Genomic DNA, 72089 nt, shown 5'->3' with positions numbered 1-72089 from the left:
AATGACTTGCAACAAAGTTTAGGGTAGCCTTTTCTTAAGGGCTTTTAATTTTTTGCTTCTGATGGGCTTTATGCTGTAATCGGTATATATGGCAAGGGTCACTTTTTACTCATTTTAATGGAGTTTCATCGAGTGTGTTATATGTTTAACAGAGCAGAGGGCGAGGGTCAACTTTTGGGTGTGTTTGGCAGACATTATGCAGCAGTCTGTTTGTGTGGCATTAGACGTTTTGAACTCTGATGACCGGCTTCCCTGTCATTTCACAGGTGAAAACTCTCCAGCTTCTCCTAGTGTTTTTTGCAAGTCCCTACGCGAGTAATACGATATCCGAATAGAACCTCGGGAGTTTTTACCAGACTAAGTGGACCATCATCTGTTTGTAGAGCTTTTGTAACTAATTGCTGATTTCCTCAACTACTCCTGCCTGATTTCATTGGTGAAAGGCTATCGCTCAGCCTTGGGGCAGGATTTTGGACTGAAGGGCTTGGACCTTTCTACTTTGATGTATTTTGTCCATAGTAGTGAGGAGCCTCAAATAGTTATATCCTTCCTAGGGAACTAGGATGTCAAAGTTCTCGGCTCAAGTGGTCACCGTACAAACCATTGTGGAGGGTGTCGGATAGGAATCCCTGATACTACAACATAGTCTGCCTCTGTACTTGCTTTTGCGCTTGTGAAAAGAATAGATGACTTATATGGCATCTCCTGAGCTATGGTCATTCAGAGGGATGGAAGGTGGTCTTGTTAACCTTGGTTTCCAAGTTCGTAGCCAAAACCTAGAATCCAGACGTTATCAACACCAGGTTTGAGTCTTCTCCCCCCTCTCCTTTCCAAGACGCAATGGGGATGACTGCCTGCTTCTGCCCTGTGGGTGTCGTTACCTAAAGAGAACTGTTATTCAGACCAGAGTACCAGACACTGGCTTCTAAGCACTGGTAGGGAAATAGCCATTGACTAAGAATTTCACACTTTCCCTCATAGGGTGCAGCAGTTGTGCCATAATGGAGCTGGATAATGCTGGTAGGCTACGCTCGAGTGCAATTTGTTTGCACTTTTATATTTATCTCCCTCAGTTCTGTTAGAGGGGAAGGATGGATGAAATGCATGCACACTCATTTTGTCACATCACATAATGCCTACACATTTGGACATGCATATCTTTAGGTATATAGATTCTAGAGATAATCTTCCAGCTCCTGGTAGAAACTTGGCTTAAGACCTGGGACATCTTAATGGTGAGGTCATTAGGAGTTATGAATTTTGCTCTCTATAGGACTGAAGTATATAGAGGTTTTCTGGGTCGGTTAACCAGTATTTAATTATAAGGTTACTCCCCCCTCTTTTCTCATTAAAGGTCTCTGGGTAAAGGAAATGTAGATCTACCTGTTGAGTGGAAGGGGTGGCTACCTACCACCAGGCAGGCAACTATAACCTTGTTGAAAAATTGAAATTAATGGTTTCCAGCTTTGCTAATGTCCTAAACCCTTAATAAAAGAATGGGGTTTGTATAGAACTAACTATAGATTTAAAAATTATATATACAGTACTCCCAAGGGAATGAGCAGACTTTGACCCCTCTCTTCCTTCCCTCTTAGGATTATCCTGAAGACTTAGACTAGTAGGCTCTATTTGGTTGCAGACTGGTGTCGGACAGATTCGAAAGATGAAAATTTTTGTTTTCCATAAAAGTTTAATATTAAACCTAAATAAACTTTGTAACGGTATTTGAGACAATTTGTGAAAATATTTTTCAGACATTTAATATGTAAAGCCAGCAAGACTTTTCTTATTTAACTATGACAGAAATATCTGAAAAATACTGTATGGTAATTCTTATGTGACAAATTTATCAAATCTGCATATTAATGAGTATTGAGGGGTAAACTGATAAAAATTTTTACACAATGTACTACAAGTAATATAACAAGAGTTTTAAGTTCTAATTGTGGTAAGTTTGGAATTTTTTGGTAAATTTGTGGAATCATTTGGTAAGGTTGATTGATTGGGTAAATTGTGGAACAAAGGTGAAAACCTAGAGTTTAATCAGTCATTGAAAAATTTTAGTTAGTAATTTGTATATTTTGTATTGAACTGTTTAGAATTTTAACGAAAACTGGGCATTATGCAGTTGACTGTCAATATTAAACCTACAAAAAGAACATGTCTAAATTCTCTAATCTGTGATATCAAAAATTGAATAACTTTAACTTTATACTTAAATTTTAGAATTGGAAAAGGCCAGAATGTATAAGGAAATTCCTACATCAGAATTACAGAAATTTTACAAGAACTTTAAAACTCCTGGCTATTAAGGCTGGAAGATGTCAACTCTACTTTGAAGGTAAGATTTAAAAAAAAAAAGTGCTTAAAGTAGATAGAGTAAATTCAATTCAATATGCCTGATAATTTGGAAAATACTTTTCTTTTTAAATACTGTTAATAGTGGTAATATGTATCCAGTTAGTTACATTCGAAAATATGGAAAAAAAAAAGTGGCCAAAATATTTCTAGTGTTAAAATCACGTCGACAAAGATGAAATGTAACTTATAGATTACTGACAATCTTACTGGGTATGAGGATAGAGTTGAGAAAAAGTTCTTACCAAATCATTAAAACTTATATTCTTTTCTAGGTGACAAGCCAATATCGAGAAATTTTGAGTGTACAAATATGATAAACAAACCAACCCTCTATAGAGATGAAAATGAAAACTTGAAATCTGGTTAAGGAAGAAGGAAATGTTGAACTGAAAGAGAAGAAAATGCTGAGCAGCCCTGAAGGAGAGAAGAAGGAAATGTCAAGCCGAACTGAAAGAAGAAATAAACGCTGAGCTGAACTTTATGAGAAAATGTCAAGTTAAACAAAGAGAATATAGAAGAAGGGAATACTTGAACTGAGAGAAAAAGAAACCCAGAGTAGAGCTGATGAAGAGAAGGAAGCAAGGCCGAGCTAAACTGTTGGAGAGAAGAAGGAAATGATGAGCTGAATTTATAGAGAAAGAATATGAAAGAGAAGATTAAGGAAATTTTAAAGGAAAGGCTAAATTGAATGAAGAAAATAAGATGAAGTAGAAGAAATGGGGGGAAAAAATGCTGTATTGATTTAATAGAAATAATACTGCATCATGACAGATAAAATGATACACTTATGTAAGAAATAAAACAAAGGAAATAAAAAATATAACCACTTCTTACAATTTATTTTTTAGAAAATTAAGTAATGGCTTTTTTAGTTTGCTGTACAATCTAAGTTCTAGATATGTACTGCTGCACAAATAGAAAAGATATTTTCTGCTTTGCTGTGTTAATTTTAAACTTATACTTTTACTCCTTTCTTCCTTCCTCTCCACTTTTTAATTCTGATCTGTCCCCACACATTTTTCTTCCTCTTCTGCTGCACGTCACCACGTCTTCTCTCCCTCTCCTGCTGCACGTCACCACGTCTTCTCTCCCTCTCCTGCTGCACGTCACCACGTCTTCTCTCCCTCTCCTGCTGCACGTCACCACGTCTTCTCTCCCTCTCCTGCTGCACGTCACCACGTCTTCTCTCCCTCTCCTGCTGCACGTCACCACGTCTTCTCTCCCTCTCCTGCTGCACGTCACCACGTCTTCTCTCCCTCTCCTGCTGCACGTCACCACGTCTTCTCTCCCTCTCCTGCTGCACGTCACCACGTCTTCTCTCCCTCTCCTGCTGCACGTCACCACGTCTTCTCTCCCTCTCCTGCTGCACGTCACCACGTCTTCTCTCCCTCTCCTGCTGCACGTCACCACGTCTTCTCTCCCTCTCCTGCTGCACGTCACCACGTCTTCTCTCCCTCTCCTGCTGCACGTCACCACGTCTTCTCTCCCTCTCCTGCTGCACGTCACCACGTCTTCTCTCCCTCTCCTGCTGCACGTCACCACGTCTTCTCTCCCTCTCCTGCTGCACGTCACCACGTCTTCTCTCCCTCTCCTGCTGCACGTCACCACGTCTTCTCTCCCTCTCCTGCTGCACGTCACCACGTCTTCTCTCCCTCTCCTGCTGCACGTCACCACGTCTTCTCTCCCTCTCCTGCTGCACGTCACCACGTCTTCTCTCCCTCTCCTGCTGCACGTCACCACGTCTTCTCTCCCTCTCCTGCTGCACGTCACCACGTCTTCTCTCCCTCTCCTGCTGCACGTCACCACGTCTTCTCTCCCTCTCCTGCTGCACGTCACCACGTCTTCTCTCCCTCTCCTGCTGCACGTCACCACGTCTTCTCTCCCTCTCCTGCTGCACGTCACCACGTCTTCTCTCCCTCTCCTGCTGCACGTCACCACGTCTTCTCTCCCTCTCCTGCTGCACGTCACCACGTCTTCTCTCCCTCTCCTGCTGCACGTCACCACGTCTTCTCTCCCTCTCCTGCTGCACGTCACCACGTCTTCTCTCCCTCTCCTGCTGCACGTCACCACGTCTTCTCTCCCTCTCCTGCTGCACGTCACCACGTCTTCTCTCCCTCTCCTGCTGCACGTCACCACGTCTTCTCTCCCTCTCCTGCTGCACGTCACCACGTCTTCTCTCCCTCTCCTGCTGCACGTCACCACGTCTTCTCTCCCTCTCCTGCTGCACGTCACCACGTCTTCTCTCCCTCTCCTGCTGCACGTCACCACGTCTTCTCTCCCTCTCCTGCTGCACGTCACCACGTCTTCTCTCCCTCTCCTGCTGCACGTCACCACGTCTTCTCTCCCTCTCCTGCTGCACGTCACCACGTCTTCTCTCCCTCTCCTGCTGCACGTCACCACGTCTTCTCTCCCTCTCCTGCTGCACGTCACCACGTCTTCTCTCCCTCTCCTGCTGCACGTCACCACGTCTTCTCTCCCTCTCCTGCTGCACGTCACCACGTCTTCTCTCCCTCTCCTGCTGCACGTCACCACGTCTTCTCTCCCTCTCCTGCTGCACGTCACCACGTCTTCTCTCCCTCTCCTGCTGCACGTCACCACGTCTTCTCTCCCTCTCCTGCTGCACGTCACCACGTCTTCTCTCCCTCTCCTGCTGCACGTCACCACGTCTTCTCTCCCTCTCCTGCTGCACGTCACCACGTCTTCTCTCCCTCTCCTGCTGCACGTCACCACGTCTTCTCTCCCTCTCCTGCTCCACGTCACCACGTCTTCTCTCCCTCTCCTGCTGCACGTCACCACGTCTTCTCTCCCTCTCCTGCTGCACGTCACCACGTCTTCTCTCCCTCTCCTGCTGCACGTCACCACGTCTTCTCTCCCTCTCCTGCTGCACGTCACCACGTCTTCTCTCCCTCTCCTGCTGCACGTCACCACGTCTTCTCTCCCTCTCCTGCTGCACGTCACCACGTCTTCTCTCCCTCTCCTGCTCCACGTCACCACGTCTTCTCTCCCTCTCCTGCTGCACGTCACCACGTCTTCTCTCCCTCTCCTGCTCCACGTCACCACGTCTTCTCTCCCTCTCCTGCTCCACGTCACCACGTCTTCTCTCCCTCTCCTGCTCCACGTCACCACGTCTTCTCTTCCTCTCCTGCTCCACGTCATTTCTTCCTCTCCTGCTGCACGTCACCACGTCTTTTCTTCCTCTTCTGCTGCAGCATATATCATTTTCATCTTCAACAGAGATTAGAAAAACCAGTTTTCCAATTTTCTTATACTGTGCTTCTCTGCTAAAATAAACTTTCACTTAGTTTTTTCTCATTTAGTTTTCCTTGGACTTGGAGATTATCTCACTTTTCCTTTCTTCGGCAGATTCACACATTTTCACCAAAGAAAAAGTTTGAAATTCTCTCTGTTGACACTTCATTCTGTGTGATTTAGTGTGATATAAGTTTTTCATCAACCTCACCAACCTGGGAAAAAAATTGTAATTTTCAAATTTTCAATACTGCATTTAAAACAAGATTCAATAAAGAAGTCCCTTTCTCAAGTTTGGGTTCGATTAAGAATAAAATTAATTTTTTCATTATTTACATTTTCATACTTCATATTTCTCTGCCAGTTACTTTTTATTATACAGTAAATATATTGAAACAAAATTAATTACTAAACTTCAGAATTGTCTCATTTTTACCCATCAAAATATATAAGGCATCTAAGAACAGTTGAAAAATTAGATTTACATTAATGCCAAGACTGCCTTACTGTGTAACAAAGGCATCACACACAGGATTTATTAGAATGGCAGGCAGTTTCAAAATAATAGACCATAACCCCAAAAACCCTGTTACCACAGATTAACAAAAATAATATAGCACAGCCATCAGAAGTATTCTATATGTCACATTGTGAACATGATATAAAGAAGCTAAAAGTAATAGTTGCATACCTCCCTGTTATTTACCTTTTCCAAGAAGTGCATTCAAAATTTTCAAGACATCCAAAGGTCATGCAAAAATTAAAATTGTAATGGAAAACCAACCCATTTAAAAGAAAATATTTTTACCCATTTAAAAATCACCAATTTAGCAAGTGGTAATTTCTAATCAATTATATTGTATGTAATATACTATACATTTTAACATTTAATCATCACAAACTTTCAAAACAGGATAAAATCCTAAGTTTTAACTTTTTAATTAAAAACCTAGCGAAAATATGTACTTTGTAGTTCACCATGTATTTGTTGGTTTAAGCACTTTTCATTAAAATAAACTTACTATAACATCTCTCTATTCTCAACTTCATACAACTTATTTTAACCCCTCAAAATATGTTTTAATTATTTCATAGGTACGCCTAATATACCTTAGAAAAATCCTTAATTTTACAGCCTTTCACTGCTGCTATTCAAATGATAGGGTTCACTTAGTACTAAGTCCTTGTTAGTATAGACAAGTTAGTAGAAATACAATATTGTATTACAAATATCACATTATAAAGTGATTTGTATTTTTCCTAGCTATAAAAACCTGAATCTTTTAAAATAGGGAGCGCTGGAATTTCCGTTGATTTTGTTAATGAAGTACCTGGAAACAGGTGGTGAGCATGGACCTAAGGAAGAAGTGGAAGTTAACTTGTTTAGCTCAGGTTTGTATTGTTGGGAAAAGGAATGATTTGCAGAGCTAGGAAAAATTAAAATATGTTCCTACACTTATCAAAACATTTCTCGTCCTTTAAATTAGGTCGACTAATTAGTAGGTAATTTTTTTTAAAACAAGTTGTAATCATTTATTATTATTCTTAGCCAAACAACACAACCCTACTAGTTGGAAAAGCAGGATGCTATAAGCCCAATGGCTTCAACAGGGAAAATAGCCCAACGAGGAAATGAAACTAGGAAATAAACTAGCATTAAAAGAGATTTTCATATACAAATTAAACAAAAAATAAATAAAATACTAGAGGAGGGGAAATAGGATAGAATTTTGCTTGACGTACCCTCAGATAAACTCTACCCCAAGACAGTGAAAAACTGGTGTGCAGGCTATGGCACTACCCAAGACTAGAGAACAATGGTTTGATTTTGGAGTTCTTCTAAAAGCTGCTTACCATAGGTAAAGTACTTTATACCCTTACCAAGAGGAAAGTAACCACTGAACAATTTTATAATGCAGTAGTTAACTCTTGAGCAAAAGATTGGTTTGGTAATTACCTACTCCTTGTCAGGGGAGGGGGGATATATTACTTTACATTCTAAATTACCGAGATGGAAGTGAAGCATTAATGTCACGCAAATAATATGACCCTTCCAATATAGTATGTCATATTGGGAGATTACTTTACATTCTAAATCATTGAGCTCAGAAGATAGCTTACCATTTAGGTCATATAAGTAATAATATAACACCCTTTGATCCCAAAGAAAGGAAGGAAAGTTGAAGAGCCAGTCATTCTTCCTTCCAGCTCAGATACACGTTACCATAGACACGATGCTATCTGTCTCAAGCAGGAGCGAGGCTGGGTACCTAATTATTAAGAACTGCCACCATAAGATCAAGAACAAAGTTTCGAGGGAGATGGTATAGTATGCTCTTTTTAGGTGAAAATTCTAAGCTATTTTGGCGTATGCAACCTCCTGCATTTAACAAATAGCTAACTGCAAGGTTTCTGGAAGGTTGAGGTTGGGACATACACAGTACCCAAAATCATTACCCCTGGTCCTGACTGGTACGTCAGCCTTCTCCGTTATCCTACAGTTTGTCTCACAAAGCAGATAAGTGTCTTATACATCTGAAAAGAAAGGTATTCTTTGATTTCTCTCTTGATTTTGCCACTTCTAATGAAGATGTGGCGAGGTGTAGGTGCTCATCAGATAGCACCGCAGAACCAACCTTTCAATTACCAACAGTCACTCCATGTAGCTGAGATTGAGAAGGCCTCTAACCTGGGGTTGTGTAGTATATGAATCTGGGTTTGGCCAAAAACTCCTGCACAAACTCATACAAGACCTCTTCTCAACCTTCTGCATTGTGACTAGAGAGAGACCGTGCAACTCTCCTTTCTTCCTCTATGGTAAAGCTTAGCAAAAAAACAGGCTGAAGGGTCAGATCACCGACCTTGTTATAATGTAGACTAAAATTGACAGCTGTGGTCACATCCCACAAGGGACTGCAGTACCAGCGTGGCCAACACTGCTCAACTTTCCTCATAAGCAAAGATAACTTCAAGAGATTTCTATAACCTTCAGTTGAAAGACTATACACCGTCCTTAAGGTACAAACATCCGATTTGCGAACTTTCGGATTTACGAATGCAACTACCACAGGTAAAACATATGTTCAAACTCTGTGGAGTTATAACTATGAAATTAGCATCATTCCCAACTAGGTACCAATGCAGCCACCGCAATCCAGAGTGGGCAGCCCAGACCCGTTTTATTCAAATCTATTGTTGCTATTGTGATCTTCGTACCTGTTTGTGTATTACTTCCGCCATATTTTGCCTTATTACCGTAAATTACAATAACATTAACTATAGCTGATAAGCAGAGTGCTAGAGGTAGTGCAATGAGGTGCAAGATTAGTGGCAATGGTGATAGTAGTATGAAGAAATGGTAAGCCAATTCAGAGGAAATGAAAGTAACCAATATCAAGAAAACATAACAGTGAGAAGGAAAATATTCCCATGCATATCAAGTAAATTGTTCAATTGCCACGATTTATAAGAAAAGTTATCCAATGTCAGCGAATTATCCCAAGAGTTGGCTAACTCGTCTACATCACTTGGGATGGGTGGGTCTTTTCTTAGCATCATTAATGAATTTTTATGTAATAAATCACAGTTGTTTTTTGATGTGCTAAAGAAAGTTGATGATTGACCCCTTGCGTTGCTCTTTCCCGAGACTCCATTCAACCCATTCCACATCCTTGCATCACAAGGAACTTTTTATCCTTTGATGAATTTAGCCAACGAATCATCTATGGATTTAGTCAGTCTATGGGAAGCAAAAATGACACAATGGTCCCCAGTAGAGGACTTTTGTGTCAATAAGTGTAGGAGGAGGAGATGATGATGCTGATGTTGATGGGAACCATGGTGAGTATAGGAATATGATAAATGGTGTTCCTCAGGGTAGTGTTCTTAGCCCATTACTTTATATACCATATACACAACATGGGATTTGACCTTGAAAAGGGATTTTGATGTAGGAAAAATCTATTTTTGGGTAAGAAAGCCATGTCGTCCTGATGGAAGTTCCCTTTGGCTGCTTCCTACAGTATAATATTTCTGCGAGTGATATTACAAGAGAATTACCGTCAGGTATCACGGGGTTCCAACACCTGGAACGACTATCAATAGATATCGTGTATAATCAGGGACATATATTAAGATAACCATAGATATCTGCACCCCCAATAGACTTTATCTAATGCAAGTAGGTCAAGGACAGCAGCTTCTTGACACCCGGACCTCAGCATTGATAATGTTTCTTTAACTCTATGACTTTAAATTTTAGGTGTGATTCTTGACAGCATACTTAGTCTTGAGAAACACATACAGGCTGTCTCTTCTTCAATTGCCTAAAAAATTGGCTTATTGATAAAGTCTTGAGATTTTTGGTGATCAATCTATCCTGAAGAAGTGTTTTTATTCTTTCATTCTACTTGTTTCGAGTATTGTTCTCATGTCTGATCTTCAGCTGCTGAATCTCATCTTCATTTGTTGGAGAGAAACTTAGTTATTAGATTTCTTATTCCTGATCTAGATATTAATCGCTGGTACCGTCGTTCAATTAATTCGTTAGACATGGTGCATAAATTTTTTTTTCATAATTCTGACAATCCTTTGCATTCAGATCTTCCCGGATAGTACAATTCTTTTTGTTTTTCTAGGTATGCACTTAATTTTAATAGTCATGGTTTCTCCATCAAAAGGATCAATACTACACCATATTCTAGAAATTTTATTCCAGCTATGACTATGTTGAGGAATGATCTTCCAAATTAGATAAGTTGAATTGGTGGAACTTCAAAATTTCAAACTTGCAACTAATGTTCATATGTTGAACAGGCTCACTTAAGTCCATCTAAAAGTTTTTATGCTGGCCAAAGTCAAATTTTCCATGACTGTGGACTGCACAGCTGAGAAAGAAGTGTCCTTTCATTACAGCCTGTCTGCTGTGGCGCCTGCTGTCAGCAAGATTGTTTTAGGATTGATCAGAAAAGGAAAGAGACCCGCCTCCTCTGGTATATAAAAGCTTCACTGTCAAGTAAGGGCTGGGAGCAGGAGCTTAGTGGGGCGGCTCCATTTTAATTCTTGGGTTTGGTTACATGAAAATTATACGACGAGAGCGTCTCACGCTAATAATGACCATGAAAGCTCGAGGGCAGGTCTGAAACCTTGAGAGGCATCAAATCATCTATCAACATCAGTCATCCTACCCTTGTATGTTTGTGTGCCTCTCGGGTCATTCAGTTCCCTGACGAGGGCTAGAACTTAGAAGGTCGATTCCGAGAGAGTTTTAAGTCTGCAGGAAGAAGATCAGTGTCAAAAGGGAACCTTCACTTGCCCAAGAAACCTCTCCTCTTCCTAGGAGGAAAGTTTTGACAAGATTAGTTTAGTCCTCCTTCCCTTTGAAGTATGCTCTCGCTGGGTCAAGGATGGAGCCGGGTGTATATTCCTTTGAGGAAGAAGGAATCTCTGATCTTTGATCAGTTTCAGTACATTTATTGCCCAGTGATTTTTTTTTTCCTCAGGCTGAGGAGATACTAGGGATCTTAGTCTTCAATGAGCGCAAGGTGGAGAGTAACACTGAATGACCTGATCATTCTGAATATCTCCTTACAGAGGAAGGGCTATGCCACAAATTTCCTCTTCGGGAGAAAGTTTCAACGCTAAGGAGAGCTTCGAGAACTCGCCTTTTGTCACCAGTTTCCTATCTTCTCGCAACTGCAAAGAAGAATTATACCTTGAGGAATAGTTTTCCCGCCCAAGTGTGTTGCTAGAAACAGCTTGATCTAATCCCCAAAGTTAAGTCTTGTGGTTTATAGAGTTTCTCTCTACAAAAGGGGCACCATCAATTACAAGGGCAGGCCATAGCAAGGCGACATCAGATCCTTGAGAGTTGTCAGCAATTACACACAAACAATCTAAAAGAAAAAGCAGATGGTGTAAATAGCCAGAGCAAGACGCAGAGTAGGGCAGTATAGTACTGTGGCCGAAATCAAAGAGTGCTACTCATCGTGTGGTTGGTGGCAACCCGAAGTTTACCTTGTTAAAAGCTTAACAGCCGTCCCAGCTTCGCTACAGTCATACTTCTATTTATCATTTGAAAGTTTGTAACACGGATAGGAATAAGGCAGACCTAGAAAATTGTAACTCATTAAAGGGTGAAGGTTTGTAATATGATTAGGAACAAATAAAGCAGACCTAATATATGTTAAATCACCCCAAAATTTTCCACAATCACAAGTTTCTTAAATTTATTTTTCTTGACCATACAAACCTGAGACCTTTATTATGAGACTTTCATATTTTTGAATTACTTGATATTAGTCTTCAGTAGTCTACAAATCTTCATCACCTCTTAAATAGAATTCTTCAGCAGTTTCCAAATGGTTGGTAAGTTTCTAAAATTCTTCAGTCTCCATACCTTGTCACGGAGTTTGAGACAACAAAGATTAAATCACCTAACATTCTATCCAGCTGAGAAAGTACCTTGTTGTCTACAAGAAGAAATGTTTGAGCAGTCTCATAAGTCTTTAAACTCGTCGGTCGCTTAGATTTTTTCTTCAGCAGTCTCTTGACTAGGAGGCATTTTCTTGGCTCATTTCCCATTTTGATCACTAGTTACTCCAATAATCTCAGAACCTGGAATAAAACACATAAGGATGAATATCACATGTTTATATATATCAACAAAATACAATCTTAGGCATGATTATAAATCAAGTAAAACCAGATAATTTCAATGAGAATCACTCCCAAATATTCTGGTATAGTCCAACATATACGTGAAGATTGAAATTTCATATATATATCTTGCAAAACTTTTTCCTACATTATTCAATTATGATGACTGTCTAAATTCACTTTTGATTTTCTTTTTAAGTGCTGAGTGGTTTCTACTGACTTTACTGTTAAAAGGCTAGAACAAGGAATCCAATACAACAAATACTAAAGAAATATTGTCTATCCTGCTCTAAGGCCAGTGTATTAACACGCAAGTCAAAGACTCTGCATAGGGAAGATCTCGCAAGTTGAGGCTCCTTTGAACTTGCCACAACACTTGAGTAGCTGAAAGTCATATGCAATGAATGACATCATACACTGCGTCCCAGAAAGGAATGATCACTCCATTACTTTCCACCATACCTGTCACCATAAACCCAACTAACATTTCATCTTTTGACTATTTTAGGCGACAACATATCTTGTGGGATAATAACTTTAAAAAAATCAAGATGATTAGCCTACACCAAGTCAGGACTTTTTTGGCATCACTTATTATCGAGTAATCCTGTTTGGTTAGTACCAGCATTCAAGGACAGTAACTGTGTTAGTTTCTGCCCTCCAAACATTTGTTGTGCTTCGTATAATTTCCTAAATAATTATATAGTCTTAGACAACTTGTCTCTTTGTAACATAGAGAAGGGTGCTGAATGCAAATACCACTTTAGCAACTACATTCATTATCAACAAGTTCCAATTATTAAATTATTATGAATACAAAGGAAGATTTTATTCTGGTATCTACACCTTGGTTAGGCTAGCATAACCTCATTAGAGGTTGTCTACCCATTTAAGGGTGAATATTATCATTGTTAAATGTATTACTAACTAAGCTACAACCCTAGTTGGAAAAGCAAGATGATATAAGCCCCAGGGAAAAATAGCCCAGTGAGGAAAGGAAATAAGGAAATAAATAATCGATAAGAGAAATATTGAACAATTAAAAAATATTTTAAAAACAGTAACAAAACATGTATCATATATAAACTATAAAAAGCCGTCAGCCTATTCAACATAAAAACATTTGCTGCAAATTTGAACTTTTGAAGTTCTGCCGATTCAACTTCCCGAATAGGAAAATCATTCCACAAATTGGTCACAGCTGGAATAAAACTTCTAGAATACTGTAGAGTATTGAGCCTCATGATGGAGAAAGCCTGACTATTAGAATCAATTGCATGCCTAGTAATATGAACAAGATGGAACTGTCCTGGAAGATCTGAATATAGAGGATGGTCAGAATTATGAAAAATCTTATGCAACATGCATAACAAACTAATTGAATGACGGTGCCAGCGATTAATATCTAGATCAGGAATGAAAAATTTAATAGACCGTAAATTCCTGTTCAACAAATTAAGGTGAGAATCCGCAACTGAAGACGAGACAGGAGATCAATACTCAAAACAAGGTAGAATGAAAGAATTAAAACACTTCTTCAGAATAGATTGATCACCAAAACTCTTCAAGATTTTCTTAAGGAGCCAGTTTTTTGTGCATTTGAAGAAGACACTGACCTAATGTGTTTCTCAAAAGTAAATTTGCTGTCAAGAATCACACCTAAAATTCTATGAGTCATACAGGGCTAAAACAAAACATTACCAATGCTGATATCTGGATGTTGAGAAGCCACTGCCCTTAACCTACTTAATGGCCTTTGAGTTTTGTTAGGATTCAACTTCATGCCCCATAATTTGCACCATGCACTAATTTTAGCTAGATCTGTATTAAGGGCTTCAGCAACTTCAGTTCTACAATCAGGAGATGGAATTGATGCAACGAGTGTAGCATCATCTGTGTATGTAACAGGCTTCTTTTCTAGGCCAAACCACATGTCATGCATATATAGTATGAAAATTAAAATGGGCCAAGAACACTACCCTGAGAACATCAGATATCACATTCCTATACTCACTATGGTGCCCATCAACATCTTTTTGTAGTCTATTCTTAAACAAACAATAATAATGCTAAGAAATGACCCACCCACTCCTAAGTTTGAAAACAAAAGCCTCATTTATTAACACAGTCAAAGGCAGCACTAAAATCAAGGCCAATCATTTGAACTTCCTGACCACAATCAAGGGATTTCTGTACAGCATTTGAGATTGTAAGGAGGAAATCACATGCTCCAAGGCCTTTACGGAAACCAAATTGCAAACTGGGGAACAGATGATTACCCTCAGCAACCTATTAAGACGTTTTGCCAAAAGATGTTCAAAATCTTCAAGATAGTATTGGAGTTATGGAAATTGGGCAGTAATCAGTTGGACTTTAATTATCACAAACACATTTACATAGTGGAGTAACATAACCAATTCTCCAAAAGTGCTAAACGCTCCTCTTTTTGCTAACTTGCACAAAATAACACATACCTTTGGAGCTAAACAATCTGCAGTCTTTACAAAAAATAAAGGAAAAATACCATTTGGGTCTACACCTCCATCATTAGAGCTTTAAATTTCACGAGATCAAAAAGCTAAACTAGTTAGGAAAACAAGAATAAGGAAGATCAAGTTTCTCATTACTCTGCTTACTGTCAAATACATCAGCAAAAGGGTTGCCTTGTCCTTTGGACAGTGACAGAGCCATCTGGCCTAAGTAAAAGATGAACTGTTGCATCTAAACCAAAGAGAGCAGATTTAAGGGTAGGCCACCACTAATGTACCTGGGTTGTACATGAAAGGGTTTCTTTTATAGTTGAATTGTTTTCCTTTTCAGTTGAAGCATAAACTCTGAGCAAAAACTCTAAGCTGAGTATAGTTATTCCAAGTCAAATCTGATCTGTTACCCTTCCAAAGATGATAGGCCTCCTGCTTCTCCAAATAAGCACGTCTACAATCATCATTGAACCATGGTTTGTCCTTCACTCGGTACCTTAGCACACGAGTAGGGATACGCCTATAAATGTTGACTAAATTCTCATTCAAAGAGACAATAGGATCAACACTAATATACAAGTGTGACCAATTCGAGATCAAAAGATCACTCGCAATCCCATTCTAGTCTGCTGGAGATTTCATATAAATCTTACATCATTATGATAAATTGGGGGCAGGCTGCTCAGTTTTCACTACTAATGAAATCAAGGCATTACCATGTATAATTGTACTGTAGTCAGTTTAAAGGTTCCTCATGAATGGCAGAGGCAACGGACATTGACAATGAACTAGGAAGCAGGATGGCGCCTAATTAACTGACCATATATCCATATAATCAGCACCTGAAACCCCTCTCCACCCAAGCTACAACCAGGGAGGGATAGGCAGTAGCTGATGATGACTCAGCCGGTAGACCTAAAGACATCCCTAAACTCCCATCCTTAGCTCACAATGATGAAGTTGCAGACCAAGAAAGTATCTAGCATGAGTGGCACTGAACCTAATCCGGCATCACCAGCCAGGGAAGTTTCCAATACGACACCACAACCCAGTTTTTGGCTCAATGTTTGTGAATCCCAACCGAGTGTTCATTACCTTATCATTTATAACCTTAGTAAGGTTAGTTTTGAAGTGAATTAGAGACTATTCCCACATAAGGTGTACTGTACTTGCGTGTTTGATTACTTTATATTTTCACAGGGGAATATTTCATCATCCTACAATTTATGATTTGACCATGAGAAGGCGGCTGACCGGTCAGTCAGCTGTTATAACAGGCATTTTTCCATTCATATTTACCTGATATGGGTAGTAGTCATCATCTTCATATCTTATAATACCAATGTCAAACCTACAGGAGGACATAATCACTTGCCTCCGAGGTCTATATCCAAGCGACGAGGGCCCAGTGGGCACCCTCATTGACTGTGTTTCATATTTTGTGGTGTTGCCCCACATGAGCATTCAAGGTTGTTGGCTAATCCCCATTTGTGGGAGTTATCTCCACTTTTGCCCACTTCTACCCTTGCTCTGTTTAGGATTATCCACTCTTCTGGTGAGGATTGTTCGGGCTGGCAGGCTTTCATTTGGGCTGGGCTGGGCAGCGCCTCATTAGATGGCCATCGGTCATTTTCCCGCCACTTCCATAGGCTGTGAGCAGTTGCCTGGATTGGTTCTAGTACAACCACTGTTGAAGGTCTAATGGGATTTCAGTCTTCGCCTTGCTTCCTGATGATTGGAGAGTGGATGCTTAAGGTCAATTTGTTTCTTTTTCCAGTTTTTTGCTAGCATTTGTCAGATGTGGTGGTGGTGGTGGTGGTATACAGGCTATTTTATACAAAGGTGGTAGGTGTTGATTTTAGGATAGCAGTAATAATCTGACAGGAATTCCTTAGCTCTGGGTCTACCTTAAGCGCATGATCTTGCCCACACTCGTGCACAGTACTCTGCAGTAGAGGGTTTTGGGACAGTCTGGTTCAGTCACCCAGTAAGTGCAAATGAAGTCTAGGGTCATGGCCGATGACAATTGCCGTGTCAGGTCAGTCCCATTGTTCTCTCCCCTGCTTACCATAATAAATCAAACAAATGTGTCCAGATCAGGCTAAGCAAGTCATCTAGGAGACTTTATGTTCAGGAATGGTCGCTTCAGTTTGCAACTTCACAAACCTGTTGGCATTGATGGTGGTCCTCCTGTCGAAGAGAACTGATCAATGAAAGAAATCACATGCAAGATCTTCACAGACAACCAGGTGGTGGTCTTGCCTCAAGAGGGAAATCCTGCTCGAGAATTTGCTATACAGTGACCCTTCCCATTATCGAGTTCCTGAGAGTAATTTGTTCCTATCAACATTACATCTTTCGGGTTCACTCAACATAGTAGAGGACCCCCTATCTAGCCAGACAGTCCTGCATATTGAATGGACACTGGACCAGAGTTCTTTTCAAGCAGTGTTTAAGCAAGTTCCGAAGGTCCAACTAGGCCTGTTCATTGCAAATTAAAAAAACTTCCACTATACGTAGCTCTGATTGTGAACTCTCAAGCAGTGGCAAGACGTGTTCTGAATTAGATTTGGTCGTCTATTTACCAGTTCCTCCTGAAAGTTTGATTTCGTAGGCTTTGAATATTTTTCAGGACTATTCAGGGACAGCTTTGATAACATCACCACTGTCCCAGCAGCCCATGGTATCCAATGCTTCAGAGTCCAAGACAAAATACACATGCTTGTAGTCTGCACAACTATCATCAAGTAGAAACAGACTACTTTCGATTCCCCTTTTCTGACCCAAAACCTTTACGCTTGAGTTTGCTCTCATTTTTTCTACTAGTTTTTTCAGCCCACAATTCAACTTTCAATGAGCTGTAAGGTATACCAATGTATGTGGAAGACGTAGATAGTGTTTCTACGTTATCAGTCACCCTGCCAAATAACCTGGACTTTTTTCCTTTCTAGTCCACATCCATGATGAGAGGAAGCTTCAGCCTTCAGCTATATGGTCATAAATCTGTTAACAGAACCTCAAGAGTTTCTTTAACAAGGACCTCTACTCTGGCATGTTTCATATGATCACCTAATACCATAGACCTTCCCCACCCACTCATGTGATTTTGTGACCTCTGGATAAGGTTCTTTACGTTTAGATCCAAGAGCTAGTCTGAACAATCTTTGGGAGGGACTGGGAATTCAGTTACAATATGCATGGACCAGATTTTAGGTCTACTTTTACTAAAACAAAAGCCTTTCAGAGACTGAATCCACTTTATATCTTAGCCCTTAAATCTGTAGATAGCAACCTCTGTTTGGATGTCTACCATGCATACTTGCATTTAACCACATTTAGAAATCAGCCCATTTTAAAAACATCCAGACCAACAAGCCCTTTTCACTAGAGGCTATCCTTATCTTGATGACCTCCCTTTATAAAAAGCAGATCCTATCTCCATCCCTAAAAACCCCGATGCGAGTAAACTTTCCTTTACAATAGTGTACTTTGCTATTAAGAAATTTCAGGACATCCAGAGATTTATGGTTTGGTCTGAGCATAGGGTTTTAGGACTACCCGAAACAAATCCTAGCAGTACAACATACAAGCATGCACAGTACAAGGCACATTTGTGACCCCATCAGGGATAGTCCCCTACAGGAGTAGTCCGGTAGTTAGGGCCAAATCACCAGGCCCTTCAGGTAGAAAGTTTTGTTCAGTCACCTTCAAGAGGTACAAGACTAGATTATCTTATTTTTAGGAATACACACATGAGCTGTAGGTTGGGCTTTGTGGCAGACTGTTGTCCTGGAATGAGCAATTGTCTGATACCAAGTCTGAGATCACACAGCACTAACTTTAAAAAAGGCATTTTGACATTGTATTTTTGGGAGGTGCTTCGGGGTGGAAACCTGTCCTCCCTAGCCTTGACCAGGGGAGTTGAGTGTTAATATAAAGTACCTGCATACCTTTGACCTTTAGTGATGGCACAGGGTTTGTCGTGACAGGCACAATGGCAAGGACTGGAGCGATTCTTCCTTTCTCTGGAATGTCGTGCATGTACCCAGATTAGTTTTAGCTACCGAGATGCTATAGCAATTTAGCCTATGTTGCGAAGTCTCCTCTATACACTGTCCATGCCATGCACATGGATACACTGGCACTGCACCAGCACATGGATACACTGGTACTACAGCATGGAAGACTTAATTCTCTGGTATTTGTCTTATTGGAGTCCCTGTTCTAGCCTGTAACAAAAAATTCTTTCGAGACCACAGCAACTCAAAAAAAATTTCTGTCGTCAAAATAACTAAGTACATCGAAAACCCATTTCTAATCTTTGTAGAAACTTGCAGATTAGGTCCATAAAATCACCATCAGAAATATAAAATGAAGTAAATCCAAAGACTTAACTACAGTCTTGTCAATTATACAGTATCTAAAACTGACAAGGTTAAATTCCATTTTTAGTTATTTCAAATTTTCTTACTTTATATTCTTTATGTTATGCTACTACAGATTATAAACTTTGATAGTCTCATCACAATTAGACTGCCCTTTTAACTATCCAAATACCTAAGCAAGAAATTAGCAAGATACTAGACTACCCAAGGAGACTTTCCTCTAACAACCATCATTAAACAAGCAGTATAATACTGTAGGATTATGCAAAAAAAAAAAAAAAAAGAAAGAAACAAGGGTAACTTAGGAACATTAGTGCCTGAAATATTTTTTAAGAAAAATATGTCCCCCCACATTAAACAAAAATAAAGAGTACAGCTATACAACCAGTAGTATTCAAGATGTTTACTAAAATTTATAAACATGCTACAAAGAAGCAAAAAGTAGCAAACTCATATTGCTGTTCATTATCTTTACCTTTCATCTTTACCAATGCAGTGTTCAAAATAATTTTCAGCATCAAGTCATCACCAAAGGTTACTCCAAGGCACGACGATTAAACAGTCCTGCAAAAATAATCCTTCAAGTATAAAAAAAATAATTTTTATTTTAAAAAGTACAAGCACCATTATTAGCCATTCTTAAGCTATATCAATTTATGTTTTCACAAACTTAGTAATAAGTGATTTTATCAAATTCAATTAAACTTCCAAAGCAATATCTTGCTTATTTAGGGATTTGACACATCCCCATGGATTTTCTCATCTTTAGATTGAACTTTCTAATATATCAGTTGCTAATACGAATTAAAATAAATATTAAAATTGTATAAGGATTTATCCTTCAAGCCTCAAAAACATCCATCCTAATTAATTCACAGGTACACCTAATAACCTTGGAAACATCTCTTAAATTTTACATCCTTTCATTGCTGCTAGTCAAATGACAGGATCAGACAAATTATATTTAGGTTTTCTTACTGTAAAGGAAAATTACTGAGGAAATACAATGTAACATCACATTTAAGGAGCAATTTGTATTTTTCCTAGCAATAAAATAAGATGTTTATAGCGGAGCTGACATTTTCGTTGCATTTGTTAGCAAAGTAGCTAACTAGAGGTGGTGCGCACGAGCCTATCACATTCACTTTTGACCTTTGGTTCAGGACAAAGATGACTAATATGGGAAGTTTATTTAACGATCAGGTTTATATTGGTAGGAAAAGGATTGGTTTTTATAGCTAAGAAAAATAATTATTTGTTCCTGAGCATATAAAACATCTCATCCTCTAAAATAGAGACTAATTAGTAAGTAATTTCTATAGAAATGAAGAAGTTAGTTTTTCTTTCCTGGCATTGTCAGTCTAACCTGGTCCCATACTGGAACAAAGTAGATTACTCCAGCAACTTCCATTCATCACTGGGATTTGAAGTAGATAGGACCTGGCCAATTAAAGATTGGTCATCAAGTGGTTAATGAAGAAACCCCTTTCCCCAAAGGAGAAAAGTCCGGGATGATATACCTGGGTACAGTATACAGTATGTCATTCTACCCCTTGTCAGGAGACAAGCAAATGCTACTATACGCTCTAAACAATTGAGCTCTAGCGTTGCTTACCAGCATTAAGATCACGCAAGCAATGATATGACCCTTTCATTCCCAAGAAGGGAAGTTTACAAGCCAGTCATTCTACCTTCTATCCCAGGCTTATCTCTAAATGTAAACATAGACAAGATGCTTCTTGTCTTATGTGGGAGCTGCGCTGGCTACTGGCTACACTACTTGAGGACCCACTATAGGATAAAGAACTAAAGTTGAGAGACTTGTGGGTATACACCAATAGATAAAATTTAGATGATGTTTAGACGTATCCAAACTCCACATTTAACACTAGGCCGATTGAAAGATTCCTTGGAAGGAAGGGGGTGGGACCTTTATACAATTTCAATATCCTTGGTCCTAACTGGTAACATTAGCCTCTTGGCTGTAGAGGCAAATACGCTACGAATTGTCTCACTATGCCAAAAAGAGAAGTGTTCCACAGTTTGTCTTATGCTAGTGCTGAGAATGATGCAATAACACTGTAGCCTGTGGTGTCAGGTCCTCATCAGATAGCACAAGACCCATCACAGGACCAAAGCATTTTTCAATTGCCACTCTTTCCTTTATGCTGAGGCTATTAAAAAGTCCTCTAACCTGGGATCATACACCGAAGGATTCTGTGTTTTGGCCGCAAACTAACAAGACATACATCCTACCCTCTGTATAGGCAACTTAAGAGACCCTGCAACTCTCTTCTCTAAATCATCTTAATTCTAATAGCAAAAAGAGGCTTGAGGGTTAGATTACTGACCACCTCAAAGGCTTAAAAGGGGTTCATCAAGACTCTCCTCATAGCATAGATAACTCCATCTTGAGATTATTTCTACATCCTTTGGTTGAAAGACTAGCCTTTGACACCAGCATCTGACATGTGCCTCAGTGAAGGAAGACTAGGAAATCTAACCTGTGTCACAAATACACCAACCATAGAACAAACCTAATTGCATAAGATACCCACTTCCTGCATAGAATCATCATAGGTATCTATCTATAGTGCCTCTCAAAAAGCCTTTCACGATTAAGAGATTGAATAAGCTCTGAAAAGCAGAGACTGTAGTGTCGACCACTGCATTAGTTATCACAGGACTTCGACTATTAGTCCGAACAGATGTTGACATTTGGCAGCCACCATGGTCAACCCCAGACCTGGCGTAACCAGCACACTTCCTCAATGGGCAAATCAAGCATAACATAGGAGTCCAGGTACTCCCATGGGTTGTCTGCAAACATTGCCCAGGGGTCTGGAATGGGGAAGAAACAAGTTACCCATTTAGATATATGCTTAACAGGTTAATCCCACGAGATCCCCACAGAGCAAGAAGTTTTCTGCTACATAAGGGTGCAGGGACCACTCCAACCCTACCATCTTCCCCTAGTGACATTTGCATGTCCACTCCACTAATTCAATGCATCTTTTTGCCCGCAACATGCCTGGCTGGCACGTACAGCGTGAGACACTGCCCAGACATGCATGTGCTTCATCATCTTGCAAGATGAAGGGCAAAGTCAAGCCGCCTTACTTGTTGATGTACGCTATCAAGGTTGCATTGTACTACAGAAAACCTCCTCATGTTCTTGGAATGATTGCAAGGCTAGAAAAACTACTTGCATTTCTAGATGTAGATCAGTAAAGACATTTTTCTGACCACTCCAAAGATGACCCTCCATTTGAAGTGTCCGAGAACTCCTGCACTTCCTGAGGTCGGGAGTTTAGTAAAAATACCCTGGTAATGTTTTCCTCATTCAAGACACCCAAGAACACCATTCCCAGCCACCTGCCCAACTAACAGAGGGTTGTTGATCCTTGTTGGTTGGCTAGTACACCAACCTCCCATTGAGATACTACCGCTCGAGTTATTGGGTCCTTTGACTGGCCAGACACTGGTACATTGGATACTTCTCTCTCGTTACGGCTCATTTCTCCTTTGCCTACACATACACGGAACAGTCTGGCCTATTCTTTTCAAATTCACCTGCCCTCATACACTTGACAACACTGAGATTACCAAACAATTCTTCTTTCATTAAGGGGGTACCTCCTGCACTGATTGTTCAAAAGCTACTTTTCTCTTGTTAAAGGTAGAAGAGACTAGCTATGGTAAGTAGCTCTTCTAGGAGAAGGATACTCCAAAATAAACCATTGTTCTCTAGTCTTGGGTAGTGCTATAGCCTTGGGGTAGAGTCCTCTTGCTTGAGGGTACTGTACACAGGCACACTTCTATTATTTTTTTTTTTTTTTTTAATTTATATGTGAATGTTTTATTCTAATGTTCGTTCCTGAAATATTTTATTATAATTATTGGTTGCTTCTCTTGTAGTTTATTTCCTTAATTCCTTTCCAAGCTATCTTTTTCCCTGTTGGAGCCCTTCAGCTTATCGCCTGCTGCTTTTCCAACTAAGGTTGTGGCTTACAAAGGAGTAATAATAATCTGACTAATGATCATTCAATACCACTGAAGGGATGTCTGGAGAAAGTATCTTCAAAGTAAGAGCTCCTCCAGCTAAGGAAGATGGCAGAGAGTCAGCACCCAGTTGGGAGTACTGTAGTACAGTCTTCGACAAAATTACTGTAGCACTACCTCCCCAATATTGCTGATGCAAATGTCTGACAAAGTCTACGCAATTACGTCCATCCTTATGACTACTGTATAACAGACCAGAACCAGACTACAGTACTTTGACTTCCTCCTCTTTTTCTTAAAAAATAATGTCAGTGAAATCTAGGATGAAGAGGAGTCAAAGTAGGAAGCAGAATGTGCAAGTTGTTTCTTCTTTTCAACACTCAAATTCAAGCTCTGTAAGCAAAGGTGTCGAGGTCTGAGAAACCAACGACAAAGATGCTCCCAAAAGGAGAGATCACACAGGTTACTCCAACAGGAACTACATCACTGAGGAACATGACACCGGGGAGAGGTAGGCATACTCATGGGAGCAGGTTGTTACAGGCCCCAGACCCCAGGCACAAGAGTCGAGATGATGGCACGGGAATGAGCAAACATGGAGGGGATAGGGTCAGAGGAATTGCGCAAGGCACACCCGTCACTAGGGCAACGCATCCTTTTGGCACCAGGGCAACGTATCCTTTCGGCACCAGGACAATACATCCTTTCAGCCCCATGCCAGGCCTACCCTAAAGGGGGGAACCACTGCAGACATTACAGAGGCACTAACACTGGGGGAGACACTGGCCACCCCCTTGAACACTTTCTTCACCAAGGGGGAGACAGGCACTGGGGCGCACAGGAGAATGGTGGCCTTAGGCTCACCCAAAGTTTTTTTTTTAGTCAGAGGCCCTACCTACGACCCAAGGAGGCCCTAGCTTTCCTTACATCACACTAGTCATCAACAGAAAGCACAAACTGAGAAGAGTCACCAACCTCCAACATTGTGCAGTAAACAGAACATTAAATGCCAGCTGACATAGCTACAAGACCCCGGGCTCCTAACATACTCCCTCTGGATCGAGCCAGGCGTGTAAGAGCAGTTGTGACAATGCACTCAATAAGTGGAAAGAAGAAGTAAGTTCTTCCTATTCCTCAAAGTAGACCACCTGCCACTACACGAGGCCATGACCTACACTCATCTTACTGGAATGAAGCACAGAATGTGGATCTACAGTCAGCTTAAACACCAGATGTAAAGTCCTCCCTTTCAAACATACGAATATGCAGCTTCACAACACCAGCATTGCCTTCCTGAAAGATGACGTGAAAAAGTCAATTAAGGAGCAAAGAAAAGGCAATGGTTGATTAAGGTAGCAACACCAAGGCTTCTTTCACACGAGTGAATTTATGGTGTATGGATAAAAAAATCAATAAAAATCAATGAGGCTCTTCATACGCGACCCGCTAGTGGCGATATTGGATTTCAGAGCGCCATGATTAATTAGCCTTGTGCCCTGCTCGCCCTTATAGAAACTACGAGGTTGCTCTTGGAAAACCCCCGACGTACCAACATGCCTCCTAATAAGCAGAAATATTTCTGTAAGGGAAAAAAAATCTGTTCGTGTGATGAGCGTGAATGTCTTGACTCGTTTCGCCACTGCGCACCACCTGTCACTTAACTACAGTACCTCGTTACGATTCAAATTTTCAACAGTCATTTCAAATAGTGCTGAAAATATCCCCTTCCTTGAAAGACCAACAGTTTGTATATGCATAGAACAAATAATTACCGAAGATTAATTTACAGTACACTGAATTTCGAAACGGAAAACTCCCTCCTGAGATATTTCATCTTGTGATGGAAGAGGAAAAAGTGCTATTGTAAAAATTTATCCGGGAACTTGTGCATAAATACTTGTGAAGCGCAATCTGTTCATAAGGTCAGCTGATAAAGTTATACAAAAAATTGATCAACTAAAAGCAAATCCAAACGTGTGCAGTAAACTTCCATCATACTCCCTAAAATAAGTTATGGACTTGAAATTTTATCACATCTTAGTTAATCTACATAGTATAGCAATTTTGCCCAAGCCTGAAAGTCATACTGACATGTCAAAATAGCCAGCACTACTATTTCGTACACCAAATTCTAGTTTCACTATAAAAGTACCCAATCTATTAACCAACTTTAATTTTTAGGGTGCAAGTATAAATTAAATTTAAACTATGATCCTTGAGTAAAATGGAACAGTACTCGTTAAAAGGTTATTACAAAAGGCCAATAAAATATTCATTTAATTACTGTACAAGTCACCTCACATTTTAAGAGTTACATTCTTTATGGTTTTACATAGTGAATACACATCCCTTCAATAAAAAATAAAGCTTAAGCCAAAGTTTTAATTTATCTGGTCATATTTTTTTAGGCCCAAGTTGAACCTTGGCATGTCAAAAGTTTGTACACCTTAATTATCACAGGCAAGTAGCCTACGCAATTTCAAATATTAATTTTGTAAATTCAAAATTTTAAAAATGTTATTTTCATTAGTAAAATAAATTTTTGAATATACTTACCCGATAATCATGTAGCTGTCAACTCCGTTGCCCGACAGAATTCTACGGAAGGGATACGCCAGCGATCGCTATACAAGAGGGGGGTGTACTCACAAGCGCCACCTGTGGCCAGGTACTGCAGTACTTCTTGTTGACACCACCTCAATTTTTCCTCGGTCCACTGGTTCTATGGGGAGGAAGGGTGGGTCAATTAAATCATGATTATCGGGTAAGTATATTCAAAAATTTATTTTACTAATGAAAATAACATTTTTCAATATTAAACTTACCCGATAATCATGTAGCTGATTCACACCAGGGAGGTGGGTGAAAACCAGTGTACATGTATATCAAGAAGCTAAGTATCCCGTATTTCATATCAGTTATTCAAAATAACAATGAAATTACAAGTACCTGGTAAGGAAGTCGACTTGAGCCATTACTCTGCCTTAAATAAGTTCGTCTTCCTTACTGAGCGCAGCGTTCCTCTTAGGAGGCTGAACAACTCTAAGGTGCTGAAGTATCAAGGGCTGCAACCCATACTAAAGGACCTCATCACAACCTTTAACCTCGGCGCTTCTCAAGAAAGAATTGACCACCCGCCAAATCAACAAAGATGTGGAAGGCTTCTTAGCCGACCGTACAACCCATAAAAAGTATTCAAGAGAAAGGTTAAAAGGTTATGGGATTATGGGAATGTAGTGGCTGAGCCCTCACCTACTACTGCATTCGTTGCTACGAATGGTCCCAGGGTGTAGCAGTACTCGTAAAGAGACTGGACATCTTTGAGATAGAATGATGCGAACACTGACTTGCTTCTCCAATAGGTTGCATCCATAACACTCTGCAGAGAATGGCTCTGTTTGAAGGCCACTGAAGTAGCCACAGCTCCCACTTCAAGTGTCCTTACCTTCAGCAAAGCAAGGTCTTCTTCCTTCAGATGAGAATGTGCTTCCCTAATCAGAAGCCTGAATAGTAAGAAACTGAGTTCTTAGAACTTGGAAAAGAAGGTTTCTTGATAGCACACCATAAGGCTTCTGATTGTCCTTGTAAAGGTTAAGACCTTTTTAGATAGTACCTAAGAGCTCTAACTGGGCAAAGTACTCTCTCCAGTTCATTCCCCACCAAGTTGGACAGGCTTGGGATCTCGAACGACTTAGGCCAAGGACGTGAAGGAAGCTCGTTTAGCAAAAACCGAGCTGCAAGGAACATGTAGCCGTTTCAGATGTGAAAACAATGATCCTGCTGAAGGCGTGGATCTCATTTACTCTTTTAGCTGTTGTCAAGCACACGAGGAAAAGAGTTTTTAATGTGAGGTCCTAAAAAGAGGCTGATTGGAGAGGTTCAAAACTTGATGACATAAGGAACCTTAGGACCACGTCTAGATTCCAGCCTGGAGTGGACAACTGACGTTCCTTTGAGGTCTCAAAAGACCTAGGGAGGTCCTGTAGATCTTTGTTGGTGGAAAGATCCAAGCCTCTGTGGCGGAAAACCGCTGCCAACATACTTCTGTAACCCTTGATCGTAGGAGCTGAAAGGGATCTTACTTTCCTTAGATGTAACAGGAAGTCAGCAATCTGGGTTACAGTGGTACTGGTTGAGGAAACTGCATTGGTCTTGTACCAGCTACGGAAGACTTCCCCTTGAGACTGATAGATTCTGAGAGTGGATGTTCTCCTTGCTCTGGCAATCGCTCTGGCTGCCTCCTTCGAAAAGCCCCTAGCTCTTGAGAGTCTTTCGAAAGTCTGAAGGCAGTCAGACGAAGAGCGTGGAGGTTTGGGTGTACCTTCTTTACGTGAGGTTGACGTAGAAGGTTCACTCCTAGAGGAAGAGTCCTGGGAATGTCGACCAGCCATTGCAGTACCTCTGTGAACCATTCTCTCGCGGGCCAGAGCGGAGCCAATCCACGTCAGCCGTGTCCCTTTGCGAGAGGAGAACTTCTGAAGTACCCTGTTGACAATCTTGAACGGCGGGAATGCATACAGGTCGAGATGGGACCAATCCAGCAGAAAAGCATCCACGTGAACTGCTGCTGGGTCTGGAATCGGAGAACAATACAACAGGAGTCTCTAGGTTATCGAGGTAGCGAACAGATCTATGGTTGGCTGACCCCACAGGGCCCAAAGTCTGCTGCAAACACTCTTGTAAAGGGTCCACTCTGTGGGGATGACCTGACCCTTCCGGCTGAGGCGATCTGCCATGACATTCATACCGCCCTGAATGAACCTCGTTACCAGCGTGAGCTTTCGATCTTTTGACCAGATGAGGAGGTCCCTTGCGATCTAGAACAACTTCCACGAAAGAGTCCCTCCCTGCTTGAAGATGTAAGCCAGGGCTGTGGTGTTGTCAGAGTCCACCTCCACCACCTTGTTAAGCTGGAGGGACTTGAAGTTTATCAAGGCCAGAAGAACCGCCAACAACTCCTTGCAATTGATGTGAAGTGTCCTTTGCTCCTGATTCCATGTTCCCGAGCATTCCTGTCCGTCCAAAGTCGCACCCCAGCCCGTGTCTGATGCGTCCGAGAGGAGACGGCGGTCGGGTTTCTGAACAGCCAAATGTAGACTTCCTTGAGAAGAAAGCTGTTCTTACACCACGCGAGAGAAGACCTCCTCTCTTCGGAAACAGGAACTGAGACCGTCTCTAGCGTCATGTCCTTTATCCAGTGAGCAGCTAGATGATACTGAAGGGGGGGGGAGGTGGAGTCTCCCTAACACGATGAACAGGGCCAGCGATGAAAGTGTCCCTGTTAGACTCATCCACTACCTGACTGAGCATCGGTTCCTTCTCAGCATGCTCTGGATGCATTCTAGGGCTTGGAAGATCCTTGGGGCCGACGGAAAAGCCCGAAAAGCTCGACTCTGAAGATCCATACCCAGGTAGACAATGGTCTGGGATGGGACGAGCTGAGACTCCTCAAAATTGACCAGGAGGCCCAGTTCCTTGGTCAGATCCATAGTCCATCTGAGAATCTCCAGACAGCGACGACTTGTGGGAGCTCTTAAAAGCCAGTCGTCTGACGGAGCCGGACACAAGATCATGGTACTGCTGCACAGTCTGTGAACTGTCAACCATGGGGAAGCGAGGAAGTACAGTGACAACCCGAAGCTGTCTAGACTGTCTGGGTCGTACAGACAACTCCTTATCGGGTTGCTGAGGTTGCCGCACTGCGTCACAACAAGTCACTTCTGCTGGTTGTTGAACGTCTTCCCAGTGACACACTGACTCCGTAAACAAAAAATCCTCTAACAAGGACTAAGCTTGGACTGCATGTCTTGCAACACAGCTCAAGGTCTAAGGGAGCAGGTGTGGTAACAGACGGGGTTAGCGACTGAAGTGGAACCATTACCTTCCCTGGAAGCATGTTATGCTTAAATAAAAGTCCATAGGAGGCTACGCAGCTAAAGGCTCCTCTCCAAATGACAGAGTCCTCAAGGGAATATCAGAAGGAGGGAGAAAAGCACTTTCTCATCTACAGGGACCATATCCAAGAAAAGCTAAGTTCTCTCAGTGAGGGTTTCACTGGTGCAAAAGCAGCAGACTAGAAGGCAACGTTATGAAACTGCTTGACAGTCTAGTGAGTTGGCAACAACCAAAGATGTGTGACTGAGAAGCATGCGGTAAGGTATGCAGAGCATGCTGTATGCAGAGCATGCTGTATGTAGAGCATGCTGTAAGAGAAGCAGAGCATGTTGCATGGCGTGTAACATTTCTCAGAAATTCCATGACCAGTGCTAGATTGAGTAATATCGCATTACTGTCCATTGAAAGTGCACGTGCCGAGGGAATTGATATAGACTGTTTTGTTGATGAATTTGATAGCCGGCATGATAATCGTAGAATTAAGCTGCACTAAATATACGATCTATAATCTACTTCACCTCAGGACAGGGAAACTCGCCCTGTTGGCAACACTGCATTACTTCATGCATGCTTGCATGGGGTTTTAATATCAACATAATATTTACATTACATTCATAACTCATGATTCATTTTTGTTTTGAAAATATTTTGCCATATTTGCGATTTGTTAAAAATATATTGCAAGGAATACATATATATTTTTTATTAAAGTAATACGAATAACCTCCATTATCATAATGTTTGTGTAGGCATACATGTATATGATTACAAATGCAAGTTATGAAAGTAATGAGGTGTTATTATTGTCATTTGTTATTTCAAAGTTGAATGGAAAGAGGCTCAAGTTGAGGAGAAAGTGGCAGATGCATGCGTTGAGGTGGCTGACTCATAGCATGAGGTTCCTGCCTCAACCTCAAGAGTTGCGCTTGCCTCAAGGGTTGAGGTGGCTGCGCAGAGAGAGGCTCTTGACTCACGAGTTGAGGTTCTTGAGGTGTGAGCTGCGAGAGTTGAGGTAGCGGCTGCGCAGAACGCAGTTCCTGTCTCACGAGTTGAGGTTCCTGAGGAGCTAGCCTCAAGAGTTGAGGCTCTCGCCTTGAGGAAAGTTGAGGTAGCAGCTGCGAGAGCTGAGGTGGCTGCCTCAAGGATGGTAGAGGTTGTCGTACCTCAAAAGGTTGTAGCCTCAAAGATGGTCTAACTGCATGAAAATCTTGCCTCAAGGCATAAGACTCCTGCTCCCATTGTTGAGGTTGCCTTAAGGAAGGTTAAGGTTGCTGCACAACGCTGGTAACTGGCAACTCCGAACGCGGTAAGGTAGCTTGAGGAACCTCAACTTCGTACGCCTGGCAGACTGGACTGCGGAGAGGCGGAGCGCTCGCAGGAGGAGGAGTAACCTTCTCAGCCTGAAACTCACGCATTAAGACTGCAAGCTGCGACTGCATGGACTGCAGCAAAGTCATCTTGGGATCAATAGACGATAAGGTCTGTTGAGGCAAAGCCTTAACAGAAGATGAGGTCTGTTGAGGCATCGCCTTACCTCTCTTAGGAGGTGTGCAGTCACCTGATGACTGCGGAGAGTCAGAGCTAACCCAATGACTGCATCCGGGTTGTTGAACTCTAGAGGTCTGGACTTTACGTTTAAGAGGTCTTGAGACCTGAGTCCAGCGTTTTCTCCCCGAAATTTCTTCTGCAGACGAGCAAATTAAGGGCTCAATCGTCTGCGGGTGGGAGTGATGGTCTCTGTAAGACACGCCCGCAACCACCGAGGATACTTCTGTGCGCCGATCAAGGCCTGCCGAACCCTTTTGCCCTTCGACATTGCTTCTCCCCTGGGCTTGGGAGCTTGCAAGAGGTCCCGGACTGGGAGGACGACTGGCACGCACAGAAGTACCCTCACGCACAACACTGACACACTTTGCGCTAATCACTTATCACTTTTGATTTTCTGTTTGCACTTATTTCACTGAACTCGAAACTTTAAGTGGTTTGTACCTGAAACACGCAATTCTATCCTTCCTTAAAAGTTAGTAATTGCGAAAACAGAATTACAATGTAACAGAAAAATCTAATGAAAGATAAATAATTCAGTGGCTGGAAAGAGACTAAACACTAGATCAAATAAACTACGTTTAAAATCTCTCACCGCATAAAGCTTGGGAACAAGAATAAAACTCTAGAAACGTTTACCTTCTTCCCCTAAAGAGACTAGGGAGAAGAGCAAAAACGATAACAACGTTACTCGCTTGAACGAAACGTTTATCCAGCTCTCTCTCCCTCCCTCTCTATCTCTCTCTCTCTCTTGACTTAGAACCTGAGAGAAGAGCCCAATCATATATATCGTTAAAACATATTATTGTTAAAGGAAAAAAACTGAAATATTTCCCAAATAAAAAGTTCCTTTATTAGAATTAAAGCCATTAAGCTAAGAAAGAATGAACAAAACGCTAGAAACGGTTACTCTTACTGCAACGTGACACCGTGAAAATTCTCTCTCTATCGTAACGATAGAGCGCAAGTTGAACGTTCTGAACGTCAACAACTGCAGAGACAAAACAAAACGTTAGTTCCACTTTGAAAAGTACGAGACTATAAAAGAAATTCTTTCAAAAACATTAAAATAGCATAATATGTTAACAGGTAAAACCGAAATGACGGGCTCAATGTTAATTAACTTCGGTACAAGAAAAGACCGCCTACTATTAGGAAAGGTCGAATATAAACAAATATAAAAATTAATAATAATAAGTTTATAAAAAAGGAAGTTAATCGAAGAGGCCTATAAAAGGCGGAGAGATATAAAATAAATCTATAACTTTTGTTAAGCAAAATTAAGAAAGAGAGTCTATACTCTCTAAGACACCAACACTTCCGTCTAAGGGAAGGGTCGGCCATTTAAAGGTGAAAGAGAGTTCATACTCTCTTCGTCACCATAATTAATCAAATTAATTCCAAAAGCTAGCTAAGCTAATAATAAAACTTCCTGAATAGCGAAAGCTGAAATCTTAGAGCAATACTTCACCAAAAACCGTGAACAAGACTCCAAAATTATAAGCGTATCCATGAACGTCTTGCCGGAAGCACGACAGAGGAAAAATTGAGGTGGTGTCAACAAGAAGTACTGCAGTACCTGGCCACAGGTGGCGCTTGTGAGTACACCCCCCTCTTGTATAGCGATCGCTGGCGTATCCCTTCCGTAGAATTCTGTCGGGCAACGGAGTTGACAGCTACATGATTATCGGGTAAGTTTAATATTGAAAAATTACTTTGTATACTTGAGGGTGGTCCAATATCACGCGTAGAGTATAGATTAACCTAGAACATGTGCGGTAGGTAATGAAAACTCCAATAAAGACAAAGTTGACAGATAATGATTGATGCGCTAACGTCAAATGTATTGACTTGGGATTTCCCTAGTGAACTTTTTACCACCAACTATAACCGATAAATTAACTTTCTTGAAGGGTTAAGGCTTGACCTAAAGTCTATAGAATATACTATTTGTAATGCAACATTGGCTAACTAAATCCTGGGCCCTGGGTCATTAATCAAAAGCTACAACATCTCACACACAGCAAAGGTAGACTAAAATAAAATTCCTATAAAGCTCAGAGGAAGACAGCTAACAAGACGGAAAAATCATACCGTATGGTAAATGCAGAGAACAAGCAATGAGAATCGTGTTTCCACCAGATATAAGCTCACATTGTAGCTAGAGTAGTTTCTATACAAGATTCACCTTTAAGAACCCATCAATTCTTTAGATTTTTTCTGTTCCTAGCCTGAATTTTCTCAAAAGCATACTGATCTACACAAGAATAAGCAGTAAAATTATAGAACAATTTCGTAGAAATCAGCAACAAGTGTTTTGAAAGTTTTTGATAATGATTTCAGGCAGAAATCCACATCTTTTGAGTAGTGGTGGGTCAACTACCATAACTGAAAAGCTATGGCATAGCGATAGGTCTAGTCATCAATTAAGCTCACACCTTAAAATATACTGTGTACACCAGCCTAATTGAATGATACTCAAATTTAACTTGAGCTTTGTTGTTTTTGCCAGGGAGTCTTATATAAAAAAGTGCTATCGTAATTAAAACCGTACTAGTAATAAAACTCGTTGTAATAAAACCTAAGTAATGGTAAGAAAACACTTGTCAAAATACTGAAGCCTTTGTTTGCCAGGTCTTCCAGATGCATAAAAGTAAATTTCCCATCCCATTTTCTATGGAGTTGTTTGTAGCAGTGTTTATCATACTACAAATACTTCCTTGAGATAATGATTTACTGGCTTTTGATCTGACGTGGCTCACCAAGCTCGCTTTTTAATATTACTGTATCTTATTTATCCAACGTTCTGGCTAACGTGGATAAGAATCACTACGCACATTAGCCCCGAGGTGTAAATTTTTCTGTTATTTTATTCAATCTAATTTATCCGTTACTTCAATTATACAAAACTACTGTAGGAGTGATAAACGCACTTGACAGAGGGAATTATAGATTCACGTTCCAGCCTCCGTTCAAACATTAACATTGATTCCATTATAGACTAAATATAAAAACTTCTATCCCAACCTTTCAATATTAACAAAATAAAATCACAGTTATAATTATATTTTATATTCCAATATTGAAAAGAGTAGAAGAATATTCTGTTCCATCAATTACTTATGATAGAAGCACCCTCTAAGTTATTAGAACTACCTGGAAGGTGGCACCTGTGGCCTGTGACAAGGTGATAAAAGCAAATAAAAATTATTAAAATTATTAAAAAAATTTTCAAGCATTAGTACATGGGGTTCAAAATGGTGTAGGTGCATAGATGTAGATTATTCCATAATACATGTTCCAATGTCCTAACTACTATTGTATATACTGTTCTATAACAAACCGTACAATTTTTTTTATTATGACTGGTTTTTCATGACTACTGGCAGATACAATAATTCAAAAATAAAGTTTTAAGAGTACAAAACGTTGGGCTCTTCTATCGGAGCAAGCAAGGGGTTGTATGTATTATGTGAGCCAAGACCCATAACTCATTTTTCAACCTTTTCGCTGAAAATACAGCAGTCTACGGGGTCGCAGGGGGCACTAGCCACCCACCCCCCTTTTGTTACGTAGGCAAGACCAGATATTATTGTAACCTAGGGAAAAAACTACTTTTTTCTATAGGAAAAATTCCGCTCGCTTCGAAAATGACACTTGTTCCAGTCACAAATGAATAGTTTCAGAAATATATATATCTACTGTATATCCAACAATAATAGGTGGACCCCCAGTGGGAACTCGGGGTTTAGGGTGGGGAAACATACTGGGGAAATGGTATATAATGGTAAAACAAGCCTTTTCTTCTCTATACATAACCACCTTGGATGTACAATAAACCGATGAAAAAATATGGTAATATTGAGCTGCGCAATCTAACATTAGCAATGTTAGCGTAACATGCTAACATCAGCAGTGTTTTTCATTTATTTTTTTTTCATTCTACGGGACGGTTGTAGTCGCTCTCGTTTGTTTGTTCGTACATAGCAGGTTTCGACCTTCTGCGCATAAACTCCTCCCCCTTGCGCATAGACTCCTACACCAATAGGATTTCTTCTTCTCTACCCGCCAAATTTAACTATTCGACTTCACCCGCTTTATTCAAGTACCCGGTATATGATTTGATCCAGTACAACTACCTGTATACCATTCCTTTTACGTAATACCCTCATACACATATTACGTTTGACCCCAGTATTACTCGTTCTATTATCCGATACCTTATAAAATTACCTCATTTAATAATCCCATTAAATACTATTTATCATACACTCCAATTTATCTTGCTATATTACCTATATACATTGTTATTTATATACCTTGTCACGCCCCGATTTCACAAATACTTGCTCTGGACAAGTTTCCCATTCTAGTTCATTTATGTTTACTCTCTAGACTCAGTTGTTTTTCCGTTAACCAATCATGAACCCATACGTATGGAAAGTTTGCACAGGGGGTGGGCGTTAATATTTCCCTACCCCCTTCCCTTATCTCTTCAAGTGGTCTCTTCATATCCCTTCCAACAAATCCTTTTCTGTGGAAACCTTTGTCCTAGTCAGGTCTTTGTTATTTCAAGAGAGGTTTTTGTTTCGTATTTTACGATGGAAGTTATAGAAACTTGTAAAAGGCTTCAGTATTCCATACTAAAAGTATTTGCTAAATTTCATGGGGAACCTTTTGATACGTCATCCAGTGTTGATAACTTCCTTAAATCACAAAGTAATACCCCAACGTTTACAGTGTCCTAAGTGCTGTTCATAGAAGTCAAGATGTCACAGTCTCAACACCTCAGTGAGCCACAAGTTTCGTCGTCCGGGTCATAAAAGTAAGTCACTAATTTCTTTAATTTAAATGTTTTTAGCGTGCGCAGCTCAACATTACCGCTTGCCAGTACAAGTTTGAGACCTAGGAAGGAGGTCCGGGGGCTTGCCCAGGCTAGAGATTGTGAACTGGGAAGGGGCTCTGGGAGCTTGCCCCCGGATAGGGGTTGTGACCTGGGAAATACTAGGTTAGGTTAGGTGAGTTTGTTTGGTTCTGTACCCTTTTATATATTGCTAATATTAGCGTAGCATTGCTAACATTAGCAATGTCAGCGTAACATTGCTAACGTTAGTGTAACATTGCTAAAGTTAGCGTAACATTGCTAAAGTTGGCGTAACATTGCTAACGGTAGCGTAACATTGCTAACGGTAGCGTAACATTGCTAATGTTAGCGTGCGCAGTACATACGTTCTTAATGAGTGAAGTGGGGACGGAATTTGAACAAGAGCCATTATAGTTAAGCTTTTTAACAGAAAATATGTTTTCCTGTAGAAGAAAAAGTTATTTAACCGGATTTCACCTTCATTTCATCCGCAACAACCAGTTCGGCTACTTGAAGTTAGTTGAACTGGATGTTCTGCTTGTTTGCGGTTGAAATGAAGGTTAAACTCGGTTAAATCTAGTCATTTCCTACAGGAAAACACATTTTTTCTACGAAATGAGAATCTGTAATACAGTACAACTTTACCCAAGACCAGCTTGCAGGTTAGGTTAGGAAAGTTTATGTAAGTGGGTGATTATGCACGCAGTAGGTCTTATCTGTCAAAGATTTTAAGAAACTTACGACAGAGGCACCATCCATGCTTTTACTAAGGAGCAAAACTGGAATTTTTCATTAAAACCTTTAACTTCCTTAATAGAAATTTCCGCCAGTAGTTTAAGGGGTTCAAAATACTGCATTTTCAAAGATCTATTCAATCAAGAAAATTCCCATGTCTTAACCAATATTGCACTGTGATGCAATGAACACAACAGGCTTCCCACTGGCAAGACCGTATTCACAATCACAATAAACCAGCAACCACGAATACTGTCCAGGAAGGAAAAATTGGGTGCCGGCTTAGTATGTGGCCTACCTTTTTTATTCTGGTTTAGTATGTGGCTTACTTGGCTCGTTAGGTTACATATTAAAACAAACAGAATTTCGTAGGCCATATTCGAAAGGTAGACCACATACCTAATATACCGACAAATAATTAAAAAACCAATCAATCTAGAAAACAATTTTCACCAATATCGAGTAAATCTACAAATATTACCTTGAATGCACCACACACCTCTTTTAATAACGAAAGTCTCAAAATAGTTTTAATAATCCACACCCACACCGGGGAACAAAGTAACGTATTTTCTTCTCAACAAAGGAACGACTAAAACTTACAGTGTTGCCAGACGGTTTAGTCTAAAAATCCCCAAAACAACCCAAAAATCACCATTTTCAAAAATATTTCTGATCATGTAGGCATTACTAATATAGAAATTACTCACTACACTTCATATAAGGGCAAGTAAACTAATTACAGCAATAAAAAAGTTAATCATCTTTGTTTCTCCTTCATAGAAATTTGTACAGAACATCCCCATCAGGCCCCAAATCCCCAATTCTAGGAATATATTCCCAGATCTGGCAACACTGCTCGAAAGGTGATGAACGCCCTCTGATTGGCTGAGAGGAAAAAACAAGGAAACTTCATAAATACAAAATACAATGTAATTTACACCAAAAGGTGTAAAACTACAGACTACGTCAGTCTCAGAGACATCTGTTAGTTAAAGGCCTAATTATAAATAACTGTGAAATCAAATCAATCATAAGACTAAAGGAAAGTGATGCATTACATTATCAATTAATATACTGATGCACCACCAAGTTATGAGCTCATATGGAATTGATATCAAGCATTTTCATGTTGAATATTAGAGATAAATGATAAAATGCTGTTAAAATTTAAAATAAATGTCATTTATATTTACTTTATAAAACACTGCCTTTCTATGGAGAAGCTGGTATGTATTGAAAATATATTTATAGAAAGATAATCTTTGTAAAACCATGCATCTTTGGAAAATAAAGTACAATGGAGTTATCTTCAAGTGAATGGTGATAATAATGATAAATGGTAATATCAATTATAATAATGATTATGATAAATGTCGGTGATAAAAATATTGCATTTTAATGGATGTGGTGCATGTTTGAAAACTATAAGTAATGCCAATAACAATGGAAGATGGAAACAAAGCATCGGTGAAAATTATATTGATTTCCAAATTAAATTTAAAAAATGAAGAACCATCTCCAATGGATTTTAACACCTAAAGACGATTAATCACATAATTTTCATCGGGTTTCTTCAATAACAAGTATACCACTAAATGTTCTCACATTGCTAATGTATTTTGATTTTATCTATGGAATTTTGGCCATGGGGTCAAAACCAGTAGCCAGAGATGCAATTTAGCGACAAGAAGCAACTGATGAAAACCCCTCAATTGATAAAGCTTGAAACAGGTACGATAGCAAGATGGAAATGAAGTGGAAACAAAGGTGAAATAGAATGCTGAAAATGGGTGCAGGCAGGCGCCGAAGGGACACTAAACAAGACTTCATCATCAATTACAAAGTGAAGCTATATAACTTACAAATTAATCCATTAAAAACAATTACTTATTGCAATCGTGGTAGAGGGGCTCGTAATTGAGAGAAATTTTATTCAACTAATTACGTGTTTCCTAACGTAGATACAGTTGAAAAAGTTATCATGATATTTACTTATAGGCAATATGTGGCGTAACAGAACAGAAGCAGTAACATCAATAAAATGGATGAATGGAGTCGACTGGCTATCCTTATAAAAAAGGGGGACCACGGGCTCTTGCATTGAAGCAGCCTGTGATCTTGTGGAAGAGGCAGTGATCAGGAACACAAAGAACGGACAGGAGGCTGATGAGATGTCAGCAACATGACGACCAAGGCCGGAGTCCGAAGCTCAGTTGAGGGGCGCCGCAAAGCAGACAAGTACTCTCAAAACACGGTTCCTGCTAGGTCCTTAAAGATTACTCAATTTCTTTTGATAAGTCCGAACCAGCGCGCCCAATCAGAGTACCAGCTAGCTAAGCTACAACCCTAGTTGGAAAAGCAAGATGCTATAGGGCCAAGGGCTCCAACAGGGAAAAGTAGCCCAGTGAGGAAAGGAAAAAAAGGAAATAAATGAACGATAGAAGTAGTAATGAATCATTAATTTAAAATATCTTAACATAACAACATCAAAACATATTTCATACACAAACTATAAAAAGATTTCTGTCAGCCTGTTCAACATAAAAACATTTCCTGCAAGTTTGAACTTTTGAAGTTCTACCGACTAGGAATATCATTCCGCAACTTGGTCACAGGTGGAATAAAACTTCAAGAATACTGTGTAGTATGGAGCCTCATGATGGAGAAGGCCTCACTATTAAATTAACTGCATGCCTACTACTAAGAATAGGATGTAACTGTCCGGGAAGATGTGAATGTAAAGGTTGATCAGAATTATGAAAAACCTTATGCAACATGCATAACGAACTTATTGAACGACGGTGCCAGGAATACGAAATTTAATAGACCGAAAGTTCCTGTCCAACAAATGAAGTTGAAGACCAGACAGGAGAACAATACTCAAAACAAGGTAGAATGAAAGAATTAGAACACTTCTTTAGAAAAGACAGATCACTGAAAATCTTAAAAGACTTTCCCAATAAGCCATTTTTTTGTGTGTGTAATTGAAGAAGACACAGATCTAATGAGTTTATCATAAGTAAATTTTCGGTCGAGAATCACACCTAAAATTTCAAAAGTCATATAGTTAAAGAAACATTATCAACACTGAGATCCGGATGTTGAAAAGTAAGTGTCCTCTACCTTTGAATTTTGTTAGAATTCAAATTCATTCCCCATAATTTGCACCATGCACTAATTATAGCTAGATCTCTATTAAGGGATTCAGCAACCCCAGATCTACGTTCAGATGGAATTGATGCAAAGAGTGTAGCATCATCAACATATGCAACTAGCTTGTTTTCTATGCCAAACTACATGTCATGTGCATATGGTATGTAAAGTAATGGGGCAAGAACTACCCTAAGGAACACCAGACATCATATTCCTAAACCCATTTTGGTGTCCATCAACAACTCCTCTTTGTGGTCTACTTCTTAAAAATTCAATAATGGTGGCAAGAAACGATCCACCCACTTCCAACTGTTTGAGTTTTAAAACAAGGATCTCATGATTAATTCAGTCAGAGGCAGTACTAAAATCAAGGTCAATCATACGAACTTCCTGCTCACAATCAAGGGATTTCTGTATAGCACTGGAGATTGTAAGAAGGGCATCCCATGCTCCAAGACCTTTACGAAATCTAAATTGCAAACTAGGGAACAGATCATAACCTTTCACAAACCTATAGAAACTGCACGCGCAGTACCTGTCAAAATAATTTCATAATATATCGAGATTTTAAATTTGTGATTTTTCATTATAAAACCATTGAAATTTGAATTATATTCTGATAATGTAAATCATACAATTATCAAAATCTATATTTAAGGGGATTTAATTATTTCTATATGGGATAACTAATTAACTGTATAAGTATTCTGTCCCTAAAATCGGGAGGCTAATTTGCTTCTGTCGGAATGAGAGGAGCAGCAACAAGAAAGGAACAGAGGAAGTCAAGTGTTTCAAACATTTATAGACACTTTAAATACGCGAATGAAAGACTAAAATCAGTTTGATCAAAGCCAAAGATTTAGAAATTGGAATATTGTCACTAACTAGAAAGAAAGATTAGAAAACGGTTTAGTAAGCGAGTTGAACAAGTCAGCCAGCTGCCTAACTTATTGCGCAAGCCCAAAGAACCGTGTCTTTCCTCAATTGCATCCTTGTTCGGTTGAATTAGATTCTTCAAGGAATAAAAGCCTCAAGTTTCTTTTTTAATGTTTTCAACTCTTTTGGGCCAAGTGTTACGTCGACGAGATTACAATTTCGGTTTTCCGTTTCTTTTTTTCTTTTATTTTTCCTTTTTCATTTCCTATTCTGTACACAGCAGCTCTTCCTTTGGAAGGTCTTGGTCTCTCTCGTAGCCTTATTATTATCACTTATTTCATTATTATTATTTGCATTATTATTTCTATCTCGGGCTACAGCGGATCGAGTAACGATAGGAAAGCAAAAACACCACTCTAGAGCCTTTGACCATCACGGACCGATGATCCTCCTGTATCAAACATAAAAGCTTTACTTAACCAAGCTCTATAGACCATGATATAGACGTTGGCTTTATCAAGGAGCTACGAAAAACGACCCAAGTCATGATGGAAGTCACTGTCTAGAGATGGCGGTTTTCTTCGTGGCGTAAAAGTTCCGGACGAGATATTTTTCTTTTAGTCTGACAAAATAATTAAATCTCCCGAAGGAAGATTACTTAATTTACATTTGCTGCATAGTAAGTTTTAGTCTAGGTGAAGGCATGCTTGCGGACTCACTCGCTCTCTCTCTCTCTCTTTCTGGTGTGCGCGCGCGCGTGTGTGTGTGTGTGTGTGTGTTGGGGGGGGGGGGGCAAAGTTGAAAACTCGTGTCTTCATACCGTAGCAGTTACTCAATTCAGTCTAAGTTGGGCTAAGAAGTAAGGTTGTTCCAGTCAATTTTAATAACATCCCCATGGTAAGCAGGTTAGATTGAAAATAAATTTTTAATAGTAACACTTTAGAAATGCATGGGGAACTCATGTAATAACTTTACAGAAAACAGCTGAATGGCTACGAATTGGACAAATCAATAAAGTACACGAGCATGAACCCAAACCTTTTTTACAATCTTGTGCAGATAATTTTTTTTTTTTTTTTTTTTTCGTGGATCAAGAGAAACATATATCATTTAGTAGCAAAAATTACTTCTGAATTCGTTTACCATCTAGTTCAGTCGTTCCTTTCCTGAACTACGTGCATTCAAATAACCGTAAAGTTTGACCGTCGTGTTCTCTTGAGAATTATCTTCGCTCATTGCCGCTCTTTAACGTGCACTGGTTGCCTCAAGTACGGGTGCTTTGCCCAAATATTCATGGTCAGATATGTTCAATACAATATAGCAAGTATTTAAAATATGGATAATTTCGCTATAAATGAAAGCATATTTACCAACTAGAGACCCTCCACATTCATTATCGATGTAGTACATATAACATGAATTATGCATTTAAAATTTAATTATGACCAGTCAAGATGTGAAAATTAGGCTAAACCAACATGTGCAGATTTTATAAACTTTGAAATTTTATATAATTTAATTTAGAAAGCCAAAGTTCAATCTTTATACTAAATAAAAGTATATAAAAATCACTGCTCCTTCAACAACCCCACGTAGATATAATTTCTTATTGTTTATGCAATAAAATTTTGCCGGAACAAATTCTGTAGAGAGAGAGAGAGAGAGAGAGAGAGAGAGAGAGAGAGAGAGAGAGAGAGAGAGAGAGAGAGAGAGAGAGAGAGAGAGAGAGAGAGAGAGAGAGAGATGTATTTACTAAAGAGTTCATCAGAGTCATTCATATACAAAACTGGTTCAATTCCTCTGAGCGCTTCCCATTTTAAGACAATTTTCAAGATAAAATGAACCAGTAAATTAGTCAGATACCAAAACTATTTAAAAATAAAGTCAACACGTACAAAGAATATTTTATTTAAAAAGTAAAAACAGGCAAGAGTTTTAACAGCTTATGTTGTGAAGACTATCAAGAGGATTTTAAAATAGTATTTTTACTTAATGAGATCCACCAACGAGACACTGAGGTCCATTGTCGTCATTAACCACATAGTCTGTTGAAGAAAAAATAAATTTAAATTCTCATTAACTTTTCCCCACTTTCCTTCCAGATTAAGGCGAACCATTCTCTAACCAGAAATACTTCCACACAAATTTCAATATGAACACCCCTGAAGGAAGTTCACACTATTAAAAGATTAATAAAACCAAACCAATAAAGTTTGCGATGTAAAGTTTCACGCCATCTTGAATTTCATATATCAAACTTTAAGCTAACCGAGATTAAATTTTATAACCCCCAAGTTCCATAAAAATGTTCAAATATCTATACAAATAAGAACTTAATTCGAGACTGGTTTCTCTCACCGCGGTCTTCAGGATCGTTCAAAGTTTTAGCTTCGAATGCTTCATCAACCTGATCCTGGTGGTTGAACAACAAGCCGTCCACTTCATAAATGACTGTGCCATCATCGAGTGTATGGGTCCACTGAACCGGTAGGTCATTCACTACGATTGGCCCTACGGACAGGGCATGAAAAATAAGAAAATAAGATAATTCTAAATAAGTATGTAATTATTCAAAAGTTTGGAAATATTTCAGTCATGAAAAAGAATTCTAAATCGCGCATATATAAATTAGTTAAACAATCATGAAAGTTGGATTGAGGAAATTCATCATGAAAGAGTTGGATAATATAAGATACCAAGATAAAAATATATTTGTTGGGGCAAATTATTACTCACCTCAACCCATTTTTAGCAAAAATTTGAAAAAAAAATAAACAATTGTCAATGTAAACTTACTCGCCTCAACCATTTTAGCAAAAATTTTTGAAAAATAAAACTAATAATGCATCAATTTGCATAGCCTAGTTTTTTCCACATACAGGAATATGCATGTGAACAAAGGCGTGGAGAGGTAATAAAGAAAAAAAATATTACCATCATCCAACTTGTGGAAGGTCAACGGCTTTCCATTCATGTTCATGACGGTCAGACCCTCCAGATCAGTCATTCTCGGGTCATCCTCTTCCACCACCTCGAGACACATGTGGTCGAGAACGAACTCTTTGCGTAGGGTGGAACTCGAGGCGTCATCGTCATAGAGAGGGTGAGGCCCATCCATGGGCACCATCGCAATCATTGCCATTTTGCTCGGAGTGAGGATCGTTCCGGGTTCTGGTGCGAAATAAAATTGGTTAATTTAGTAGAGGGCTGAAGAAGGAACGCTCATATAATTTATCTACAGAATGTGCATTGCCAATGAATAAGATCAATTTGAGATCAAGAAAGGGACTGTGGGATAATTAGTTTAGAGGGATCCCCCTTTAAGAACTAGAAAGGGCCAAAAATGCACAATGAATTGAACAATTTAAGAACAATAAAGGGACTGTGGGATAACTAGTTTAGAGGGATCCCCTTTAAGAACTAGAAAGGGTCAAAGAAATGCATAATCGGAACAATTTGAGAACAAGAAAGGGACTGTGGGATAACTAGTTTAGATGATCCCCTTTAAAACTAGAAGGGGCCAAAGAAATGCATAATCAGAACAATTTGAGAACAAGAAAGAGACTGTGGGATAACTAGTTAAGAGGGATCCCCTTTAAAACTAGAAGGGGCCAAAGAAATGCACAATGAATCGGAACAATTTGAGAACAAGGGACTGTGGGATAACCAAGAACTGGAAAGGGCCAAATGGAAAATAGTTTTAAAGATTGATGACAGCACGCGACTAAAATCCACAGATTTTAACTCTTCTAACCACACTCGCCAAATCTAAACTGGGGCACCGGGGTCCTTACTGGTAAAGGGAGGGGGGGGGGGATGGGATGAAATTTATGCACAAACTGGTTGAAGAGGGTGAAAGTTGTCCAACTCCAATTTCGTGGGCAATTGATATTTCAGTTGCACGATACTATAGCTAATAGGCGTATTTTAGGTTGCAGCAATGTCTTAAGATAAAATTTGAGATTTGAAAAACAGTAAACTAAAATTATGTCCAAAACTATTAAAAATTGCATAATATTAAAGATGTTAAATAAAATTTCAAACCAAGACCAAAAAAAAAAAAGCTATTTTCCTTAAAAAAAGAATGGAGTTTCTTAAAAACTTACGCATAGAGCTCCTTTCAAGAGAAAAATCGTCAAGATTGAGAGCCATGTTCCAAATGTCTAAGAATGTGACATCGCCCTCTGTTACGGAGCTAGGAATCGCTGGGATGTCGAATTCTCCCCGCGTTAATCCAAATACTTGCAGGACACATATCCATACTGTGGCTCCTTATGACCCAAAAAATTTATTAGCTATAATTAGAAACCTAACTTCTATATAACTAAAATAAACTTCAAAATTCAAAAATCTAGATATCAATCAATAATAAAATTAATAAGGCCCTTTGCATCAATAGACGTAGATGATAAAATTATGAACTAAAAAAAAAATGACATCTTACAGGCATCACAATTTATGTAAAAGAAAAATCTTATATAACTGACTACTCTATAACGGCCAGTTAAAAATATACATTCTACAGCATCACAATTTATGTAAAAGAAAAATCTTATATAACTGACTACTCTATAACGGCCAGTTAAAAATATACATTCTACAAGTGTCAAAATTTAAAACTTCGAAAATAATCATTGAACCATAAACATACAAAACTTGAATTACACGTCGCAAATATCACTTCTTAATCTACTCACTCTTCAGCATAGTTTCCATTTTGAATGAATTTATAGCCGAGAAAACAACAAAAATAGAGAAGCACGAAACTCTCAACAAATTCTATTTCTTGCCCTCACACACTCAGGTCTCAAGGGAACAAGTGTTGTTGACTGTTGAGAGCAAATGGACTTCTTCAAAACAAGGAAGCTAAAGAGTGGGAAAGGAAAGTGTTTGCTTATATTACCTGAACATGGATGGTAAGTGCTATCTACCTTAATGACATAATTAACTAAAATTACGTAGCAATAAAGATAGACAAAATCAACCATGTTTTCATATGGTTTTGTTATAACGCTCTTGAGTTTCCATTTAACTGATTTTAATGGTAAAAGGTAATAACACTATTGGAATATATTACCAGTTCTTGTAAGACCGCATTACGTTCATTTTTTTTTTTTTTTTTTTTGTACTGATATAACGTGATGTTTAATGACTTTGTACTTGTGCGATATTTCCTAAATAAGCATGAACTCTCTATATTTTGGACCAAATTATGGCAACCCTGCCTCCAATGAAATGCATCCATCCCTTAGCTTCTTGATTGATTAATTCAAGTTAATTTTAGAGTGAAGTTGGACTGCTAAAATATATAAGAAAACCTGATCGTGTGACACAGACTTGATAATTTAAGATTAACTTTTACTATTTTTGTTTAAATTCCGAAGAACGATATGTTGTCCATTAATGACATCAACAGGAATTACAAAGAATCAAGAAATATAAGAGAGCTAACTCTACTTCATGTTAAAGAAGAAAATCCTTGTATTTGATTTCTACATTTTTTTTCTTTTTTAAAGAATAACTAAATATGAAAAAAAGAACCGATTGAAAAACGACGCAAAAATATCAAAACTTATTCGAAGTTGGTGACCTGCATCAGTGATGGAAAAAAATCTTGATTACTGATTACAGAAATCTCGAATTTGCGTCTTACTGGATATAAAGCCTAAAATACACGTTCAAAAAAAGCGTCAAAATTTTGCATCAAAATTTTGACGTGTAACTTTGATACAAAATTTTGATGCATAATTGCCCACACACGTTTAGCCGTTTTCCCATCAAAATTCAGTATCGTCCAAATCTTCGACATGGATGCAACAGTGGCCATAGCACTAGTGTTGGCATTGGACTCTGATAAACCTCCTGGTAAACGTCGGAAATGGTCAAAAGACTAAAAAGTTTCATCAAAATTTTGACAGGAGCCCACACACGCATCAAAAATTTGACGACTCGTCAAAAAATATCAAACGGATTTGATCAATCAAAATTTTGCTTCAAATCTTTTTTTTTTTTTTTACATCAAAACGTCCTACACACACTCAAATTTTGCATAAAAATTTTGATGCAAAATTTTGACGCTTTTTTTTAACGTGTATGGGCCCCTTAAGAGTGAGCTTGCATCATATGCACATTCCCGATGAGATCATTGAGACATATTGTTAATCATCGCTGTTGACGACAGACAGTAACGATCTACCCAAATGATTAAGTATTTATCTTTAGTACGGGGGTAGTACAGTAGCCTATACCCTTGGCCATGGCTATACATATATTATTATTATTATCATTACCTGGTAAGCTACAACGCTGGTTGGAAAAGCAGGAAGCTATAAACCCAGGGATTCCAACAGGAAAAATAGCCCAGTGATGAAAGGACATTAAAATACATATCTCCTATATATACTATAAAAACTTTAACAAAACAAGAAGAAGAGGAAAAAAAGATAGTGTGCGCGAGTGTACCCTCAAGCAAGAGAACTCTAACCCAAGACAGTGGAAGACCATGGTACAGAGGCTATGGCACTACCCAAGACTAGAGAACAATGATTTGATTTTGGAGCGTCCTTCTCCTAGAAGAGCTGCTTGCCATAGCTCAAGAGTCTCTTCTACCCTTACCTTGAGGAAAGAGGCCACTGAACAATGATAGTGCAGTAACCCTTATTATTATTATTATTATTATTATTATTATTATTATTATTACCAGCCAAGCTACAACCCTAGTTGGAAAAGCAAGATGCTATAAGCCCAAGGGCTCCAATAGGGGAAAATAGCTCAGTGAGGAAAGGAAATTAGGAAATAAATAAATGATGAAAACAAATTAACAATAAATAATTCCAAAAATAGTAACAACGTCAAAACAGATATGTCCTATACAAACTATTAACAACGTCAAAAACAGATATGTCATATATAAACTATAAAAAGACTCATGTCAGCCTGGTCAACATGAAGACATTTGCTCCAACTTTGAACCTTTGAAGTTCTACTGATTCAACTACCTGATTAGGAAGATCATTCCACAACTTGGTAACAGCTGGAATAAAACTTCTAGAATACTGTGTAGTATTGAGCCTCATGATGGAGAAGGCCTGGCTATTAGAATTAACTGCCTGCCTAGTATTACGAACCGGATAGAATTGTCCAGGGAGATCTGAATGTAAAGGATGGTCAGAGTTATGAAAAATCTTATGCAACATGCATAATGAACTAATTGAACGACGGTGCCAAAGATTAATATCCAGATCAGGAATAAGAAATTTAATAGACCATAAGTTTCTGTCCAACAAATTAAGATGAGAATCAGCAGCTGAACACCAGACAGGAGAACAATACTCAAAACAAGGTAGAATGAAAGAATTAAAACACTTCTTCAGAATAGACTGATCACCAAAAATCTTGAAAGACTTTCTCAATAAGCCTATTTTTTGTGCAATTGAAGAAGACACAGACCTAATGTGTTTCTCAAAAGTAAATTTGCTGTCGAGGATCACACCTAAAATTTTAAAAGTCATACAAATTTATAGAAACATTATCAATACAGAGATCCGGATATTGAAGAGCCACCGTCCTTGACCTACTTACAATCATGCTTTGGGTGAAGATGAATTGTTTGGTAATCTCAGTGTTGTCAGATGTATGAGGATAGAGGAGAATATGTAAAGAATAGGCCAAACTATTCGGTGTATGTGTAGGCAAAAGAAAAATGAACAGTAGCCAGAGAGAAGAATCCAATGTAGTACTGTCTGGCCAGTCAAAGGACCCCATAACTCTCTAGCGGTAGTATCTCAACGGGTGGCTGGTGCCCTGCCCAACCTACTACCTATAGTCAGGGAAATTATAGAGAAATTGGAAAACATTAAGATCTATAATTTCTTTTCTGGCTATTTTTTCAATTCACGCTCACGCATTATAATTTTCCTAGGTATAAAATCATATGTAACAAAAAAAACAAAAAAAAATAAACATTAACCTGCTAAGCATCTTTTCACTTTTGAAGAAAGAGAACTAAAACCAAGGCACTTGTAATGAAATGTTATGACAAAAATATGGAAATAAGAAACAAAGTCATAGTGTAAATGGAAACCTAAATAACTGAATAAAATTCAAGAGATAAATTACGGAAAATAAAGCAAAATAATAGATTCTGTAAAGCAGAAAATCACTATAAAAAGGTCTATGCTAGCAAGCAGCGCCATCTTCATTTGAAAAGGACCAGGACTCCTAGTGTTTTTCTTCCTTGTAATTCGGAATATCCGTTCTGTGTTATACACCAGTTAGTTGTTTGGAAGAAGTGCTCAGCTGTAACGAGACTTTTTAAGCGTATAATTTTCAATTTTAGTATCTTGAATATTTTAAAAATATTCTAATAGCAAGGGTGAGTAAAATATTTCGTTAGTTGAGTGAAGTGTAACCAATTTTACCATTATTAGCGTTACATTGTAAATTCTTACAGCATCGAGCAATATACAGAAATTGAATACATCAAAGCGAATGTTGGTGATATCAGCATTGATGATATAGCAATCAAAATATAATAATTTCTGTGAACACAGGAAACCAATGGTAATCCAATGCAATATACAAGTTCAACCCGATTTTTATTTATCCAATTTCTACCTTAGGAGTGATGGCGACAGCAGAATCCTCAAAAATTGTCGTTCCGTCTATTCCCGAATCAGTTTATGATGATGAGGAAGTTCCCCTCATGGGTGTATGGCTATTGGCATTAAGGAGCGATACTTCAATTGGGAGAGATAGGATAAGTAAGTACAATAATACATCATTGGCGATTCCTTACCCCTTTTAATAGAAAACTGTCTGGTTTTTAATCCAGTCATATATTTCATGCTTCCAACTTTAATGTAGGTGGTTTAATATTTTCTAAAATGTTTCCTTTCCTCACTGGGCGATTTTTCTCTGGAGTCCTTTGGCTTATATCTTGCTTTTCCAACTAGGGTTATAACCTAGTTTGTATTAATATTAATATACTGGGTGTCTAACGTGTAGGATAGTATTATTAAACCTTGACTATACCTCTTTACTGTAGGACATTAGGTTTTTAGGTTTGTCGTAGAGAACGGTTTCGATGAAGCTTTACAATAAAACATAGGGTGGGAGTCTCATAAACTCCTTCAGTGCCCCCCCCCCCTTCAGTCTTTCACACTTCTGTTGGATTCAGTTATTTAGGGAATATTTAGTTCGTGATTGAAATTTATTTTTTATTCAAAGTTCCGTGGAGAATGTTTTAGAACCAGGAGGTTGGGCTAAAGATAAATATTACAGATAACCGAGTATGTAATGGAAGATATATCATTGGAAGGAGAAAGGATTAGCGAGGTGAAATAATTCAAGTATTTAGGAACTATATCTAATACAGGGTTTTAAGAATGTTTAGCGAATGATTGAAAAAAAGCTAATCGGACAATGGCTAGGTTTAAATTTGGAAATCAAATCGCCTGAAATAACATATAATAATCGGGCTATATATCAGTTTAGTAAGATCTGATACTGTAAGGACGTAAGTCATGATATGCCAAGGAAACCATCTCAAGTAGATTTAGTAGATGTGAGAACAAAGCCCTTAGAAGAATATTGGGAGTTAAATACAAGGACAGATTTAAAATGAAACTAGATTATTTGAGTGCCATATGTGGATGAGATTATGGTGAGGGGTAGATGGAGATGGGTTTGGGCATGCTCTTCGCACTCCCCAAGAGATTTGTTCACTAATCAATTAACTGGGCTCCATAAGGCAGTGCAGTAGAAGTTTGGTGTACCAAGCCTACATGGATGAGGACTCTGAAGCGTGAAGTAGATGAAGAATGGAGAAGTATTGAATTAAAAGCTCTCAAGATAGAAAAGACTGGCGAAATCTGAGGCCCTTTGCGTCAATAAACGCAGGAAGAGATGAGATAATGTAAATATACCTAAAACCATAATAACGCTTAATGAAACTGTATTTAAATATATTTCTTTAACACCATTTGCTACAAGAAATGCTTGGGGGCTGGCCAATTTTTCTTGAATATACTATATAGTAAACATTGGCAACTACTTTATAAAATGTTATACTCTCTGCAAATTCACTGTTGACTTTTGGGAAGGTGATGGTTTCGTATGTCGGCTGCGTTGTTAGTTTGTCCCATATTTATGCTTTGGAATTCCTTGTGGTTTTCCACCCTCAGTTTATAATTACCATCTGCAGTTTTCACCATATAAATTCAGTTTAACTTTCAGCTTTGTGCGTAAGAGGAATTTTATCATCTTTAGGCTTCTTTTACAAAAATCATAAGTACTATATCAATTTAGAAATATATAAGAAATGGTTCTCCAGCCAAAAAAATAACGAATGTAAATTTTAAGTCTCTTATCCCCTAGCGTCTAGCCATACTTCATAACCGCAGTAAGAACGTTACACATGAGAGATGAGAGAGGCTCGTGTTAGTCTGGGTAGTTTGGATAGTCACGTGATGTTACTTTTAAGATTAAATTATCCATCGGTATTCACTGTCCTTGTAAAAAAAAGTTAATTATGCAATAGCTTACCTTAAATATTCTAAAATCCGCAATTTGTGCTCTTGATAGATCTTAAATTTTTAAGCAATTTGTGGTATTGATATATATTAATAAAAAAATGCGTATAATCCGGAATGGTGATAAACTTTTTTTTACGATTTATAAGTAATTCCATCGACCGATTAATTTTTTTAGCCTTTTCTTGTTAGACGTTACTATTTGAGTTTTTTTCGGGTAGGAAAAGCTCCCTTTGGAAAAGGGAGTTTCTTTCAGCTTGGTAGGGCTGAAGTTAGAATCTCTTAGAATAATTACTATTTTGGTAATACTTATTCTTTCAAAGCTTAGCACTTGCAATGTATTTTCTTATGCATTTCAAAATTTAAATAGGTTATGCCATAAAATTTAGGTTAAACTCTAAAATATTGGTTTGCTGTGATATAAGCATCAAAATTTTTAAAAAAATAGATAAGCCATTAAAATCATTATCAAACATTATTGCTCAATCCGGGGATAGAGTACATTTTTCGATTTCGCTTATTTATTATAAACTAAATTATTTTACAAAAAAAAATTTTTCTTCAATATTAAATAGCCGTTTAAATACAGAAAATTCCAAAAAATCTTAAACTGCAAGTTATGGAATGTTTAAGATAGCCTATAGCATAATACAGTACTTTATCACTAGGACAGAGTGAATGCCGATAACTTAGTCTTAATAGTAATATCACGTTTCGGATTATAAAGGTGATGTGACTTTGTACTGAGAGCTAATTCACTCCTTTACTTTAATGGACGTTATCACCCTTTGCTTTATCAGAAGTTAGGATGGTTATCTCCCCGGACGAATTTGCGATGAAGGGACTGGTGATGTTTGGACCAAACCCACTTCAGTATGAAGACGCAGCGAACAAGCAATTAAGAAAGGAATTCGTCCTCGACTATCTGAGCTGCGATGTCGTGGATCCCGACGACTTTGATATGACGCAGTCGGAAGGTGTTACGGTAAAAAATTTGAACGGAAAGCCGCTAGTTTTCAAGAAATTAAGTAATGGTAAGTCTGTGGTTGATGAAATTAACTAAATTGCTCTAATGTTCTTTGAATACTTAATTTCAACCAGACAATGCTCCTTACTCAATCTTGTCTTGTCAATCCTAAGATAGTCTTCTATCTTAATAGTATAACCAATTGCTTTAATGACATTAAGTAAATCCCACGGGCTCTTGAATATACAGACTGCTATATTATTCCCAGGTGATCTTTGGAAATTCACTAAACTAAAGGCTTCGTCGAACGATTCGATAGAAGTGTTTGAAGTGATGTTCGAAAGTGTGAAGGGGGTATTCAGTTGTCGAACACGCTCGTCGAACCGTTCGAAGAAAGTTTCTCCTCGCCTGACTTTTGTGGGCGGGGCTTCATTACCCACAAACCTTATGCATTTGTAGCTGACTCCACCTCTTCGAACAGTTTGACAAGCAGGTTCAACCAGGATCGAAGAACCGTTCGATCGTGTAAACCCAGCTTTAACCCAACTTTTCTTTGTAGGACTATTGAAGGTTAACGATGTTTTGGTAAGAAGCACCAGAACTCTAGATGACGGTATTATAGTTCACGAACTGGACGAGGTGCTGTTCGACCATCAATCTAAAATTGATGACGCCGTCGACGTTTTGATCGAGAAAGCGTCTTCAGATGAAGGTAACAAAGCCGTATTATCTTTAAACTTGTTTAGGATATAACCTTTCTGAAACTAAGGTCGGAATAAAGATTTCTAAATTGCTAAATTACATTTTGGCGAAGCTAATCTAAATAATTTTTTACAGATGTAATTTTAGAGTAAAACGGTAGGCTTAAAAATTTTATTTCAGTATCATTTATAATTTTAGATTTTTCTAATTTAGTATGTAACATGTAATATAAGACTGTAACCTGAATCTTCAGATTTGGGTCTGACGGATGAGGAGGATTGCGAGATAATTCCAGAGACCTGAACGATGGACAATTTTACGGCGAAGCTTTTAATTTTTGGAAACGGACCAAGATCTACCTCTTATCTGTAAGTCTTGATACAGACCAGACTAGCATGCTGAGCATTTTAACGAGTTGCTATTAATCTTTTTACAACAATTATTTTAACTTTTTATGTAAGTAAACTAATAAAATACACGCCACATAGTTTTATCATATTCCCTCTTTAAAGAACATAAATGCCCTCCCTATGTTTTGTCTAATTTTATCCAGTAAATGAAGTTGTTGGAAAGTAATACGCACTAGTTGCTTAAGATATTAATTTTCCATTATGTATTTCATCAAGAGATTTCCACTGGTGGGTAAATACACTCGTTGGAAAAAGCAGAAAGTTAAAACTGCTACTTGCCATCATCTCTCGTAGCCTTGTTGCCTTTGCACTCGTGACTTGCTCATTGTTCAAGTGGATTTTTCAGGTCTTTTTAAATACATATATTATGGACACTTGGGCATTAGAATCTAAATTGATACTTGGAGATAGCTAACCATGACTATCATTAAAAAAACTCCAAGATTGTAAGATCTATACATAGAATTCCTGTTTTCAAGCCTACTAAAGTAGATTTTAATGTTTTAAAAGTAAATAAATTTTTCAAGATTTTGTGTAAAAAGCTAACGTGCTTTATATAAAAAAAGAAAACCATAAACGAATGGAAAACTTTGGGATTACTTGGAAGAGGTTGTACAAAATATCATCCATATCACTCCCATTTGAAAGCTTTAAAATGAAAATACAAACATGTTTTGACATACACATGTTTAAGATTTAAAACTATTTTATATACTTGGATATTAGAAATATTTACTTTAGTTTTATTCCAAGTATAGAGATGAAATTTTGAACCATAGGTTAATCTAGTTTACACTGCTATTAATTTTGCTAAATATACAGTGAAGTGCTGGAAAGGAGCGTCTAGTCTCCAGTGGCAGCTGCCGTTTTCTAAATTTTGCCAGTAAAATAATCTCGAAGCAAGAGATGGTCTGCACCCTTTGCACTGAAGCTTCAAAGTACCTTAACTAGAGAAGCCTGATGGGATCACTGAGCGAGAAAAGAATAGTTTATCATTCTATCATAAGGCTGTAGGATGAAATTTTAAATATCCTCACAGATCCTTAAGGAAATTGGAGCAATATAAGCTGTACACAAATGAATCTAATGACGCGGTGAAATACAGACGAAACTTTTGCCCTAGTATCAACTTGCTGTAGAGACCAATGGGATGAAGAACTGATCTTATAACCTGTAACCATGAGTAAAATAAACGGTGGGGAAAATTAAGAATGGAATAGCACGGATAAGATATGTTGAAATAATCCAACACAAAGGCCTATGAACTGTAAATAAATGGAAGGCTTCGCAAAGAACTGGGATATTAGGACAATCCAACCAATCCCATCTACTGGCTGTAATGTCATGGTTATCTTAACAGGAATTTAGGACGGCAAGTATTTACTTGATGAAAATTTAACCCACAACATAACTGAAAATGTAACGAGAATAGCGATGCAAGATTCCGCATAATCTGCAGTTTCTGATCGGAGTATCATGTAATGAAGTTCAAAAACCCGTCCACAAGACAGGTAATTGTACGCCGGGCAGACACTATCAATTTTGTGGGTGGGTCACGATCATGGATGGTGGCATAAACGAGTAAACACTGGCAAACTATGGCAGTGCCCGTGCCCTTTATTGAGGCACTGGATGGGAGCCTGACGAGGGACCACGTTTTATGAGACAACTCTTGCCTTCTCTCTATCCCACGTGTGGTTCCAGTAAAAAGTGCGAACCATCTGTCTGTGCCTACTGGCTCCTTTGGACTGTGATCCGGTAACTGTATAAAAGCAAGAGAATTACGGACAAATCATATTGCCTGCATTGCATTTTCTTCTCGTAAGGATGGGGCTTAACTTGACTGATTATGATGTACAGTTATGTATTACCCTTAATTCTTAGAAGTGGAAAACTTCTAATTTTATATTGTTAAACTTGATAACCTTAATTACGATTGAAATAACCTCAGTCAAACCAAAAGGTCTACGAATCCATAGCATGTTTGAAACTTTGCTACTTTCCCCAGGTTTCTTTCATAAATATTTAACCAAGTTGGGACATTTTGTCATTACAACTAAACACGTGCACCCAGAATTTACTTGTTGGAATTTACTTTGTGCGCCTTTTGCTCTAGCATGTACGTACAGATTCTTGTCGATAAATAAAAAATAAATCTGTGCATGTAAAAAAAAGAAATGTTTCCTAATAAACTGTTATGAACCCAGTCTTCATCCAAAGACCCTGAGAAACATAGTAATGTTGTCTTTGAAACTGACAAAAGCGTGAAAATGTTTTTAAGAGGTATCTTTTAACCTGAGGCTAAAATGAAGTAATAATTAACGCAATTCTCAGTAGATCCTATCAAGTCAAATATACTGACCAATCGTCAATGCATCCAGTAAGTAATATTAGAAACCGAACCATAGAGCTACAATCGAACTCTGCTAAATAATGATATCCCGCATGACATTACGACAGTGTATCCAAGTGTTTGAATTACGCTTGGTCCACTAATAATTCACTAAACATGTGAAGGAAAATGTAAACATAAACAAGTAGTAAGCTGTTCAAGGGATTATAGCTTTGAAGTACTTTTTCTAGAGAGTTAGAAGACCTTTTAAGTACTGACCTACCAGTAGGATGCTGTATCCTTCTCTAGGTATTTTTGTATAATCTATATATACGCTGAAAAATGTGGCATATAATCTTTAGCATTATACTCTTCCGTCGTACATTTAACAACACTACGCAAGAAAACTACACCTAACTGTACTTTTTTAAAACTGCTTGAAAAAAATTATAGCTGATATTTCCCTGTTACCTCCACTTGAGGTGGAGACAGTGATAGTTGGTCATGTTGCAACGCTTTCTAAAATTTCAGCTGACGCCTTTCTTCCTGGCTACGTCCCCGTCCAACTCTAAGGCCCAGAGAGAGAGAGAGAGAGAGAGAGAGAGAGAGAGAGAGAGAGAGAGAGAGAGAGAGAGAGAGAGAGAGAGAGACCTAATCAATAGAATATATGATGAAATGGATAAAAAATAAGGGAAAAGGAAAATAGTGATGGTTTTAAAAACTAAGATCCAGATAGAAAAAAGAGGAAAGACAACCTCTTGATAAAACACCAAGAATCTTTATAATTCTGTCAAGCTTTCCCAGAACATAAATTTTAAAAACAGATTAGGAAAAACAAATTGACAGTAAAATGTGTAAGTGTACGCTCAACTAAAAGAATTAAGAATAATCATGTCAGATAATGAAAAAACAATGTTTTTCTTTATTTATGTGTCCACAAATAAGTCCTTTTACCTCTGCATCAAATAATTATTAATCTATCATATTGCGTTTATGTATAACCAAAACGGTAAACCCAATAGAACATACAGCATAGTTCACCCATTAAAATAGGGCAAAATTATCCACTTTCTATATCTAAAGGTGGATTCTTTGATATAGAAAACGACAATCGTAAGGTAGACTTAAGCTTTATCTACAGCCATTGAATCTTTGATGTAGAAACAAATAGGCTACATACGCTCTGAACAGATAGGGGTTTAATCTCAATGGAAAATATTATGTATACGTTCTATAAATATATATAACCTAAAATACCGCATTTTTGCAACTGTACTATCCAAAAGAAAGCAAACATTTCCTCTGTGTAGCCTACTTCTCATGGATTATCAGAAATATTAAAATTGGGTTTTAATTATATATATATATTATATATATATATATATATATATATATATATATATATATGCCTGTGTGTGTGAGTGTGTGTATGTAGGTATATATACACACACACACACACACACACATATATATATATATACATATATATATATATATATATACACATACAGGAGTATATAAGTATGTATGTATGTATATGTATATGTATGTATTTACCACCCCATAAGTTTACTCTTAGTAATATATATAAAATGTTTTTTTATTTAAATCATATTAGGTCGAATAGAAAGACAGCTAGACTAGAATCAAACAACAGAGCAGGCAGGTTTTAGAAGTCGGTATTCAACAGGCTACATCCATATAATTAACCAGCTAATGGAAAAATCAACAAAGTATGAAAACCACAATGTATGGCATTTGTAGATTATGAGAAAGCTTTGGATTCTGTTAAATCTTAAGTAGTATTGAAAGCTCTTCAAAAGCAAGGAACAGATGAATCAAATGATAGAACAATTGAAGATATTACAAGAATCCTAAAACTACATAAAGTAAGTGAGAAAATTCTGATTGAGAAAGGAGTTAGACATGGAGACCCCATCTCTCTTGGATTATTCACAGGGTGCCTAGAAGAAGTTTTCAAGAGCTTAGATGCAGAAAATATAGGCATCAACATTAACGTGGAATACCTTAACAACTCAAGATTTAAAGATTATTATTATTATTATTATTATTATTACTAGCCAAGCTACAACCCTAGTTGGAAAAGCAAAATGCTATAAGCCCAAGGGCTCCAACAGGGAAAAATAGCCCAGTGAGGAAAGGAAATAAGGAAATAAATAAATGATGAGAATAAATTAACAATATATCATTCTAAAATCAGTAACATAGCTCTATTTAGTGAATCATTGGAGGAATTGCAAAAGATGATAGAAGATCTGAATAGAGAACGCAGATATGTAGGACTGAAAACGATAATGATTATTAAAAGTACAGAAAGAACAAGTAAGGGTTATGGACGAACCTCTAGAGATTATTAATGATTATACTTACTTAGGACAGACAGTTATTGTTTCCCCAGGACATAAGACCGAAATTAAAGGGATATGCATGGGATGGAGAGATTTTGGTAAACAAAATGTGATTATGAAATGTCACTTTCTCTAAAAAGAGAAGTATTTAATTAGATGGTCTTGCTGGTATTAATTTAGGTATTAGAAACTTGAATCCTTACTAAAGCCTTAGAACATAAGTTAGTTTCAACTCAAAGGACTATGGAAAGAATAATGATGGGATTAACACTACAAGAATGAAAAAGAGCAACATGGATACGAGAGCAAATAAAGTAGAGAATATTCTAACAACGAGATGAAGAAATGGACGTGAGTAGGGCATAAAATGAGAATGACATAATAGGTGGCCAAAAAGAATAACATAATGGGGCCTTAGAGACTGCAAATGAAGCAGGGGAAGGAAGAGAAGACGATGGATTAATGAGCTAAGAAAATTTGTGGGTAGGGACTGGCATAGAAAGAGAATAAACAGACGGGTGTGGAAGGACATGTTTGAGGCCTTTGTCCTGCAGTGGACTATCAAAGGCTGATGATATAAATATATATATATATATATATATATATATATATATATATATATATATATATATATATATATATATATATATAAATATATATATATATATATTGATTACACAAGAAAACTGCCAATTCTCTATCGAACTATTGTTTTCTGTCTTACTTTCTGCATCAAAATCCTACCTTAAACCCTCCCAGTGAGCTAGATAATGTTACGGCTCTATAATTAACATCGGCCCTTCCACCACTCTATACAACAAGATTTGTAAAAATGTTTTGGTCCAGCCATGCATTCAACACCTACAAAAAAAAATATTCAATAACACTTTCACAGCCCTACAGTTTCGTTTGTAATTTCATCCCCTCCTAACACCTTAATTTTTTCTATTCTCTAACTCCTTTAAAGTCTCCTTAACAACATCAAGTCATTTCCATAATCATTCACAAACTTGCAATGACACTGCTTCTTCTTTTCTATCTTTAAAACTTTCTCCATCTACTCTGTTGCAGTCTTCATCTCCATCTTCATTTTGGGATCCCTAAACTTAACCTCTGCACTTAATTCCGTAATATTTTGTTCAACATTTACCATTTTCGATTTAAAACGGATAGAACTATATGTATATGCCTTCCGGTTCTCAGAAACCCCTTTTCTATTTAAATAGGGCCCACCAATTGGGCAACAACCAGACACATATTTCACTGCTCAGGACTTCGGTCAACAGATGCCCTATGAGATTAATGAAACATCTTAACTATTGACTCACCAGTTACAGTGTACATGTATTTCTGTATTTCTAATAGCCGCAAAGACCTCATAGCTTCTTTTTCTCCTAAAAAGATTTTTTGATAAATTGGCCTCTGAAATCCTAAAAATTATGTTAAGATGAAAGACAACAATGTTTTCACTCAATACACATACATTTGTCGAATTCAGTTACATCCTATTAAAGCTAAAATAGAATCAGAGGTAAATTTAGGAGTCATATTCACAAATAAAGATATTTTTGCATATTTCTTAAAAAGGATATACATATGTTTTAGATGCAGCTTAGCCTACCTAAGAAAAATCCCCTAAATGCCGTCATGCTGAGTTGGATGGAGCTAATTCAACTGATGCAAAATATGTAAAAAGAATCAACTAATAGATGTTTATTTTTTTTTTTTATAATTTGAAATAGATTCTTCGCCTTCTTTGTATCTCGGTTTGTTACTGCAACTTCACTCTGACCAGCATGTCTGGTTTCGAATCCTATTTGAATTTGTCAGTGTACACAAAAAGGTAAGGAAAATTCAAGAAATACATCGTGGCTATGGAAAGTAAGCACAGGACAACATACACACACACACACACACATATATGTATATTATATATATATATATATATATATATATATATATATATATATATATATATATATATAGCAAAATATACATATACATATATATATATATATATATATATATAGATATAAATATTATATATACATATATACATACATATATATATATATATATATATATATATATATATATATATATATATATATATATGAAAAGCCGTCTATATAACTATGTACATCCAAAAATTATATAATAATCTTACTATTTCTTCCTAATAAAAAAAAATCTTCGAAAGTGGCCCCATGTCCAATCAATAATAGGCATAATGTAACAACTGATTAGGTGTAAAACAGGAAATGGGACCATCCTAAGAGATATCACTTGCTTGCGAGTTACAAATTACGTCGGGGCAAATGGGCAAAATGATTGTCATCACAGGCAAATGACAACAACACCTTATTACTAGAGGTGGCGCTTCGGGCGGCGACCACGGCTCGGGCATTGAAAGGTTCGCATCACGTAGCCCGACTTCATTTTGATTGAACTATACTTTGCCCGTTTCTCTGTGGGTATGAGGTGCGAAGTCGAATATTCAAGCTGGAAATGCTTTCAAGTGCAATTGCTGCAATGTTGAAGTCGTGAAGATGGGATAGGTGGATTTCATGAAAAGAAGAGCAGACGTATGTTTTAATTTAAAGCGGTTATAAGTTACGCCGTGATTATAAGCTACGTAGGTTTCATGAATAGAATTTAGAGATAATGATTTTATACCTGGAAATGTCTTAAAGGAAAAGTATAGAAAAAGAAAATTGTATGAAAGTTGCCTATGCAAATGTGAAAAAAGTTCTTATACCATGATTATATAAGTTACCTACCTAGTTTTCATTTATTGAATCTAGAGATGATTTTATATTTTAAATGTTTCAATAGAAAAGTATAGCAAAAAAAAAAAAAAAAAAAAAAAAAAGTATGAAGGTTGACTGTGAAAATGGGAAGAGTCAAGTGGGTGTCTTTTTCATTTCAGTTGAAGAGAGGAATAAAGTTTTTTTTTTTTTTTTTTTCTAAGATTCTCCTCTTTAAACCTCTAGATATTGTCATATAATTTTTCCTTTTTTTGGGCGGCGAAACGAAAAAAATGTAAATTTGATTGACTTTCTAACGATTTTAGAAAAAAAAATAATAATACCGGTGTTTCCTATTCAGATCACTGTCTTCACTATGCTGCTCGGGACAGCAAATGCAATAAATGATAGAGCTCGCTTTTTTCGCACTGCCAGAGAGACGATAATTTGCCAAATGTTTTCATATTGCAAGGTCAATGAATCTCCATGTATTGTAACATATAATAAATAGGAATAAATTTGAGCATCACTTTTTTTTTTTTTTTTTATAATTCCAACCTCCCTTGAACTAACTAGCAAGTGATAAAAAAACTAATAGCTGATCTGTAACATTTTCTATTTAGGAAATTATCATTCGCTGATTGCATCTCGCTTTCTGAATGCTGAAAACACCAGGAGCTAGTCCATGAGAAAATTGCTTTATAAGTTGAACACCTGCAGCAAACAATAGTTTCTCTCTCTCTCTCTCTCTCTCTCTCTCTCTCTCTCTCTCTCTCTCTCTCTCTCTCTCTCTCTCTCTCTCTCTCTCTCTCTCTCTCTCCTCATTGTCCAGTGATTCATCCTGGGTAATTTTATTCATCTATCTTATGTTTTATACATATTGCTAGTAATAGTTTTTCCTGAACCTATAAATTAATGCATTTAAATGCTGTTGAAAAAAAAAAATAAACACATAAATTATTTATTTTTAAAATGATAATAGAAACACAGAAGACAAAGCTTGAACTAATACTGACAGAAGACAAAGATCTTGATAGGTATTCAAATTGGTTATGAATAAAACTCATACTTTTCGTAGGAAGAAAATAACTTGGTTTCTCAGAAAAAAAAAAAAAACACCCATATGAATATACAGAGGTACGAACAAAGGTCATTCAGGCTTATGAAATCTTTAATAACTAAAACATTCCTGTAATCTTGACGTGGTAAAAATTTAATTACTAAAACATTCATGAAAGGGGCTATGCTTCTATGGGTTGGTTAATTAATATACATCTCTAGAATATTCAGAAGGGGCTGACTGTTTTTCGTTATTCTATTTATTTTATTAATCCATAGTTGCTATGAACATAAAGGGATAGATTTCTTCGGTAAAAAAAAAAAATTATCATTGAGCGGTACCTTGGAAAAGTAAAACTAAGACACCTGAAATACAAAATAATTTTGATTATCTAATCTATGAGCGCAGTTATATAAGTGAGTAAGTGCTTGATGAAAATGCGCAACACGAAATTAATGATGGAATACCGTAAATGCCTTCCATTGCATACTAACATTTTTATTGTGGTTTTATTTTAGTTCGTGAAGGTACAAACTGCCTAACGATGATAGCAGATGCAAGCAAACGAGGAACAGGAGTGAATTGAAAGTAAAATTTCAACACAACAAAACTAAGAAGCCTTTAAAGAAGACAACGAAATCTAAAGAGACTGCAAACGCGATACAAGTGAAACGAGACTAACAATCCGTCTATGGAAAACTTAAAAGGACAAGTTAAATCTAACACTACAATAATAAGAAGCCTTCAAAGAAGACAACGAAATCTAAAAAGGTTGCAAACACGATACAAGTGAAACGAGACTAACATTCCGTCTATGGAAAAAAACAAAAAGACAATTAAAATTTCAACACAACAAAACTAAGAAGCCTTTACAGAAGACAACGAAATCTAAAGAGGTTGCAAACGCAATACAACTGAAACGAGACTAACAATCCGTCTATGGAAAAGTTGAAAGGACAAGTAAAATTTCAACACAACAAAACTAAGAAGCCTTTAAAGAAGACAACGAAATATAAAGAGGTTGCAAAGGCGATACAAGTGAAACTATATTAACAATCCGTCTGTGAAAAAGTTAAAAGATAAGTAAAATTTCAACACAACAAAACTAAGAAGCCTTTAAAGAACACAACGAAATCTAAAGAGGTTGCAAAGGCGATACAAGTGAAACGATACTAACAATCCGCCTGGGAAAAAGTTAAAAGACAAGTTGAATTTCAACGTAACAAAATTAAGAAGCCTTTAAAGAAGAAACGAAATCTAGAGAGATTGCAAACGCGATACAAGTGAAACGAGGCTAACAATCCGTCTGTGAAAATGTTAAAAGATAAGTTGAATTTCAACACAACAAAAGTATGAAGCCTTTAAAGAAGACAATGAAATCTAAAGAGGTTGCAATCGCGATACAAGTGAAACGATGCTAACAATCCGTCTGTGAAAAAGTTAAAACACAAGTAAAATTTCAACACAACAAAACTATGAAGCCTTTAAAGAAGACAACGAAATCTAAAGAGGTTGCAATCGCGATACAAGTGAAACGATGCTAACAATCCGTCTGTGAAAAAGTTAAAAGACAAGTAAAATTTCAACACAACAAAACTAAGAAGCCTTTAAAGAAGACTACAAAATCTAAAGAGGTTGCAAAGGCGATACAAGTGAAACGATGCTAACAATCCGTCTGTGAAAAATTTAAAAGACAAGTAAAATTTCAACACAACAAAACAAAGAAGCCTTTAAAGAACACAACGAAATCTAAAGAGGTTGCAAAGGCGATACAAGTGAAACGATACTAACAATCCGCCTGTGAAAAAGTTAAAAGACAAGTTGAATTTCAACGTAACAAAATTAAGAAGCCTTTAAAGAAGACAACAAAATCTAGAGAGATTGCAAACGCGATACAAGTGAAACGAGGCTAACAATCCGTCTGTGAAAATGTTAAAAGATAAGTTGAATTTCAACACAACAAAACTAAGAAGCCTTTAAAGAACACAACGAAATCTAAAGAGGTTGCAAACGCGATACAAGTGAAGCGATACCAACAATCCGTCTGTGAAAAAGTTAAAAGACAAGTAAAATTTCAACACAACAAAACTAAGAAGCCTTTAAAGAAGACAACGAAATCTAAAGAGGTTACAAACGCGATACAAGTGAAGCGATACCAACAATCCGTCTGTGAAAAATTTAAAAGACAAGTAAAATTTCAACACAACAAAACAAAGAAGCCTTTAAAGAACACAACGAAATCTAAAGAGGTTGCAAACGCGATACAAGTGAAACGAGGCTAACAATCCGTCTGTGAAAATGTTAAAAGATAAGTTGAATTTCAACACAACAAAACTAAGAAGCCTTTAAAGAACACAACGAAATCTAAAGAGGTTGCAAACGCGATACAAGTGAAGCGATACAAACAATCCGTCTGTGAAAAAGTTAAAAGACAAGTAAAATTTCAACACAACAAAACTAAGAAGCCTTTAAAGAAGACAACGAAATCTAAAGAGGTTACAAACGCGATACAAGTGAAGCGATACCAACAATCCGTCTGTGAAAAAGTTAAAAGACAAGTAAAATTTCAACACAACAAAACTAAAAAGCCTTTAAAGAATACAACGAAATCTAAAGAGGTTGCAACCGCGATACAAGTGAAGCGATACCAACAATCCGTCTGTGAAAAAGTTAAAAGACAAGTTGAATTTCAACACAACAAAACTAAGAAGCCTTTAAAGCAGACAACGAAATCTAGAGAGGTTGCAAACGCGATACAAGTGAAATGATACTAACAATCCGTCTGTGAAAAAGTTAAAAGACAAGTTGAATTTCAACACAACAAAACTAAGAAGCCTTTAAAGAAGACAACGAAATCTAAAGAGGTTGCAAACGCGATACAAGTGAAGCGATACTAACAATCCGTCTGTGAAAAAGTTAAAAGACAAGTTGAATTTCAACACAACAAAACTAAGAAGCCTTTAAAGAACACAACGAAATCTAAAGAGGTTGCAAACGCGATACAAGTGAAGCGATACTAACAATCCGTCTGTGAAAAAGTTAAAAGACAAGTAGAACTTCTACACAACAAAACTAAGAAGCCTTTAAAGAAGACAACGAAATCTAAAGAGGTTGCAAAGGCGATACAAGTGAAACGATACTAACAATCCGTCTGTGAAAAGGTTAAAAGGCAAGTAAAATTTCAACACAACAAAACTAAGAAGCCTTTAGAGAACACAACGAAATCTAAAGAGGTTGCAAACGCGATACTAACAATCCGTCTGTGAAAAAGTTAAAAGACAAGTAGAACTTCTACACAACAAAACTAAGAAGCCTTTAAAGAAGACAACGAAATCTAAAGAGGTTGCAAAGGCGATACAAGTGAAACGATACTAACAATCCGTCTGTGAAAAGGTTAAAAGGCAAGTAAAATTTCAACACAACAAAACTAAGAAGCCTTTAGAGAACACAACGAAATCTAAAGAGGTTGCAAACGCGATACTAACAATCCGTCTGTGAAAAAGTTAAAAGACAAGTTGAATTTCAACACAACAAAACTAAGAAGCCTTTAAAGCAGACAACGAAATCTAGAGAGGTTGCAAACGCGATACAAGTGAAGCGATACTAACAATCCGTCTGTGAAAAAGTTAAAAAACAAGTTGAATTTCAACACAACAAAACTAAGAAGCCTTTAAAGAAGACAACGAAATCTAAAGAGGTTGCAAACGCGATACAAGTGAAGCGATACTAACAATCCGTCTGTGAAAAAGTTAAAAGACAAGTTGAATTTCAACACAACAAAACTAAGAAGCCTTTAAAGAACACAACGAAATCTAAAGAGGTTGCAAACGCGATACAAGTGAAGCGATACTAACAATCCGTCTGTGAAAAAGTTAAAAGACAAGTAGAACTTCTACACAACAAAACTAAGAAGCCTTTAAAGAAGACAACGAAATCTAAAGAGGTTGCAAAGGCGATACAAGTGAAACGATACTAACAATCCGTCTGTGAAAAGGTTAAAAGGCAAGTAAAATTTCAACACAACAAAACTAAGAAGCCTTTAGAGAACACAACGAAATCTAAAGAGGTTGCAAACGCGATACTAACAATCCGTCTGTGAAAAAGTTAAAAGACAAATTGAATTTCAACACAACAAAACTAAGAAGCCTTTAAAGAACACAACGAAATCTAAAGAGGTTGCAAACGCGATACAAGTGAAATGATACTAACAATCTGTCTGTGAAAAAGTTAATAGACAAGTAAAATTTCAACACAACAAAACTAAGAAGCCTTTAAAGAAGACAACGAAATCTAAAGAGGTTGCAAACGCGATACAAGTGAAATGATACTAACAATCCGTCTGTGAAAAAGTTAATAGACAAGTAAAATTTCAACACAACAAAACTAAGAAGCCTTTAAAGAAGACAACGAAATCTAAAGAGGTTGCAAACGCGATACAAGTGAAATGATACTAACAATCCGTCTGTGAAAAAGTTAATAGACAAGTAAAATTTCAACACAACAAAACTAAGAAGCCTTTAAAGAAGACAACGAAATCTAAAGAGGTTGCAAACGCGATACAAGTGAAATGATACTAACAATCTGTCTGTGAAAAAGTTAATAGACAAGTAAAATTTCAACACAACAAAACTAAGAAGCCTTTAAAGAAGACAACGAAATCTAAAGAGGTTGCAAACGCGATACAAGTGAAATGATACTAACAATCTGTCTGTGAAAAAGTTAATAGACAAGTAAAATTTCAACACAACAAAACTAAGAAGCCTTTAAAGAAGACAACGAAATCTAAAGAGGTTGCAAACGCGATACAAGTGAAACGATACTAACAATCCGTCTGTGAATAAGTTAAAAAACAAGTAAAATTTCAACACAACAAAACTAAGAAGCCTTTAAAGAAGACAACGAAATCTAAAGAGGTTGCAAACGCGATACAAGTGAAGCGATACTAACAATCCGTCTGTGAAAGTTAAAAAACAAGTAATATTGCAACACAACAAAACTAAGAAGCCTTTAAAGAAGACAACGAAATCTAAAGAGGTTGCAAACGCGATACAAGTGAAACGATACTAACAATCCATCTGAGAAAAAGTTAAAAGATAAGTTGAATTTCAACACAACAAAACTAAGAAGCCTTTAAAGAAGACAACGAAATCTAAAGAGGTTGCAAACGCGATACAAGTGAAGCGATACTAACAATCCGTCTGTGAAAGTTAAAAAACAAGTAAAATTGCAACACAACAAAACTAAGAAGCCTTTAAAGAAGACAACGAAATCTAAAGAGGTTGCAAACGCGATACAAGTGAAACGATACTAACAATCCGTCTGTGAAAAAGTTAAAAAACAAGTAAAATTTCAACACAACAAAACTAAGAAGCCTTTAAAGAAGACTAGGAAAACTAGAGAGATTGCAAACGCTATACAAGTGAAACGATATTAACAATCCGTCTGTGAAAAAGTTAAAAGACAAGTAAAATTTCAACACAACAAAACTAAGAAGCCTTTAAAGAAGACAACGAAATCTAAAGAGGTTGCAAACGCGATACAAGTGAAGCGATACCAACAATCCGTCTGTGAAAAAGTTAAAAGACAAGTTGAATTTCAACACAACAAAACTAAGAAGCCTTTAAAGAAGACAACGAAATCTAAAGAGGTTACAAACGCGATACAAGTGAAGCGATACCAACAATCCGTCTGTGAAAAAGTTAAAAGACAAGTTGAATTTCAACACAACAAAACTAAGAAGCCTTTAAAGAAGACAACGAAATCTAAAGAGGTTGCAAACGCGATACAAGTGAAACGAGGCTAACAATCCGTCTGTGAAAAAGTTAAAAGACAAGTAAAATTTCAACACAACAAAACTAAGAAGCCTTTAAAGCAGACAACGAAATATAAAGAGGTTGCAAACGCGATACAAGTGAAACGAGGCTAACAATCCGTCTGTGAAAAAGTTAAAAGACAAGTTGAATTTCAACGCAACAAAACTAAGAAGCCTTTAAAGAAGACAACGAAATCTAGAGAGATTGCAATCGCGATACAAGTGAAACGATACTAACAATCCGTCTGTGAAAAAGTTAATAGACAAGTAAAATTTCAACACAACAAAACTAAGAAGCCTTTAAAGAAGACAACGAAGTCTAAAGAGGGTGCAAACGCGATACAAGTGAAACGAGACTAACAATCCGTCTATGGAAAAGCTAAGAAGACGAACCCTCGCATCACCAGCCTGTCGAACAAGCCTCAATTACTCCTGTCCGTCGCTAGAGGGAGACAAGGAGAATGAGGATGCACCAAGGATTACAAGAGACGCTAGAGGGATCGCGATAGATTGAAAAGGAAATGTCACAGAAATATGCAAGAAAGATGCAGGCGAGAAGCATCGGAAGGACTTGTTACACGAGTTTTTGTATTAGGTATAAATCATGTGAGACGTGTTGCATTTCCATTACATTTTCATTTATCAGTGGAGAAGCTGGTGTTATCGTTGGCGAAGTAGACTACTTTGTTATTGGAACGATGAAAACCAGAGGGAAAAGCAAAAACGAGAATTAAAAAAATACAAATGTAACTTGATGTGGTGATTCATTCCAATAATTTTACAATGTTTAAGTGGCATGTATTCTCTCTCTCTCTCTCTCTCTCTCTCTCTCTCTCTCTCTCTCTCTCTCTCTCTCTCTCTCTCTCTCTCTCTCTCTCAGGGTATTGGACTAATCAAGCAGGTCCACTATAAACTTTTTAATTATTAAGTTAAAAAGATCAGGCCTGTGTACCTTGTTTATAATCATCTTGAAGTTATAAATCTCCTTACACCTATACTGTACACAGCGTCTCTCAAAACCTTCAGGGTTATTCTACATAAGTGTTTATTCTCCATTATACTCTGAGACTTTTTTTTTCGTCTGCATGCAGTTTAAGCATACCATTTCATGACAAGATTTTCCTTGCTATAAACTTCAGCTATAAATTTATAAGAAATCAAAAGAAGTACAGCACAAACGGTAAATGAATGAATGCATACACATTTAGGAGAATTACAGCATCCCCACAGTCTCTTGATTAAATTTTTGGGTTTCGCATAAAAAATCCACATGATATTCATACTTCCTTCTGGACATTGATGTTTTCATCACTAATTGTTGCAACTAAATCTCAACAACATTAATGAACATTTACTGTGATACTATTCGGAAGAATTTAGAAAATTCCAGCCCTAAAAATTAAGTTCTATTCATTCAAGAAATACTAGGAAGGTAAAAATTCTTAACTGACCACCGGTTGATGATAAAATGAGTTATAAGATCATTTAAAGGTTTAAAGGTCACTCATGAGTGGCAAAGGCAAGGGACAGGAAAATGCCCTAGAGACTGACCATATACACATAAGATCAACAGCACCCAGGCCCCCTATCCATCAAGCTAGGACCAGGGAGGGCTAGTCAATGGCTGATGATAGCTCAGCAGGTAGACCTAGAGGCTCTCCTAAACCCCCCATCCCTAGTTCACATGGATGGTGAGGTTGCGGACAATACTATATATAGAAACTATTGAACTTGAGCAGGTCTCGAACTCCAGTCCAACAGACTGCCAGGAAGGGACGTTTCCAATAGGCTACCACAACCCTATAGAATATTTTCAACCAGAGATGTGCTGTGTCAATAAGGAATTTTACTGTGCATAATCGGTTTTATTTTGTTAATCCAGTTCTGGATGATATATTTTTTTCTATTAAAAGACGGAAAATAACTTGACTACGATAAGACATAACTTTGAGAGTGAAACTGGCAAATAAGACATAGACCAACTGATCACGATATCTGGGAATTTTCCTCTTACATTGTTTAAAGATTACTTTTGTCAACATCAGCACGTCTAGAAGCAATCAAACTGTGGAATAACTGTAAAAAATTGGAAATATGCTTTGAAAAATCAACTTTAAGAGGTAACAAACCTCTTCAAATAGTCTGTTTCACATGAGCAAACGTCGGTCTTTATTTGCTCAATCTGTTGTTTGATGATAAAGATAAAAAACATTTACCGGAAAGGAAAATTTTGAATTTGAACGGAGGTCATCATCGCGTATAATTCCCTTCCGCAACGACGGCATCCTTACTTTTTTTCCCTCTTTCATTTCCAGCGTTTGTTTCTCCACGATAATCATTTTCTTAATCTTATCTCTCCTCCTCCTCCAACCACCCACCCCCAACCCTTTCCTCAATCCCCACAACGCCTCCATCGCTCATTACCCCGTCACCCCACTCACACTCGCCCTCCATCACACCAGGTATTTTACAAGGTGACGAGTCGTGCCCTCCAGCGCCGCAAGGAAACCATAAACTCCTCCCTTCCAGACAAGCCACCCGACCAATCAGAGCGAAGGTTCTCGGTAGCGGCGGGTTCTCATTGGCTCAAAATCGCGTGCTGGAACCCCGAGACGTCAGTTCCCTAAAGCTCCTGCAAGAAGTCTTCGGCCAAAGGTGTGAAGCGGAGGAGCAAATTGAAAAGCCGAGGCGGGTGGAGTGAAGGGTAATGTCAGTAATCATGGTTATAAATTTTTATCCTAGTGATCTGTAGTCTTTAATCACGACCCGAAGGGAGGCCACACGGGAGACGGAGCAACCCACAAGCCGAAAGGGATGCGTTTCGATCTCTCGCTCTCTCTCTCTCTCTCTCTCTCTCTCTCTCTCTCTCTCTCTCTCTCTCTCTCTCAAGAAGGTGAAACAGGCGTCCGGATTTACAAAGAGCGCCGAAAGTCTCCTAAAACGAACTATTTAGTTTAAAGGAATCAATAACCTGTAACAGTTCAATAGCAAAATAGCAATTTCTTGTTTTTTATGTGGGTTGATAAGGGAATAACAGAAAACAATTTTCAAAACACCTTTCACACTCAGAGAGAGAGAGAGAGAGAAAGAGAGAGAGAGAGAGAGAGAGAGAGAGAGAGAGAGAGAGAGAGAGAGAGAGAGAGAAGCCTATCTAAAATATAGGTCGTCATATTTATGTCTCGTTTTCACTTTTTCTCTCTCTCTCTATATCTCCAGCCTATCGCCTCGCCGCCATTCCTCTAAAGCTGAACGAATCTTTAATTTCTCAAACTGGCTCTTTTGACACAGACAAGGTCATGAAGACTTGAATAAGGTCGTGAAGAGTTTTATGAAGAACTGAGGAAAAAAAAGGAATCGTATTTTATAAAGAAGTTTAGGAGTTTTAATCATTTATTTAATTAACTTACGCCGCATATGAGTAATAGGGTGAATCATTTATTCGAATAATTATATAGATATAAATACTCATGTTGAATGAATAACTCCTTGAAAGGTTTAATACTGTCCAATTGAAAAGTGATTATAATGAGTAAGGAATCTTGTATCAGGCTCAGCAAATGATTAAACAACTTCTTAAAAGCTATAATGAAAGTACAATGTTTACCATAGCTGATGGATTGCCACAAAAAAGTATCCGTTGCATTAAAATGCAACATGTTATACAACTATTTTGCCTTCTAATATTAATAATAATAATAATAATGATAAGATATCTTTATCACTACTACTACTATTATCATCATCATCATCATCATCATTATTATTATTATTATTATTATTATTATTATTTTGTTGTTATTGTTGTTGATCATAACGATGTCATATCAACTCATAAAGAATGTATTATGAATAAATCGACACAACAGCAGACGGTAAACTAAATTTTACAATAAGAAGGAAGTAAAATGAGAAAAACCGAAATGCGGACTACAAGGCTCTTGAAAATGAAACACATACATGCTTCTTCAAAAAAAAGTAGATTTTAATCATTGATATTTTTAATTCTGTGTGACAACATGGCAAACTGATCACATTTCCTACTGATTACTGAAATGCCCAATTTTTAAACCTTTACTTCTTGAGATATTCCGCATTAATTTTACATTGTTACTAACTAAAATTGCTTCCACGTTGTCAGATATGTGGTATTTGAAACCAAACTGTCGGTTTCTGGCTACAGTTGCCTGTTTATAATGAAAAAGTGCATCTCGAATTCTACATTACAATTTTATAGACCCTTTCTTTAAGCTATCGTTCATTACACGCTAACTTTAGATGTTTGTTAATACATTACAATATTATAATGCTATAGACCCCTTTTTAAACTATCGTTCATCACACGCTAACTTAAGATGTTTTTTAATACATTACAATATTACAATGTTATAGACTCTTTTTTTAATGTATCGTTCATCATACGCTAACTTAAGATGTTTTTTTAATACATTACAATATTAAAATGCTATAGACCCTCCTTAATCTTCTATCGTTCATCGCTAACTTTGGATGTTTGTCAATACATTACAATATTACAATGCTATAAACCCCTTTTTAATCTATCGTTCATTACACGCTAACTTTAGATGTTTGTTAATACATTATCATATTATAATCCTATTGACCCTTTCTTAATCTATCGTTCATCACACGCTAACTTTAGATGTTTGTTAATACATTACAATATTACAATGCTATAGACCCTTTCTTAATCTATCGTTCATTACACGCTAACTTTAGATGTTTCGTTACACGCTAACTTCAGATGTTTTTTAATACATTACAATATTACAATGTTATAGACCCTTTTTTTAATCTATCGTTCATCACACGCTAACTTAAGATGTTTTTTTAATACATTACAATATTACAATGCTATAGACCCTTCTTAATCTTCTATTGTTCATCATACGCTAACTTTGGATGTTTGTTAATACATTACAATATTGCAATGCT

The 72089-nt window shown here is 37.6% G+C and overlaps 3 protein-coding genes across 6 annotated transcripts in view; 2 read left to right on the top strand and 1 right to left on the bottom strand.

Annotated features, from left to right (window-relative positions):
- Nucleotides 1-3527, top strand: part of LOC137641618 (uncharacterized) — a 115430-nt gene extending 111903 nt beyond the window's left edge. For all 4 annotated transcript variants that reach the window (XR_011044560.1, XR_011044561.1, XM_068374352.1 and 1 more), the window contains 2 exons: nucleotides 2227-2341; nucleotides 2634-3527. The gene's annotated coding sequence lies outside the window, so the exon portion shown is untranslated. The remainder of the gene's footprint in view (nucleotides 1-2226; nucleotides 2342-2633) is intronic.
- A 38570-nt stretch (nucleotides 3528-42097) lies between these two features.
- LOC137640664 (uncharacterized) lies at nucleotides 42098-45058 on the bottom strand. The gene is made up of 5 exons (XM_068373162.1): nucleotides 44903-45058; nucleotides 44312-44476; nucleotides 43140-43376; nucleotides 42564-42716; nucleotides 42098-42250 (listed from the first exon to the last, which is right to left on the bottom strand). Exons 1-5 carry the CDS (start codon nucleotides 44919-44921, stop codon nucleotides 42195-42197), a joined length of 630 nt encoding a protein of 209 aa, XP_068229263.1. The 5' UTR covers nucleotides 44922-45058; the 3' UTR covers nucleotides 42098-42194.
- A 3383-nt stretch (nucleotides 45059-48441) lies between these two features.
- Nucleotides 48442-52891, top strand: LOC137641615 (uncharacterized). The gene is made up of 5 exons (XM_068374347.1): nucleotides 48442-48579; nucleotides 48827-48967; nucleotides 51538-51771; nucleotides 52264-52416; nucleotides 52660-52891. Exons 2-5 carry the CDS (start codon nucleotides 48832-48834, stop codon nucleotides 52707-52709), a joined length of 573 nt encoding a protein of 190 aa, XP_068230448.1. The 5' UTR covers nucleotides 48442-48579; nucleotides 48827-48831; the 3' UTR covers nucleotides 52710-52891.
- The last annotated feature ends 19198 nt before the right edge of the window (nucleotides 52892-72089 follow it).

This window comes from Palaemon carinicauda, chromosome 5, assembly GCF_036898095.1.
Source record: "Palaemon carinicauda isolate YSFRI2023 chromosome 5, ASM3689809v2, whole genome shotgun sequence".
Classification (NCBI taxonomy): domain Eukaryota; kingdom Metazoa; phylum Arthropoda; class Malacostraca; order Decapoda; family Palaemonidae; genus Palaemon; species Palaemon carinicauda.
The sequence above is the reverse complement of the archived record's forward strand: the minus strand, read 5'-3'. Positions and strand labels throughout refer to the sequence as shown.

Coding starts and splice junctions, on each gene's coding strand:
- LOC137640664 (XM_068373162.1), bottom strand. Junction 43,377..44,311: donor TCTTGAAAGGAGCTCTATGC/GTAAGTTTTTAA, acceptor ATTTCGCACCAG/AACCCGGAACGATCCTCACT. Junction 42,251..42,563: donor GAACGATCCTGAAGACCGCG/GTGAGAGAAACC, acceptor TTTCTTCAACAG/ACTATGTGGTTAATGACGAC.
- LOC137641615 (XM_068374347.1), top strand. CDS start 48,832: ATGGCGACAGCAGAATCCTCAAAAATTGTCGTTCCGTCTATTCCCGAA. Junction 51,772..52,263: donor TTTCAAGAAATTAAGTAATG/GTAAGTCTGTGG, acceptor TTTTCTTTGTAG/GACTATTGAAGGTTAACGAT. Junction 52,417..52,659: donor GAAAGCGTCTTCAGATGAAG/GTAACAAAGCCG, acceptor CTGAATCTTCAG/ATTTGGGTCTGACGGATGAG.